Source organism: Pelobates fuscus, chromosome 13, assembly GCF_036172605.1.
Source record: "Pelobates fuscus isolate aPelFus1 chromosome 13, aPelFus1.pri, whole genome shotgun sequence".
In the NCBI taxonomy this organism is placed as follows: Eukaryota; Metazoa; Chordata; class Amphibia; order Anura; family Pelobatidae; genus Pelobates; species Pelobates fuscus.
In genome coordinates, this window is record NC_086329.1 from 105,154,608 (window position 1) to 105,226,696 (window position 72,089).

At 41.0% G+C, this 72,089-nt stretch overlaps 2 protein-coding genes across 2 annotated transcripts in view; both read left to right on the plus strand.

Annotated features, from left to right (window-relative positions):
- Positions 1-12,023: 12,023 nt before the first annotated feature.
- Positions 12,024-49,018, plus strand: LOC134582833 (Fc receptor-like A). Its single transcript, XM_063439499.1, has 3 exons — positions 12,024-12,249; positions 43,352-43,630; positions 48,826-49,018. Exons 1-3 carry the CDS (start codon positions 12,027-12,029, stop codon positions 48,963-48,965), a joined length of 642 nt encoding a protein of 213 aa, XP_063295569.1. The 5' UTR covers positions 12,024-12,026; the 3' UTR covers positions 48,966-49,018.
- Positions 49,019-66,253: 17,235 nt separating this feature from the next.
- LOC134583158 (high affinity immunoglobulin gamma Fc receptor I-like) overlaps positions 66,254-72,089 on the plus strand; it is a 23,377-nt gene continuing 17,541 nt past the window's right edge. Inside the window, exon 1 of the mRNA XM_063439982.1 lies at positions 66,254-66,470. Within this exon, the coding sequence (XP_063296052.1) occupies positions 66,254-66,470 (217 nt within the window). The remainder of the gene's footprint in view (positions 66,471-72,089) is intronic.

Consider the following 72,089-nt stretch of genomic DNA (forward strand, 5'->3'; position numbering starts at 1 on the left):
TTGTTACCCCTCTCCTTCTCTCCCTCCTTGTTACCCGTCTCCTTCTCTACCTCCTTGTTACCCCTCTCCTTCTCTACCTCCTTGTTACCCCTCTCCTTCTCTCCCTCCTTGTTACCCCTCTCCTTCTCTACCTCCTTGTTACCCCTCTCCTTCTCTACCTCCTTGTTACCCCTCTCCTTCTCTACCTCCTTGTTACCCCTCTCCTTCTCTCCCTCCTTGTTACCCCTCTCCTTCTCTACCTCCTTGTTACCCCTCTCCTTCTCTACCTCCTTGTTACCCCTCTCCTTCTCTCCCTCCTTGTTACCCCTCTCCTTCTCTACCTCCTTGTTACCCCTCTCCTTCTCTCCCTCCTTGTTACCCCACTCCTTCTCTCCCTCCTTGTTACCCCTCTCCTTCTCTCCCTCCTTGTTACCCCTCTCTTTCTCTACCTCCTTGTTACCCCTCTCCTTCTCTCCCTCCTTGTTACCCCTCTCCTTCTCTCCCTCCTTGTTACCCCTCTCCTTCTCTCCCTCCTTGTTACCCCTCTCCTTCTCTCCCTCCTTGTTACCCCTCTCCTTCTCTCCCTCCTTGTTACCCCTCTCCTTCTCTACCTCCTTGTTACCCCTCTCCTTCTCTACCTCCTTGTTACCCCTCTCCTTCTCTACCTCCTTGTTACCCCTCTCCTTCTGTACCTCCTTGTTACCCCTCTCCTTCTCTACCTCCTTGTTACCCCTCTCCTTCTCTACCTCCTTGTTACCCCTCTCCTTCTCTACCTCCTTGTTACCCCTCTCCTTCTCTACCTCCTTGTTACCCCTCTCCTTCTCTCCCTTCATGTTGCCCACTCTCCTTCTCTCCCTTCATGTTGCCCACTCTCCTTCTCTACCTCCTTGTTGCCCACTCTCCTTCTCTACCTCCTTGTTGCCCACTTTCCTTCTCTCCCTCTATGTTGCCCCTCTCCTTCTCTACCTCCCATTTAGCCCACTCTCCTTCTTTCCCTCCTTGCAGCCCTCTCCCCCTCCTTGTTGCCCCCTCTCCTCCCTCTCCATGCCGCCTCCTCTCTTTCGTTCCCCATGTTAATGTAATTGTCTGATTAGCGTTAGTAGCCTCCCTGCTGCCCACAAATTAATAAACCTGCATCAACAGGTCACATGATACTGGGGGGGTGTCAACGAGGACCTGTATTAGGAACTGAAATGGAACCAGGAATTATCCAAATAAACACACTAAGTGTAGAAAATTAGCAGAAATTTGAGGTAGGTGATTGTTATAAGATTAAAAATAGTAGCACGTTTTTTTTTTAAATCTTATAACAATCATAGTGTAGGTTTCTCAACAACACAAACAATGAATACAAGTGATAAAATAAGGGTGAGAGCACAAAACAAAATGCATGCAGGTTTACTGCAGCTTGGCAATGGATATACCTAAAAGCATGAGAATAAACAGACCATACTGTAGTAATTGTATACCACGATGGAAATCTAAACACACATTGGTCCCACTCACATGCTGACGAGCCCTTTGAAAGCAGGCTCAGACTTAAAGCGTCTTTAAGATGGTAAAAAAGTGGATGTTCTGGAGATCGAATTCTGGACGTTCAGCTGGATGCTTGTGAGGGTCTCCTCTCGAACTCAAATAATAACAAAATAAAAAAAGGAAGAAGGAATATTTAAACACACATTTATTGAAAATAAAATTGTAAATACAGACGAATCTCTGTAACGCACTGCATTCGACTATAAAAACTTGATTAAAGTGCTCAATCTTTCCATCCCAGGCATTGTCCCCCTTTTAAATCCAAAACTGTGCATTTTAGGCTCCATTTCCACTCCATTTCTTTGTTCTAGTGTACCACTTCCAGGTTTTCAGTTGACCCGCGGCCATACGACTTCATCACATTTCACGCAATGACGTCATGACGCCTTCCCCTCGATCACATAGGATGGTCTCTGCTCCCAGCTCCATCTTGATAAAGTTCAACAGAGTCCTAATTCTTATCAGTCATTGATATTTACACAATCATGTGTATATATCTCAACTGTCACTTATTTCACCACAACATTATTCAATGGGGATGGTATATTACAATATATGCCTTTTTTTCTTTGTACCATATAAAGTTAAGATATCACATACCATTTTACTTTTTTCACCCAAATCCCCCTTTTTACATACTGTATGTTTTTGTAGATTCATTTTTAGACTGGGTATGTTTATTGCATAGTGTAACGGATCGCCTGGCACCCCGACTTGGTACCTCCGTTAATGGATGCTCCTAGCGCTTCCTGAGGCCTCCAAGCACTCTGGCAGACACCACAATCACCGAACCGATGCAGCATATGAATGCTATAGACCGTTGAATAGGAACCATACGAATAGGCTTACACTCCTAGCAGTCAACTGGAACAGCATGCAATCAATCCTTCCCCCAATAATGAGACGACACTTCACTTTGAGGGTAAAACAGGAACTCTGGACTGGCTCATTCAGCCTGGCTTTTATTTCCATCTCACACATACAGGCCACACCCAGGGGGAGGCATAAAATAACCAATGACATAGATGTTACCTCCCACACATCCCCTCCCCTTAGTGTGACACATAATCCCATTATTCATACAGTTTAAAATATACTTTTTACACAACTTTCATAACTTTAAAACCATACACCACATTCACACAAAATTACATATCCACAATCAATCCATTCAGGGGAACAACATATTTAAAAATGGCATGGATCAGACCAGGGGTTCAAAAGTTAGTAAAGTATCTTTTAAAACCCCTAGCTTTCCAGCTCAGACCGTTTTTTTTTTTTTTACAGAGCCTTCTCTGTGCTGGAGAAGTAATCCAATTATCTCCAGCACAGAGACAGACTCCATTAACCACATGGTTACAGAAAGACATAAAACACTTTAAAATACAGAAAGTTACTTTTTATCCATAACACACAGACATTTCACCTATCCCCAGATAGCTGGGATCTGCGCGCACAAAACTACCGAATAGCGCGCAGATCCTACTCACACAGTTCACTCGCCCCGGAGCCGAAGTCTTTAACTACACGAATGGGCTCCATGGCATAACTATCTGGGTTAACACATTCACATAAGGTCTGGTCCATAGTCCAAAGGCAAGAGGCGGGCAAGCAGCCCCCTCCAAGGACACGTGGCGAGGTCGGTTTCGCCACACTTCTCCCCTTTACCCCCCAGACTAACAGGGTATCTGACCTCCTGCCGGTCAGTGCCCTGGTTAGTCCAGCAACCCACCCATGAAGCACAAACAGCAGTACCTCCCACCCACAATAACTGGTTACTACACCTGGGTAGAGGAGAACTTTGTCCAGGTCCAGGTGCCTCGCCACGGCTGTGTGGGGGACTGGTAGTCTGCCTTGGTGGGTTGCTGAGTGGGCAGAGACCAGCGGTACTCTGCCCTGGTGCCAGCGCTACCACTGAAGTAGCCTGATCGGAGCCTGGTTGTGGGAGGGGGAGACCGACCGTCTCCCCTCTGGGTACACAGCTCTGCTGCTGGAGACAGACTATCTCCCCTTTGGCTAAACAGCCCTGTCGTGGGGGGGCAGGACCGACCGTCCCTACCCCCTGTGCTGGAAGTGCAGAGACCACTGTCCCATCTGCACAGGTGTGGGGCTTACAGTCTCCCCCTGGTACATTAAGCTGCCGCTGGGGAGAGGTGGTAACCAGCTCCTCTCCCATCAGAACACTCTGCCGCTGGGGAATGGAGACTGGGCTCTCTATTCCCTGTACATTAATGATCCGCCGCTGGGGAGAGGTGGTAACAATCTCCTCTCCCATACATACTTCCCGTTTCTGCGGAGGGAGACCGACTGTCTCTCCTCCCAGCACAGAGTCCTGCTGAGGGGGAAAGGGGGCTGGGCTCTCCCTTCCCTGCTGGATACTCTGCCGCTGGGGAATGGAGACTGGGCTCCCAATTCCCAACAAATCACACTGCCGCTGGGGAGGGAGGATGGCCCCTTCAGCTCCATGTAACTTGGGCGCAGAGACCACGGTCCCATCTGCGCTGGTGTGGGGCTTACTGTCTCCCCTTGGTGTGCTAAGCTGCCGCTGGGGAGAGGGGGTAACAAACTCCTCTCCCTTACACACTTTCAGCCGCTGGGGAGCAGGGCTGACCCTCTGTACTCCCTGTAGGCAGGGCGCAGAGACCACGGTCCCATCTGCGCTGGTGAGGGGCTTACTGTCTCCCCTTGGTGAGCTGTGCTGCCGCTGGGGAGAGGGAATAACAAACTCCTCTCCCTTACACACCTTCAGCCGCTGGGGAGAGGGGATAACAGGCTCCTCTCCCTGCACCGTAGACTGCCGCTGGGGAGCAAGAACGACACCTTCAGCTCCCTGTAACGCACACTGCCGCTGGGGATCTGGGCCGACTGCCCAGCATCCCTGTAGGGCCGGTAGAGAGATCTCGGTCCCATCTCCACCTGCCATCTGTGGGTCTCTCCAGGACCAGTCTATGAGGTCCCCAACTTCTGCAGCTGGTAGTGAAGCAGGGGGTACCTCGGCCACATTTTCCCAGCTGTAGGCTAGCAGGTCTGGGTCTGCCACCCAGTTTTCCCGGTCTGCGTCCCTGCTCTGCGACTGGCAGGAATTTAATAGTTCTACATAGTCCATCTCCAGCTCTCGTTCCATGGCAGCGAAACGGCGGAGGTCTTCTCCCAGTCCAATAGATCTCGGGCCCTGTATCATCTCACCTCGGTAATGCAAGATAGCCCAGTACCGTGACTCTGCTGGACTGCCGAAGTCGACGTCTTCCGCTAAGGCTTTCCACAACAGGCCAGGGCTAGCGTAGTTCTCCCCCTCTGGCTGGATGCCCTCTGCCCTCCACGTCTCTGGCTGGACAGTGCACCACCACAGTGCCCGGTATGAGGTGTCCAGGCTCCGTTCCCTTTCCACGAGGTACTCGAGTTGTCTTACCCGCTGCCCTCCAGGTTGGTCTCCCAGAAGCGGCATCCGCCAGGCCATTTGTTCCTCCAACCGGTATGCGACACCAGGAAGGCGCTGCTGCCGTTGATACTGGACTTCCTCCAGGGCATCGTACCATAAGTCTCTCCGGGCATTATCTCTCCATTCCAATTCACTCTCTTCCTCAGGTGTGAGCGCCCAGGGGTCCACGAACCCCATTTTCCCAAATCTTTGTGCAGACAGGGACGCTGTATGCACACCAGCGTCGCCCTCAATTTGTAAATCCAAACGCACTGTGTCTCCGAGCTGCTTTACCTCGCACTAGGACGCCATCCCACCGCTGCCACCAATGTAACGGATCGCCTGGCACCCCGACTTGGTACCTCCGTTAATGGATGCTCCTAGCGCTTCCTGAGGCCTCCAAGCACTCTGGCAGACACCACAATCACCAAACCGATGCAGCATATGAATGCTATAGACCGTTGAATAGGAACCATACGAATAGGCTTACACTCCTGGCAGTCAACTGGAACAGCATGCAATCAATCCTTCCCCCAATAATGAGACGACACTTCACTTTGAGGGTAAAACAGGAACTCTGGACTGGCTCATCCAGCCTGGCTTTTATTTCCATCTCACACATACAGGCCACACCCAGGGGGAGGCATAAAATAACCAATGACATAGATGTTACCTCCCACACATCCCCTCCCCTTAGTGTGACACATAATCCCATTATTCATACAGTTTAAAATATACTTTTTACACAACTTTCATAACTTTAAAACCATACACCACATTCACACAAAATTACATGTAATATAATTACATATGTATAAATCAACTCTCACATATTTATACAGGACATTGAGGAACCACCCCACACTTTTGATAAAGCCTCTGGAGAGGCGAAACGCGTCAAGTGGGACATCCTTTTTTTTGGACATTTGTACTTATACTCTTATATGTTATATTTTAAAATAAATAGCCTATTTTATTACATTTAGACATTTATCCTTTATTATTTTATCTGCATTTTATGTCCTGTTGACTACCTGGTGCCATCATATCCTTAGGTGGGGATAGTACCACCCATGCTGTGATTACTAGAGCAGGTCTTGCTCTACAAATTGTAAGTACAACACTTTATTCTAGTACCCTGGTTTACAGTACTTACTACACTATCAGAGTGCTTCTCTCTTTTATTTACATTTGCATCTGGAGGACCAATACCATCTTTACCATCCTGTATCCTTAGACGGGGATTATACCGTCCACGCTGAACAAAGTAGAGCTCTTATATAGCTCTACCCTATGTGAGTGATTTTCCTGTAGTTATCCAGCACAAATATTTGCACTGTAATATACTGTATTGCACTATTATTTTTTTCTCTGTTTTATTACTCCGAGGTATTTACCAACTCTCCCTCTCAGAGGTGTATGTACGTATTACCCTTGGGCGCAGTATACGGCATATTTTATATTCTCTGTTTCACTAATACACAAGGTTGGGAATCCTTGTATTGTATACAGCAGCCCTCACCGATCTATCACGTTATAGCGAGCGCCTATATACCCTGTTTTTTCCTACAGAGCTCTGAATAATGTATAATCCATACACAGAGCTCTCAATAATGTATAATCCATAAACAGAGCTCAGGGCATTGTATAATTCATACACGGGACTCTGAATAATGTATAATACATACACGGAGCTCTGAATAATGTATAATCCATACACGGAGCTCTGAATAATGTATATTCCATACACAGAGCTCAGAATAATGTATAATCCATACACAGAGCTCAGAATAATGTATAATCCATACACAGAGCTCAGGGCATTGTATATTCCATACACAAAGCTATGAATAATGTATAATCCATACACAAATTCATTGCATAAAGTATACACAGAGCTCCAGGCATTGCATAATCTATACACAGAGTTCGTCATTGTATAATCCATGCACAAAGCTCTGAATAATGTATAATCCATACACAAAGCTCTGAATAATGTATAATCCATACACAGAGCTCTGAATAATGTATAATCCATACACAAAGCTCTGAATAATGTATAATCCATACACAGAGCTCTGATTAATGTATAATCCATACACAGAGCTCTGAATAATGTATAATCAATACACAGAGCTCTGAATAATGTATAATCCATACACAGAGCTCTGAATAATGTATAATCCATACACAGCTCTGAATAATGTATAACCAATACACAGAGCTCAGAATAATGTATAATACATACACAGATCTCTGAATAATGTATATTCCATACACAGAGCTCTGAATAATGTATAATCCATACACGGAGCTCTGAATAATGTATAATCCATACACGGAGCTCTGAATAATGTATAATCCATACACAGAGCTCTGGATAATGTATAATCCATACACAAAGCTCAGGGCATTGTATAATCCATACACAAAGCTCTGAATAATGTATAATCCATGCACAGAGCTCTGAATAATGTATAATCCATACACAGAGCTCAGGGCATTGTATAATCCACACACAGAGCTCTGATTAATTTATAATCCACACGCAGAGCTCTGAATAATGTATAATCCATACACAGAGCTCTGAATAATGTATAATCCATACACAAAGCTCTGAATAATGTATAATCCATACACAAAGCTCTGAATAATGTATAATCCATACACAGAGCTCTGAATAATGTATAATCCATACACAGAGCTCTGAATAATGTATAATCCATACACAGAGCTCTGATTAATGTATAATCCATACACAGAGCTCTGAATAATGTATAATCCATACACAGAGCTCTGAATAATGTATAATCCATACACAGAGCTCTGAATAATGTATTATCCATACACAGCTCTGAATAATGTATAATCCATACACAAAGGGCATTGTATAATCCATACACAAAGCTCAGGGCATTTTATAATCCATACACAAAGCTCTGAATAAGTATAATCCATACACAAATTCATTGCATAATCTATACTTAGAGCTCCAGGAATTGCATAATCTATACACAGAGTTCCGGTCATTGTATAAGCCATACACAGAGCTCAGGGCATTGTATAATCCATACACAGAGGTCCAGACATTGCATAATCCATACACAGTACCTGAATAATGTATAATTCATACACAGAGCTCTGAATAATGTATAATCCGTACACAGAGCTCACGACATTGTATAATCCATACACAGGACTCTGAATAATGTATAATCCATACACAAAGCTCTGAATAATGTATAATCTATACACAGAGCTCTGAATAATGTATAATCCATACACAGGACTCTGAATAATGTATAATCCATACACAGGACTCTGAATAATGTATAATCCATACACAGAGCTCAGGGCATTGTATAATCCATACACAAAGCTCAGGGCATTGTATAATCCATACAAAGGACTCTGAATAATGTATAATCCATACACAGAGCTCTGAATAATGTATAATCCATACACAAAGCTCAGGGCATTGTATAATCCATACACAGCTCAGGGCATTGTATAATCCATACACAAAGCTTAGGGCATTGTATAACCCATACACAGATCTCTGAATAATGTATAATCCATACACAGAGCTCTGAATAATGTATAATATATACACAGAGCTCTGAATAATGTATAATATATACACAGAGCTCTGAATAATGTATAATCCATACACAGGACTCTGAATAATGTATAATCCATACACAGAGCTCAGGACATTGTATAATCCATACACAGAGCTCAGGGCATTGTATAATCCATACACAAAGCTCAGGGCATTGTATAATCCATACAAAGGACTCTGAATAATGTATAATCCATACACAGAGCTCTGAATAATGTATAATCCATGCACAGAGCTCTGATTAATGTATATTCCATACACAGAGCTCTGAATAATGTATAATCCATACACAAAGCACAGGGCATTGTATAATTCATACACAAAGCTCAGGGCATTGTATAATTCATACACAAAGCTCTGAATAATTTATAATCCATACACAAATTCATTGCATAATCTATACTTAGAGCTCCAGGCATTGCATAATCTATACACAGAGTTCCGGTCATTGTATAATCCATACACAGAGCTCTGAATAATGTATAATCCATACACAAAGCTCAGGGCATTGTATAATCCATACACAGCTCAGGGCATTGTATAATCCATACACAAAGCTTAGGGCATTGTATAACCCATACACAGATCTCTGAATAATGTATAATCCATACACAGAGCTCTGAATAATGTATAATATATACACAGAGCTCTGAATAATGTATAATATATACACAGAGCTCTGAATAATGTATAATCCATACACAGGACTCTGAATAATGTATAATCCATACACAGAGCTCAGGACATTGTATAATCCATACACAGAGCTCAGGGCATTGTATAATCCATACACAAAGCTCAGGGCATTGTATAATCCATACAAAGGACTCTGAATAATGTATAATCCATACACAGAGCTCTGAATAATGTATAATCCATGCACAGAGCTCTGATTAATGTATATTCCATACACAGAGCTCTGAATAATGTATAATCCATACACAAAGCACAGGGCATTGTATAATTCATACACAAAGCTCAGGGCATTGTATAATTCATACACAAAGCTCTGAATAATTTATAATCCATACACAAATTCATTGCATAATCTATACTTAGAGCTCCAGGCATTGCATAATCTATACACAGAGTTCCGGTCATTGTATAATCCATACACAGAGCTCCGGTCATTGTATAATCCATACAAAGAGCTCAGGGCATTGTATAGTCCATACACAGAGCTCAGGGCATTGTATAGTCCATACACAGAGCTCAGGGCATTGTATAGTCCATACACAGAGCTCAGGGCATTGTATAACCCATACACAGAGCTCAGGGCATTGTATAATCAATGCACAGAGCTCCAGACATTGCATAATCCATACACAGGACTCTGAATAATGTATAATCCATACACAGAGCTCTGAATAATGTATAATCCGTACACAGAGCTCAGGGCATTGTATAATCCATACACAGGACTCTGAATAATGTATAATTCATACACATAACTCCGAATAATGTATAATCCATTCACAGGACTCTGAATAATGTATAATCCATACACAGAGCTCTGAATAATGTATAATCCGTACACAGAGCTCAGGGCATTGTATAATCCATACACAGGACTCTGAATAATGTATAATCCATACACAAAGCTCTGAATAATGTACAATCCATACACAGAGCTCAGGGCATTGTATAATCCATACACAGGACTCTGAATAATGTATAATCCATACACAGAGCTCAGAGCATTGTATAATCCATACACAGGACTCTGAATAATGTATAATCCATACACAGAGCTCTGAATAATGTATAATCCATACACAGAGCTCAGGGCATTGTATAATCCATACACAGGACTCTGAATAATGTATAATCCATACACAGGACTCTGAATAATGTATAATCCATACACAAAGCTCTGAATAATGTATAATCTATACACAAAGCTCTGAATAATGTATAATCCATACACAGAGCTCTGAATAATGTATAATCCATACACAGAGCTCAGGGCATTGTATAATCCATACACAGAGCTCAGGGCATTGTATAATCCATACACAGAGCTCAGGGCATTGTATAATCCATACACAGAGCTCTGAATAATGTATAATCTATACACAAAGCTCTGGTCATTGTATAATCCATACACAGAGCTCTGAATAATGTATAATCCATACACAGAGCTCAGGGCATTGTATAATCTATACACAGAGCTCTGAATAATGTATAATCCATACACAAAGCTCTGGTCATTGTATAATCCATACACAGAGCTCTGAATAATGTATAATCCATACACAGAGCTCAGGGCATTGTATAATCTATACACAGAGCTCAGGGCATTGTATAATCCATACACAGAGCTCTGAATAATGTATAATCCATACACAAAGCTCTGGTCATTGTATAATCCATACACAGAGCTCTGAATAATGTATAATCCATACACAGAGCTCAGGGCATTGTATAATCTATACACAGAGCTCAGGGCATTGTATAATCCATACACAAAGCTCAGGGCATTGTATAATCCACACACAGGATTCTGAATAATGTATAATCCATACATAAAGCTCTGAATAATGTATAATCCATACACAGAGCTATGAATAATGTATAATCCATACACAGAGCTATGAATAATGTATAATCCATACACAGAGCTATGAATAATGTATAATCCATACACAGAGCTCTGAATAATGTATAATCCATACACAAAGCTCAGGGCATAATCTATACTTAGAGCTCCAGGCATTGTATAATCCATACACAGGATTCTGAATAATGTATAATCCATACACAGAGCTCAGGGCATTGTATAATCCATACACAGAGCTCAGAGCATTGTATAATCCATACACAGAGCTCAGGGCATTGTATAATTCATACACAGAGCTCAGGGCATTGTATAATCCATACACAGAGCTCAGAGCATTGTATAATCCATACAAAGAGCTCAGGGCATTGTATAATTCATACACAGAGCTCAGGGCATTGTATAATTCATACACAGAGCTCAGGGCATTGTATAATCCATACACAGAGCTCTGAATAATGTATAATCCATACACAAAGCTCTGAATAATGTATAATCCATACACAGGACTCTGAATAATGTATAATCCATACACTGAGCTCTAAATAATGTATAATTCATACACTGAATATATAATCCATACACAGAACTCAGGGCATTGTATAATCCATACACAGAGCTCTGAATAATGTATAATCCATGCACATACATGACTATTGTTTAATAAATAAACATACATCTTGCTGTGAGTGTTTCTATACCAGGTCTTACTATGGCACTGGAACATGCCTGGGAGAGAGGGGCATTGAAGACCATGTCCTGGAGGTGGTCGATGCTATTGCCAATGAATGACATCTCTTCAGAACATTATTTAGCAAATACATTTTTCGTTTTCTTTTCTCTTCTTCTTTGTAGAGCTTTTCTCTTCTCCAGAAATTAAAGTTTTCCCAGATCCAGCTATAGAAGGAGTCGATATGACTGTAACATGTAGCACGACTCTCAGCCTGCTCAGAGTAAGTACTCGGCTTCATTTTGCTTTCTACAGAAATGGGCAGCAACTCCAGGGATTCACACCATTGGATACATACCGAGTTCACTTCACCCAGGAGGACGACACTGGACGTTATACCTGTAAAGTCAAAACTTTAACCAACAATGTAAAGAAGATGAGCCACGAATACCATGTCTATATGACAGGTGAGTGTGAATTACCACATGTGGCCGTGTGGCCATCGTCTGCATTGTATTCCTCATTATTAGAGGTGCATGGGGTGTAATGAAGGATATAACACACTGCGAGCCAGAGAGCACTCAAACTGGGGAAACTATGATGGTTATTACCAGTATTTATAAACCTCCGACAGAAGAAACACAGTGTTACTATTAATAACTAATAAAATTGAAAGGACCCTTATAAAGTTCCTAAATGCAAAGATTTAAAACTGATAATGAGACTAGGATCTGATATAAAAACTAGTATAAATAAGTTAATAAAGAGGATACAAATAAACAAATCTGAGCAAAGTCCAGTGAGGATAAGAATTCAGTTCAGATAAAAGTTCACTTTATTAGTAGTAAAATAAAAACAATCACAATGTCGAAATTCACAATAAGCACACGTGTCACAAACCTAGGTGCAAGCTAGGTGTATTAAAAAAAAATAATAATAATTCTTTATTTTGAAAGTGCAATAAGGTTAACATACATGCCCGCAGGGCCGCAACAGCAGCTGCTGGCTGTTCAAGGCTTACAATGTCATGTCATAGGCTTAAGTTGCACATTTTAGTATATTAACTGGTCGATACAACTCATACTGTATTACAGATATTGGTTAGTAATAAGAAATGGCTCCTCATGGTTTCGTTAACAATTGTCTTCGTTATGCAGGCTGCTGCATTTTTAAATAATAGGTCAGAATATTAAAGTAATGGTTTAAACATGCAAAAATAATAACAATAATTTCTTAGGTGTGATCGTCTTAAGGTTGATTTGGGAGTTGACACGTGTGTGGGTGAGCGGATAAAACTGTCAGGTTTTTCTTTAGTCATAGTGTGGCTGCTTTAGGCTGTCAGTTTTCATTGCTAGGGGCTATTCTGGTATTGGCGCGTAGATGAACACTACTGTTGTAATCCTAGTTGTAGCCTAGCTGTCTGTAGGTATGTCACATCTGTTCGTATTATATGTCTCGCTTTGCTCCCCTTGTTCCCGCTCTACCTCATTTATATACTCGTCTGGGATGTATTTTAAGCTGCTTAGGGGGTGTCTTGTAACCCGACTTGCTGTGTAGTGTACCTTACAGTATGGTGTCTACTGCTTCTCCCCCCTCCCCCCCCCCTCCCGTGTCCATCTTCCTTCCCTTCTCGCTGGGTCACTCGTACCTCATTGTCCCCCCTCCCATTTCTGGCGGGGGCTATGTGGTGAAAGTGTTGGACTTGAGGTGTGCGGGTCCTTGGGGCTGTCTATACGATGTCAGTGGATGCGTCTCTGTGTAAAGGATTTTGAGTGAAGAGGGAAGTCGCAAACGAAAGGGGATATATACCAAAAACAAACTAAAAACAACGATAATTGACAAGATATTTGAGAGGCTGTTAAGAGCCTAGTTCACCCAAGTGTCTCCATCCAACCAGGGAGGCAGGTATGTGGTCAGTTCTCTTGCGTTCTATCAGTCCTATGGTGGGTTCTGTAGATGTGGCCTTCTTTGCGTCCCTGACCCCTCAGGGCCTCTCTCCCGTGCTGCGTTGTCGCCAGTGGTGTTTGGGGTCTCGCTTCTCCCCTGTTCTGGGGGTACATGCTTAGGGAGTTGGAGCTCTTGTATAAAGTTCGTGGGGTCTTCCTCTGCTGACAACGATAAGATTTTGTCCCCGCGTGTCACCACCAGCGTGCCAGATGCTCCCCATCTGTATCTAATGCCCAGGTCTCTACGCTGCCTTTCCAGCAGAGTTGCAAATGGTAGGTCATCAAATACCTTGATTTGAAGGTTACCCACTGTGGTGGTGGGCATCTTCCTTGAGTGGGCCATGATTGTTGCTTTTACCGAGGTGTCTCGGGTGATTGCGATAATGTCCCTGGGTGCATCTGCGGGGGCGGTCGCGGCCTTCCCGATCCTGAATGCTGCTATGATGGGCCATGTTTCGCCGTTTTTCTTTGCACCCATCGTGATCGCCAGTTTGTTTGTAAACTCCAGCAAAGCCTCAGGGCCTATGGTTTCTGGTGCTCCGTGGATGCGGACATTTCTCTTGCGATGCCTGGCCTCTATCGCGGTCACCGTGCGGGTATGTCGTGAGAGTTGTTCGGCCAGGAAGGACACTTGGGTCTGGGTCTCTGCAATGAGAGCGTCTCTGTCCCCTTCTGTATTCTCTACTGCTCCCAGTCGCGTTGTAATTCCAGTTATCTCAGACCATACTTCGTCCAGATCCGACTTCCATAACTTCCGTTAGTTGAGCAGTAGCTTTTTAATATCGCCTTTTGTAGATGGCGAGTCGTCGGAGTCGGATTCTTCTCTCCGGTAAACTGCTTTGGCAGTCTGTGTGGACGAGGGGTCCCCTTCGTGGGTCGATGCCTCTGATTCGCTGGAGCTTTGGTTACTGTCCTGCGCCATCTTGGTCTATTGAAGGACCGCCTGCTGTCCGGCGTATATGAGCCTTCCTGGCAGGTTAGTTACTTGTGTTTTCGTCCCATCACGTAGCTGGGGGTATCCGGGTCAATATTAGGCCGGTTTTCTGCTCTTTTTGCTGCAACTACGTGGCAATTTGTCTTTTTAAACGGTGTGTTCAGCCGGAGCTCCACACCCGCACGTCTTGTTAGCTTCCCAGCTAGCCACGCCCTCAAACTAGGTGTGTTAAAACCATAAATGAGAGTAATTGTGATATTTATGGCCAATAAAGTGACGTGCATATACTTGCAAATTAGCAGTTCTGGTATCTGAGAGGGAGGTAAAAAAAAAAAAAAGAAAGAGATCTCCTAGTGTAACACAGTACAAATTATATATAATTAAATAATATGGCTCTTTAGGTATCCCACTCACAAGATAGGAGTGGTAAAAGCACCACTCGTGGCTATAGCGCTCACGGAGGACCAGCCCCGTGAGTGCGTAGGATACACTTGCGACCAGGATATCGGGTAAGTACATTATTTATTGTAGCAACATGATAAAAAACATATGCAGGTATACAAAGTCCGCTGTCCGCTCACCAGCCCTTGGGAACGAAAAAAGATCCAATTCCAGTGTGCTAAAACTGCATTTCAAGTCACAGTCCGCGGCTGGTTCTGCCGATATGTATTTCAGATCACTTCCTGGTTCCTGATCCGTGACGTGGAAAGGGGGAACAACTGTAGAATTTTCAGGTTGGAACAGGCATGTGTTCCATCCCCGTGTTCCTCCTGCATTCCACCAACACGGCCTCTGCTAGTAGGCTAGTAGCGGGGAGCAAGTTCCACTTGACAGTAACTTGCAATTGCTAAATGATTTGGGAACTCTGATGGGGAAGCACACTATTACTGTTAATAGTATTTATAAACCTTCAACAGGGGAAACACAGTGTTACTATTCCTAGTATTTAGAAACCTCCGACAGAGTAAATCCAACATTACTATTACTAGTATTTATTAACTTTCAACAGGGGAAACGCACTGTTACTATTACTAGTATGCATAAACCTCCGACACAGACAATGCACTGTTACTATTACTAGTATTCATAAACCTCCGACACAGACAATGCACTGTTACTATTACTAGTATTCATAAACCTCCGACACAGACAATGCACTTACTATTACTAGTATTCATAAACCTCCGACACAGACAATGCACTGTTACTATTACTAGTATTCATAAACCTCCGACACAGACAATGCACTGTTACTATTACTAGTATTCATAAACCTCCGACACAGACAATGCACTGTTACTATTACTAGTATTCATAAACCTCCAACACAGACAATGTACTGTTACTATTACTAGTATTCATAAACCTCCGACACAGACAATGCACTGTTACTATTACTAGTATTCATAAACCTCCGACACAGACAATGCACTGTTACTATTACTAGTATTCCTAAACCTCCGACACAGACAATGTACTGTTACTATTACTAGTATTCATAAACCTCCGACACAGACAATGCTCTGTTACTATTACTAGTATTCCTAAACCTCCGACACAGACAATGCTCTGTTACTATTACTAGTATTCCTAAACCTCCGACACAGACAATGCACTGTTACTATTACTAGTATTCATAAACCTCCGACACAGACAATGCTCTGTTACTATTACTAGTATTCCTAAACCTCCGACACAGACAATGCTCTGTTACTATTACTAGTATTCATAAACCTCCGACACAGACAATGCACTGTTACTATTACTAGTATTCATAAACCTCCGACACAGACAATGCTCTGTTACTATTACTAGTATTCCTAAACCTCCGACACAGACAATGCTCTGTTACTATTACTAGTATTCATAAACCTCCGACACAGACAATGCTCTGTTACTATTACTAGTATTCCTAAACCTCCGACACAGACAATGCTCTGTTACTATTACTAGTATTCCTAAACCTCCGACACAGACAATGCACTGTTACTATTACTAGTATTCATAAACCTCCGACACAGACAATGCTCTGTTACTATTACTAGTATTCATAAACCTCCGACACAGACAATGCACTTACTATTACTAGTATTCATAAACCTCCGACACAGACAATGCACTGTTACTATTACTAGTATTCATAAACCTCCGACACAGACAATGCACTGTTACTATTACTAGTATTCATAAACCTCCGACACAGACAATGCACTGTTACTATTACTAGTATTCATAAACCTCCGACACAGACAATGCTCTGTTACTATTACTAGTATTCCTAAACCTCCGACACAGACAATGCTCTGTTACTATTACTAGTATTCCTAAACCTCCGACACAGACAATGCACTGTTACTATTACTAGTATTCATAAACCTCCGACACAGACAATGCTCTGTTACTATTACTAGTATTCATAAACCTCCGACACAGACAATGCACTTACTATTACTAGTATTCATAAACCTCCGACACAGACAATGCACTGTTACTATTACTAGTATTCATAAACCTCCGACACAGACAATGCACTGTTACTATTACTAGTATTCATAAACCTCCGACACAGACAATGCACTGTTACTATTACTAGTATTCCTAAACCTCCGACACAGACAATGCTCTGTTACTATTACTAGTATTCATAAACCTCCGACACAGACAATGCACTGTTACTATTACTAGTATTCATAAACCTTTCGACACAGACAATGTACTATTACTAGTATTTATAAACCTCCGACACAGACAATGCACTGTTACTATTACTAGTATTCATAAACCTCCGACACAGACAATGCTCTGTTACTATTACTAGTATTCCTAAACCTCCGACACAGACAATGCTCTGTTACTATTACTAGTATTCATAAACCTCCGACACAGACAATGCTCTGTTACTATTACTAGTATTCCTAAACCTCCGACACAGACAATGCTCTGTTACTATTACTAGTATTCGTAAACCTCCGACACAGACAATGCACTGTTACTATTACTAGTATTCATAAACCTCCGACACAGACAATGCTCTGTTACTATTACTAGTATTCATAAACCTCCGACACAGACAATGCTCTGTTACTATTACTAGTATTCCTAAACCTCCGACACAGACAATGCTCTGTTACTATTACTAGTATTCCTAAACCTCCGACACAGACAATGCACTGTTACTATTACTAGTATTCATAAACCTCCGACACAGACAATGCTCTGTTACTATTACTAGTATTCCTAAACCTCCGACACAGACAATGCACTTACTATTACTAGTATTCATAAACCTCCGACACAGACAATGCACTGTTACTATTACTAGTATTCATAAACCTCCGACACAGACAATGCACTGTTACTATTACTAGTATTCATAAACCTCCGACACAGACAATGCACTGTTACTATTACTAGTATTCCTAAACCTCCGACACAGACAATGCACTGTTACTATTACTAGTATTCCTAAACCTCCGACACAGACAATGTACTGTTACTATTACTAGTATTCATAAACCTCCGACACAGACAATGTACTGTTACTATTACTAGTATTCCTAAACCTCTGACACAGACAATGCTCTGTTACTATTACTAGTATTCATAAACCTCCGACACAGACAATGCTCTGTTACTATTACTAGTATTCATAAACCTCCGACACAGACAATGCACTTACTATTACTAGTATTCATAAACCTCCGACACAGACAATGCACTGTTACTATTACTAGTATTCATAAACCTCCGACACAGACAATGCACTGTTACTATTACTAGTATTCATAAACCTCCGACACAGACAATGCACTGTTACTATTACTAGTATTCCTAAACCTCCGACACAGACAATGCACTGTTACTATTACTAGTATTCATAAACCTTTCGACACAGACAATGTACTGTTACTATTACTAGTATTCATAAACCTCCGACACAGACAATGCACTGTTACTATTACTAGTATTCCTAAACCTCCGACACAGACAATGCACTGTTACTATTACTAGTATTCATAAACCTCCGACACAGACAATGCACTTACTATTACTAGTATTCATAAACCTCCGACACAGACAATGCACTGTTACTATTACTAGTATTCATAAACCTCCGACACAGACAATGCACTGTTACTATTACTAGTATTCATAAACCTCCGACACAGACAATGCACTGTTACTATTACTAGTATTCCTAAACCTCCGACACAGACAATGCACTGTTACTATTACTAGTATTCATAAACCTTTCGACACAGACAATGTACTGTTACTATTACTAGTATTCATAAACCTCCGACACAGACAATGCACTGTTACTATTACTAGTATTCCTAAACCTCCGACACAGACAATGCACTGTTACTATTACTAGTATTCATAAACCTCCGACACAGACAATGCACTGTTACTATTACTAGTATTCCTAAACCTCCGACACAGACAATGCACTGTTACTATTACTAGTATTCATAAACCTTTCGACACAGACAATGTACTGTTACTATTACTAGTATTCATAAACCTCCGACACAGACAATGCACTGTTACTATTACTAGTATTCCTAAACCTCCGACACAGACAATGCACTGTTACTATTACTAGTATTCATAAACCTCCAACACAGACAATGCACTGTTACTATTACTAGTATTCATAAACCTTTCGACACAGACAATGTACTGTTACTATTACTAGTATTCATAAACCTCCGACACAGACAATGCACTGTTACTATTACTAGTATTCCTAAACCTCCGACACAGACAATGCACTGTTACTATTACTAGTATTCATAAACCTCCAACACAGACAATGCACTGTTACTATTACTAGTATTCATAAACCTCCAACACAGACAATGTACTGTTACTATTACTAGTATTCATAAACCTCCGACACAGACAATGCACTGTTACTATTACTAGTATTCCTAAACCTCCGACACAGACAATGCACTGTTACTATTACTAGTATTCATAAACCTCCAACACAGACAATGCTCTGTTACTATTACTAGTATTCCTAAACCTCCAACACAGACAATGCTCTGTTACTATTACTAGTATTCATAAACCTCCGACACAGACAATGCTCTGTTACTATTACTAGTATTCCTAAACCTCCGACACAGACAATGCACTTACTATTACTAGTATTCATAAACCTCCGACACAGACAATGCACTGTTACTATTACTAGTATTCATAAACCTCCGACACAGACAATGCACTGTTACTATTACTAGTATTCATAAACCTCCGACACAGACAATGCACTGTTACTATTACTAGTATTCCTAAACCTCCGACACAGACAATGCACTGTTACTATTACTAGTATTCCTAAACCTCCGACACAGACAATGTACTGTTACTATTACTAGTATTCATAAACCTCCGACACAGACAATGTACTGTTACTATTACTAGTATTCCTAAACCTCTGACACAGACAATGCTCTGTTACTATTACTAGTATTCATAAACCTCCGACACAGACAATGCTCTGTTACTATTACTAGTATTCATAAACCTCCGACACAGACAATGCACTTACTATTACTAGTATTCATAAACCTCCGACACAGACAATGCACTGTTACTATTACTAGTATTCATAAACCTCCGACACAGACAATGCACTGTTACTATTACTAGTATTCATAAACCTCCGACACAGACAATGCACTGTTACTATTACTAGTATTCCTAAACCTCCGACACAGACAATGCACTGTTACTATTACTAGTATTCATAAACCTTTCGACACAGACAATGTACTGTTACTATTACTAGTATTCATAAACCTCCGACACAGACAATGCACTGTTACTATTACTAGTATTCCTAAACCTCCGACACAGACAATGCACTGTTACTATTACTAGTATTCATAAACCTCCGACACAGACAATGCACTTACTATTACTAGTATTCATAAACCTCCGACACAGACAATGCACTGTTACTATTACTAGTATTCATAAACCTCCGACACAGACAATGCACTGTTACTATTACTAGTATTCATAAACCTCCGACACAGACAATGCACTGTTACTATTACTAGTATTCCTAAACCTCCGACACAGACAATGCACTGTTACTATTACTAGTATTCATAAACCTTTCGACACAGACAATGTACTGTTACTATTACTAGTATTCATAAACCTCCGACACAGACAATGCACTGTTACTATTACTAGTATTCCTAAACCTCCGACACAGACAATGCACTGTTACTATTACTAGTATTCATAAACCTCCGACACAGACAATGCACTGTTACTATTACTAGTATTCCTAAACCTCCGACACAGACAATGCACTGTTACTATTACTAGTATTCATAAACCTTTCGACACAGACAATGTACTGTTACTATTACTAGTATTCATAAACCTCCGACACAGACAATGCACTGTTACTATTACTAGTATTCCTAAACCTCCGACACAGACAATGCACTGTTACTATTACTAGTATTCATAAACCTCCAACACAGACAATGCACTGTTACTATTACTAGTATTCATAAACCTTTCGACACAGACAATGTACTGTTACTATTACTAGTATTCATAAACCTCCGACACAGACAATGCACTGTTACTATTACTAGTATTCCTAAACCTCCGACACAGACAATGCACTGTTACTATTACTAGTATTCATAAACCTCCAACACAGACAATGCACTGTTACTATTACTAGTATTCATAAACCTCCAACACAGACAATGTACTGTTACTATTACTAGTATTCATAAACCTCCGACACAGACAATGCACTGTTACTATTACTAGTATTCCTAAACCTCCGACACAGACAATGCACTGTTACTATTACTAGTATTCATAAACCTCCAACACAGACAATGCTCTGTTACTATTACTAGTATTCCTAAACCTCCAACACAGACAATGCTCTGTTACTATTACTAGTATTCATAAACCTCCGACACAGACAATGCACTGTTACTATTACTAGTATTCATAAACCTCCAACACAGACAATGCTCTGTTACTATTACTAGTATTCATAAACCTCCAACACAGACAATGCTCTGTTACTATTACTAGTATTCATAAACCTCCGACACAGACAATGTACTGTTACTATTACTAGTATTCCTAAACCTCCGACACAGACAATGCACTGTTACTATTACTAGTATTCATAAACCTCCGACACAGACAATGCACTGTTACTATTACTAGTATTCCTAAACCTCCAACACAGACAATGTACTGTTACTATTACTAGTATTCCTAAACCTCCGACACAGACAATGTACTGTTACTATTACTAGTATTCCTAAACCTCCGACACAGACAATGTACTGTTACTATTACTAGTATTCATAAACCTCCAACACAGACAATGTACTGTTACTATTACTAGTATTCATAAACCTCCGACACAGACAATGCACTGTTAATATTACTAGTATTCCTAAACCTCTGACACAGACAATGCACTGTTACTATTACTAGTATTCATAAACCTCCGACACAGACAATGCACTGTTACTATTACTAGTATTCCTAAACCTCCGACACAGACAATGCACTGTTACTATTACTAGTATTCATAAACCTCCAAGACAGACAATGCTCTGTTACTATTACTAGTATTCATAAACCTCCAACACAGACAATGTACTGTTACTATTACTAGTATTCATAAACCTCCGACACAGACAATGCACTGTTACTATTACTAGTATTCCTAAACCTCCGACACAGACAATGCACTGTTACTATTACTAGTATTCATAAACCTCCAACACAGACAATGCTCTGTTACTATTACTAGTATTCATAAACCTCCGACACAGACAATGCACTGTTACTATTACTAGTATTCCTAAACCTCCGACACAGACAATGCACTGTTACTATTACTAGTATTCATAAACCTCCAACACAGACAATGCACTGTTACTATTACTAGTATTCCTAAACCTCCGACACAGACAATGCTCTGTTACTATTACTAGTATTCATAAACCTCCGACACAGACAATGCACTGTTACTATTACTAGTATTCCTAAACCTCCGACACAGACAATGCACTGTTACTATTACTAGTATTCCTAAACCTCCGACACAGACAATGCACTGTTACTATTACTAGTATTCCTAAACCTCCGACACAGACAATGCACTGTTACTATTACTAGTATTCATAAACCTTTCGACACAGACAATGTACTGTTACTATTACTAGTATTCATAAACCTCCGACACAGACAATGCACTGTTACTATTACTAGTATTCCTAAACCTCCGACACAGACAATGCACTGTTACTATTACTAGTATTCATAAACCTCCGACACAGACAATGTACTGTTACTATTACTAGTATTCATAAACCTCCGACACAGACAATGCACTGTTACTATTACTAGTATTCATAAACCTCTGACACAGACAATGCACTTACTATTACTAGTATTCATAAACCTCCAACACAGACAATGTACTGTTACTATTACTAGTATTCATAAACCTCCGACACAGACAATGCACTGTTACTATTACTAGTATTCCTAAACCTCCGACACAGACAATGCACTGTTACTATTACTAGTATTCATAAACCTCCGACACAGACAATGCACTGTTACTATTACTAGTATTCCTAAACCTCCGACACAGACAATGCTCTGTTACTATTACTAGTATTCATAAACCTCCGACACAGACAATGTACTGTTACTATTACTAGTATTCATAAACCTCCGACACAGACAATGTACTGTTACTATTACTAGTATTCATAAACCTCCGACACAGACAATGTACTGTTACTATTACTAGTATTCATAAACCTCCGACACAGACAATGCACTGTTAATATTACTAGTATTCCTAAACCTCTGACACAGACAATGCACTGTTACTATTACTAGTATTCATAAACCTCCGACACAGACAATGCACTTACTATTACTAGTATTCATAAACCTCCGACACAGACAATGCACTTACTATTACTAGTATTCCTAAACCTCCGACACAGACAATGCTCTGTTACTATTACTAGTATTCATAAACCTCCGACACAGACAATGTACTGTTACTATTACTAGTATTCATAAACCTCCAACACAGACAATGTACTGTTACTATTACTAGTATTCCTAAACCTCCGACACAGACAATGTACTGTTACTATTACTAGTATTCATAAACCTCCAACACAGACAATGCTCTGTTACTATTACTAGTATTCATAAACCTCCGACACAGACAATGCACTGTTACTATTACTAGTATTCATAAACCTCCAACACAGACAATGCTCTGTTACTATTACTAGTATTCATAAACCTCCAACACAGACAATGCTCTGTTACTATTACTAGTATTCATAAACCTCCGACACAGACAATGTACTGTTACTATTACTAGTATTCCTAAACCTCCGACACAGACAATGCACTGTTACTATTACTAGTATTCATAAACCTCCGACACAGACAATGCACTGTTACTATTACTAGTATTCCTAAACCTCCAACACAGACAATGTACTGTTACTATTACTAGTATTCCTAAACCTCCGACACAGACAATGTACTGTTACTATTACTAGTATTCCTAAACCTCCGACACAGACAATGTACTGTTACTATTACTAGTATTCATAAACCTCCAACACAGACAATGTACTGTTACTATTACTAGTATTCATAAACCTCCGACACAGACAATGCACTGTTAATATTACTAGTATTCCTAAACCTCTGACACAGACAATGCTCTGTTACTATTACTAGTATTCATAAACCTCCGACACAGACAATGCACTTACTATTACTAGTATTCATAAACCTCCGACACAGACAATGCACTTACTATTACTAGTATTCATAAACCTCCGACACAGACAATGCACTGTTACTATTACTAGTATTCCTAAACCTCCGACACAGACAATGCACTGTTACTATTACTAGTATTCATAAACCTCCGACACAGACAATGCACTGTTACTATTACTAGTATTCCTAAACCTCCGACACAGACAATGCTCTGTTACTATTACTAGTATTCATAAACCTCCGACACAGACAATGTACTGTTACTATTACTAGTATTCATAAACCTCCAACACAGACAATGTACTGTTACTATTACTAGTATTCCTAAACCTCCGACACAGACAATGTACTGTTACTATTACTAGTATTCATAAACCTCCAACACAGACAATGCTCTGTTACTATTACTAGTATTCATAAACCTCCGACACAGACAATGTACTGTTACTATTACTAGTATTCCTAAACCTCCGACACAGACAATGTGTGGCGGAACCCACCTCGCCACTGGGCATTGGAGAGGCCTGGCGGCCCGCCTCCTACCTGCTGACTATGGCCCCTGGTACAGTTGTACTTTTGAATGCAATATTTGGGCATATTGTATTTTATTGTGCGGCTACTGGCCCTTTAAGCACAGTGAATGGACTTTTATTGTACTGTGCTGGCCTTTTAAAAACAGTGTATGGACATACTGAAACTTTTTGGACAATTCCTTTTCCCCTCCCCCGGATCCATTGTTCTCCAGCAGGGTGTTGTCCCAGGGACAAGGAAAAGCCATGCTTGCAAGTGACAACAAAGGACTTCGACCTAACCGTTAAACCCCTGAACCTATTCAAGTGAATTTTGGATATGTTTGTCCCCAAGTTATTCTGGTTAAAATAATATAAGTTTTATGTATGTACGATGTTAACTCACCAAGTTATAAAAATGTATAAAAAGTGTAACTTTTCAGTTTGGAGATAATTGAGTAGATACAGTAATTGACTCAATTATCTCCTAAGCAGAGGGGAGGAATATGCTGGGTGTGTTTCTATTGTCCCATTGTGTCTGATTGGCTGCTGTACTTGCATTGTATGTGTTGTAATGTGTTTATTGGTTGTTCTGCAAAACCCTCTGAGCAGCACTATGTTTTGTGGATTGTGAATAAAAGCCAGGCTGGATGAGCCAGTCCAGAGTTCCTGTTTTAACCTCAAAGTGATGTGTCGTCTCATTATTGGGGGAAGGATTGATTGTATGCTGTTCCAGCTGACTGCTAGGAGTACAGGCCTATTCGTATGGTTCCTATTCAATGGTCTACAGCATTCATACGCTTGGGAGAATTTAAAGGTTTCTCGGATTCGGTGATTATGGTGTCTGCCAGAGTGCTTGGAGTCCTCAGGAAGCACTAGGAGCATCCATTAACGGAGGTACCCAGTCGGGGTGCCAGGTGATCCGTTACATTGGTGGCAAGCGGTGGGATGGCGTCCTGGTGTGAGAGGAACAACACCCTGGAGACACAGGAATTATTATGGAGCGGCATAGAACCAGCGAGTCCCTGGACAGTGCTCCAAGTGGAAGAGGAGTTTAACTGGAGATTACAGAGCATCTTGGTCACACTGGATAAGCCGATAGCAGAGGCATCCAGGTTGGCATGCAGAGAGGATGCCCGACAGGGGATGTGGGAAGAAACCCTAGAGGGTGTCCAGCGTTGGCGAGGTGAGCGTCTCCCCAGCAAGGAGCAGCGATTACAAGCCAGAGTGGCCCTACGGATACCTATGCTGGGAGAACAGGCTCAGGAGGAATGGGTGATGCAACTTGATTCACTGGCATGGAGAGAACTGGGTCTCGAGGACGCATACCAAGCGCTACGTTGGTACGCGGTTCAGCGGGTGCCTGGAATGGCCAAATTTGGCAAACCCGAGGGTGAGGATTATAATGGCCCTGGCTTATTATGGGGGACATTTGCAGAACCAGACTTTGGGAGTGCGGCAGAGTCACGGCTTTGGGACATATTTGACTACAGAGAAGCCGTGCTGGATCTCCCTATGGCCGAGGACCTAAGGCCAGACTTGACTGAACTGGCTGTCCAGGAATGGGAGCTGGAGCAGGATTACCAACACCTGTTCAGCGCCAGTCAGTTACCATATACCCCACAAGTACCACCAGAGCAGTGGGAGATCAAACAGAATTATGCGGACTTATATGATCCAGTGACACCGCCTGTCTCTAACCTGATGGGGCTTCTGGACTGTACACCATTGGGAGCGGTGAGTTTTGTTCCCCCTCCCCAACAACTAAGCCCGCCAGCAGGAGACCTGCATTTAGTACCTCCTACTGCCCAACCAGCCCCAGAAATGGGGGACCTTATCGACTGGTCCTGGGAAGACCCACAGATGGCAGGTGGAGATGGGACCGTGGTCTCTCTGCCGGCCCTACAGGGAGGCTGGGCAGTTGGCCTAGATCCCCAGCAGCAGTATGTATTACAGGGGGCTGAAGGTGCCATCCTTGCTCCCCAGCGGCAGCTTAACACACCAAGGGGAGACAGTAAGCCCCACACCAGCACAGATGGGACCGTGGTCTCTGTGCCCAAGCTACAGGGAGCTGAAGGAGATGTCCTTGCTCCCCAGCGGCAGTCTACGGTTCAGGGAGAGGGGTTTGTTATTCCCTCTCCCCAGCGGCAGCGCAGCTCACCAAGGGGAGACGGTAAGCCCCTCACCAGCGCAGATGGGACCGTGGTCTCTGCGCCCTGCCTACAGGGAGTACATAGGGTCAGCCCTGCTCCCCAGCGGCTGAAAGTGTGTAAGGGAGAGGAGTTGGTTACCCCCTCTCCCCAGCGGCAGCTTAGCACACCAAGGGGAGACAGTAAGCCCCACACCAGCGCAGATGGGACCGTGGTCTCTGCGCCCAAGCTACAGGGAGTACGGATGGTCAGCCAGGCTCCCCAGCGGCTGGAAGTGGGTAAGGGAGAGGAGTTTATTACCCCCTCTCCCCAGCGGCAGCCTGGCCCACCAAGGGGAGACAGTAAACCCCACAACAGCGCAGATTGGACCGTGGTCTCTGCGCCCAATCTACAGGGAGTACGGATGGTCAGTCCTGCTCCCCAGCGGCAGAATATTTTACCGGGTGGGGAGAGTCTTGTTTCCCCTCCCCAGCGGCAGCCTAGCCCACCAAGGGGAGACAGTAAGCCCCACAACAGTGCAGATGGGACAGTAGTCTCTGCACCTGCACCACTGGAGATATGGACAGTCTGTCCTGGCCCCCAACAACAGGACAATGTATTGGAAGAGAAGGCAGTTTGTTTTCCCCTACTACAAGAGAGGTCATCACAGGGAGAGGAGCCTGTTACCCCTTCTCCCCAGCAACAGCTTTGTCCAACCAGGAGAGAGAGCACCCTGGTTACCTTTCCACCAGACTATGGATTTCAATCTGGACACATGTGGCAGGAGAACACCGGGACAGCTACACCGGGTGAGAAAAGCCGACCGACTATCAGAGCCCCAGACCGATTGAAGGTCTGGAGTCTGGATAGTCTCAATGGGAAAGGGGAGAAATGTGGCGGAACCCACCTCGCCACTGGGCATTGGAGAGGCCTGGCGGCCCGCCTCCTACCTGCTGACTATGGCCCCTGGTACAGTTGTACTTTTGAATGCAATATTTGGGCATATTGTATTTTATTGTGCGGCTACTGGCCCTTTAAGCACAGTGAATGGACTTTTATTGTACTGTGCTGGCCTTTTAAAAACAGTGTATGGACATACTGAAACTTTTTGGACAATTCCTTTTCCCCTCCCCCGGATCCATTGTTCTCCAGCAGGGTGTTGTCCCAGGGACAAGGAAAAGCCATGCTTGCAAGTGACAACAAAGGACTTCGACCTAACCGTTAAACCCCTGAACCTATTCAAGTGAATTTTGGATATGTTTGTCCCCAAGTTATTCTGGTTAAAATAATATAAGTTTTATGTATGTACGATGTTAACTCACCAAGTTATAAAAATGTATAAAAAGTGTAACTTTTCAGTTTGGAGATAATTGAGTAGATACAGTAATTGACTCAATTATCTCCTAAGCAGAGGGGAGGAATATGCTGGGTGTGTTTCTATTGTCCCATTGTGTCTGATTGGCTGCTGTACTTGCATTGTATGTGTTGTAATGTGTTTATTGGTTGTTCTGCAAAACCCTCTGAGCAGCACTATGTTTTGTGGATTGTGAATAAAAGCCAGGCTGGATGAGCCAGTCCAGAGTTCCTGTTTTAACCTCAAAGTGATGTGTCGTCTCATTATTGGGGGAAGGATTGATTGTATGCTGTTCCAGCTGACTGCTAGGAGTACAGGCCTATTCGTATGGTTCCTATTCAATGGTCTACAGCATTCATACGCTTGGGAGAATTTAAAGGTTTCTCGGATTCGGTGATTATGGTGTCTGCCAGAGTGCTTGGAGTCCTCAGGAAGCACTAGGAGCATCCATTAACGGAGGTACCCAGTCGGGGTGCCAGGTGATCCGTTACACAATGCACTGTTACTATTACTAGTATTCATAAACCTCCGACACAGACAATGCACTGTTACTATTACTAGTATTCCTAAACCTCCAACACAGACAATGTACTGTTACTATTACTAGTATTCCTAAACCTCCGACACAGACAATGTACTGTTACTATTACTAGTATTCCTAAACCTCCGACACAGACAATGTACTGTTACTATTACTAGTATTCATAAACCTCCAACACAGACAATGTACTGTTACTATTACTAGTATTCATAAACCTCCGACACAGACAATGCACTGTTAATATTACTAGTATTCCTAAACCTCTGACACAGACAATGCACTGTTACTATTACTAGTATTCATAAACCTCCGACACAGACAATGCACTGTTACTATTACTAGTATTCCTAAACCTCCGACACAGACAATGCACTGTTACTATTACTAGTATTCATAAACCTCCAACACAGACAATGCTCTGTTACTATTACTAGTATTCATAAACCTCCAACACAGACAATGTACTGTTACTATTACTAGTATTCATAAACCTCCGACACAGACAATGCACTGTTACTATTACTAGTATTCCTAAACCTCCGACACAGACAATGCACTGTTACTATTACTAGTATTCATAAACCTCCAACACAGACAATGCTCTGTTACTATTACTAGTATTCATAAACCTCCGACACAGACAATGCACTGTTACTATTACTAGTATTCCTAAACCTCCGACACAGACAATGCACTGTTACTATTACTAGTATTCATAAACCTCCAACACAGACAATGCACTGTTACTATTACTAGTATTCCTAAACCTCCGACACAGACAATGCTCTGTTACTATTACTAGTATTCATAAACCTCCGACACAGACAATGCACTGTTACTATTACTAGTATTCCTAAACCTCCGACACAGACAATGCACTGTTACTATTACTAGTATTCCTAAACCTCCGACACAGACAATGCACTGTTACTATTACTAGTATTCCTAAACCTCCGACACAGACAATGCACTGTTACTATTACTAGTATTCATAAACCTTTCGACACAGACAATGTACTGTTACTATTACTAGTATTCATAAACCTCCGACACAGACAATGCACTGTTACTATTACTAGTATTCCTAAACCTCCGACACAGACAATGCACTGTTACTATTACTAGTATTCATAAACCTCCGACACAGACAATGTACTGTTACTATTACTAGTATTCATAAACCTCCGACACAGACAATGCACTGTTACTATTACTAGTATTCATAAACCTCCAACACAGACAATGCACTGTTACTATTACTAGTATTCATAAACCTCCGACACAGACAATGCACTTACTATTACTAGTATTCATAAACCTCCAACACAGACAATGTACTGTTACTATTACTAGTATTCATAAACCTCCGACACAGACAATGCACTGTTACTATTACTAGTATTCCTAAACCTCCGACACAGACAATGCACTGTTACTATTACTAGTATTCATAAACCTCCGACACAGACAATGCACTGTTACTATTACTAGTATTCCTAAACCTCCGACACAGACAATGCACTGTTACTATTACTAGTATTCATAAACCTCCGACACAGACAATGTACTGTTACTATTACTAGTATTCATAAACCTCCGACACAGACAATGCACTGTTACTATTACTAGTATTCATAAACCTCTGACACAGACAATGCACTGTTACTATTACTAGTATTCATAAACCTCCGACACAGACAATGCACTTACTATTACTAGTATTCATAAACCTCCAACACAGACAATGTACTGTTACTATTACTAGTATTCATAAACCTCCGACACAGACAATGCACTGTTACTATTACTAGTATTCCTAAACCTCCGACACAGACAATGCACTGTTACTATTACTAGTATTCATAAACCTCCGACACAGACAATGCACTGTTACTATTACTAGTATTCCTAAACCTCCGACACAGACAATGCTCTGTTACTATTACTAGTATTCATAAACCTCCGACACAGACAATGTACTGTTACTATTACTAGTATTCATAAACCTCCGACACAGACAATGTACTGTTACTATTACTAGTATTCATAAACCTCCGACACAGACAATGCACTGTTAATATTACTAGTATTCCTAAACCTCTGACACAGACAATGCACTGTTACTATTACTAGTATTCATAAACCTCCGACACAGACAATGCACTTACTATTACTAGTATTCATAAACCTCCGACACAGACAATGCACTTACTATTACTAGTATTCATAAACCTCCGACACAGACAATGCACTGTTACTATTACTAGTATTCCTAAACCTCCGACACAGACAATGCTCTGTTACTATTACTAGTATTCATAAACCTCCGACACAGACAATGTACTGTTACTATTACTAGTATTCATAAACCTCCAACACAGACAATGTACTGTTACTATTACTAGTATTCCTAAACCTCCGACACAGACAATGTACTGTTACTATTACTAGTATTCATAAACCTCCAACACAGACAATGCTCTGTTACTATTACTAGTATTCATAAACCTCCGACACAGACAATGCACTGTTACTATTACTAGTATTCATAAACCTCCAACACAGACAATGCTCTGTTACTATTACTAGTATTCATAAACCTCCAACACAGACAATGCTCTGTTACTATTACTAGTATTCATAAACCTCCGACACAGACAATGTACTGTTACTATTACTAGTATTCCTAAACCTCCGACACAGACAATGCACTGTTACTATTACTAGTATTCATAAACCTCCGACACAGACAATGCACTGTTACTATTACTAGTATTCCTAAACCTCCAACACAGACAATGTACTGTTACTATTACTAGTATTCCTAAACCTCCGACACAGACAATGTACTGTTACTATTACTAGTATTCCTAAACCTCCGACACAGACAATGTACTGTTACTATTACTAGTATTCATAAACCTCCAACACAGACAATGTACTGTTACTATTACTAGTATTCATAAACCTCCGACACAGACAATGCACTGTTAATATTACTAGTATTCCTAAACCTCTGACACAGACAATGCTCTGTTACTATTACTAGTATTCATAAACCTCCGACACAGACAATGCACTTACTATTACTAGTATTCATAAACCTCCGACACAGACAATGCACTTACTATTACTAGTATTCATAAACCTCCGACACAGACAATGCACTGTTACTATTACTAGTATTCCTAAACCTCCGACACAGACAATGCACTGTTACTATTACTAGTATTCATAAACCTCCGACACAGACAATGCACTGTTACTATTACTAGTATTCCTAAACCTCCGACACAGACAATGCTCTGTTACTATTACTAGTATTCATAAACCTCCGACACAGACAATGTACTGTTACTATTACTAGTATTCATAAACCTCCAACACAGACAATGTACTGTTACTATTACTAGTATTCCTAAACCTCCGACACAGACAATGTACTGTTACTATTACTAGTATTCATAAACCTCCAACACAGACAATGCTCTGTTACTATTACTAGTATTCATAAACCTCCGACACAGACAATGCACTGTTACTATTACTAGTATTCATAAACCTCCAACACAGACAATGCTCTGTTACTATTACTAGTATTCATAAACCTCCAACACAGACAATGCTCTGTTACTATTACTAGTATTCATAAACCTCCGACACAGACAATGTACTGTTACTATTATTAGTATTCCTAAACCTCCGACACAGACAATGCACTGTTACTATTACTAGTATTCCTAAACCTCCGACACAGACAATGCACTGTTACTATTACTAGTATTCATAAACCTCCAACACAGACAATGCTCTGTTACTATTACTAGTATTCATAAACCTCCGACACAGACAATGCACTGTTACTATTACTAGTATTCCTAAACCTCCGACACAGACAATGCACTGTTACTATTACTAGTATTCATAAACCTCCAACACAGACAATGCACTGTTACTATTACTAGTATTCCTAAACCTCCGACACAGACAATGCTCTGTTACTATTACTAGTATTCATAAACCTCCGACACAGACAATGCACTGTTACTATTACTAGTATTCCTAAACCTCCGACACAGACAATGCACTGTTACTATTACTAGTATTCCTAAACCTCCGACACAGACAATGCACTGTTACTATTACTAGTATTCCTAAACCTCCGACACAGACAATGCACTGTTACTATTACTAGTATTCATAAACCTTTCGACACAGACAATGTACTGTTACTATTACTAGTATTCATAAACCTCCGACACAGACAATGCACTGTTACTATTACTAGTATTCCTAAACCTCCGACACAGACAATGCACTGTTACTATTACTAGTATTCATAAACCTCCGACACAGACAATGTACTGTTACTATTACTAGTATTCATAAACCTCCGACACAGACAATGCACTGTTACTATTACTAGTATTCATAAACCTCCGACACAGACAATGCACTGTTACTATTACTAGTATTCATAAACCTCCGACACAGACAATGCACTTACTATTACTAGTATTCATAAACCTCCAACACAGACAATGTACTGTTACTATTACTAGTATTCATAAACCTCCGACACAGACAATGCACTGTTACTATTACTAGTATTCCTAAACCTCCGACACAGACAATGCACTGTTACTATTACTAGTATTCATAAACCTCCGACACAGACAATGCACTGTTACTATTACTAGTATTCCTAAACCTCCGACACAGACAATGCACTGTTACTATTACTAGTATTCATAAACCTCCGACACAGACAATGTACTGTTACTATTACTAGTATTCATAAACCTCCGACACAGACAATGCACTGTTACTATTACTAGTATTCATAAACCTCTGACACAGACAATGCACTGTTACTATTACTAGTATTCATAAACCTCTGACACAGACAATGCACTTACTATTACTAGTATTCATAAACCTCCAACACAGACAATGTACTGTTACTATTACTAGTATTCATAAACCTCCGACACAGACAATGCACTGTTACTATTACTAGTATTCCTAAACCTCCGACACAGACAATGCACTGTTACTATTACTAGTATTCATAAACCTCCGACACAGACAATGCACTGTTACTATTACTAGTATTCATAAACCTCCAACACAGACAATGCTCTGTTACTATTACTAGTATTCATAAACCTCCAACACAGACAATGCTCTGTTACTATTACTAGTATTCATAAACCTCCGACACAGACAATGTACTGTTACTATTACTAGTATTCCTAAACCTCCGACACAGACAATGCACTGTTACTATTACTAGTATTCATAAACCTCCGACACAGACAATGCACTGTTACTATTACTAGTATTCCTAAACCTCCAACACAGACAATGTACTGTTACTATTACTAGTATTCCTAAACCTCCGACACAGACAATGTACTGTTACTATTACTAGTATTCCTAAACCTCCGACACAGACAATGTACTGTTACTATTACTAGTATTCATAAACCTCCAACACAGACAATGTACTGTTACTATTACTAGTATTCATAAACCTCCGACACAGACAATGCACTGTTAATATTACTAGTATTCCTAAACCTCTGACACAGACAATGCTCTGTTACTATTACTAGTATTCATAAACCTCCGACACAGACAATGCACTTACTATTACTAGTATTCATAAACCTCCGACACAGACAATGCACTTACTATTACTAGTATTCATAAACCTCCGACACAGACAATGCACTGTTACTATTACTAGTATTCCTAAACCTCCGACACAGACAATGCACTGTTACTATTACTAGTATTCATAAACCTCCGACACAGACAATGCACTGTTACTATTACTAGTATTCCTAAACCTCCGACACAGACAATGCTCTGTTACTATTACTAGTATTCATAAACCTCCGACACAGACAATGTACTGTTACTATTACTAGTATTCATAAACCTCCAACACAGACAATGTACTGTTACTATTACTAGTATTCCTAAACCTCCGACACAGACAATGTACTGTTACTATTACTAGTATTCATAAACCTCCAACACAGACAATGCTCTGTTACTATTACTAGTATTCATAAACCTCCGACACAGACAATGCACTGTTACTATTACTAGTATTCATAAACCTCCAACACAGACAATGCTCTGTTACTATTACTAGTATTCATAAACCTCCAACACAGACAATGCTCTGTTACTATTACTAGTATTCATAAACCTCCGACACAGACAATGTACTGTTACTATTATTAGTATTCCTAAACCTCCGACACAGACAATGCACTGTTACTATTACTAGTATTCCTAAACCTCCGACACAGACAATGCACTGTTACTATTACTAGTATTCATAAACCTCCAACACAGACAATGCTCTGTTACTATTACTAGTATTCATAAACCTCCGACACAGACAATGCACTGTTACTATTACTAGTATTCCTAAACCTCCGACACAGACAATGCACTGTTACTATTACTAGTATTCATAAACCTCCAACACAGACAATGCACTGTTACTATTACTAGTATTCCTAAACCTCCGACACAGACAATGCTCTGTTACTATTACTAGTATTCATAAACCTCCGACACAGACAATGCACTGTTACTATTACTAGTATTCCTAAACCTCCGACACAGACAATGCACTGTTACTATTACTAGTATTCCTAAACCTCCGACACAGACAATGCACTGTTACTATTACTAGTATTCCTAAACCTCCGACACAGACAATGCACTGTTACTATTACTAGTATTCATAAACCTTTCGACACAGACAATGTACTGTTACTATTACTAGTATTCATAAACCTCCGACACAGACAATGCACTGTTACTATTACTAGTATTCCTAAACCTCCGACACAGACAATGCACTGTTACTATTACTAGTATTCATAAACCTCCGACACAGACAATGTACTGTTACTATTACTAGTATTCATAAACCTCCGACACAGACAATGCACTGTTACTATTACTAGTATTCATAAACCTCCGACACAGACAATGCACTGTTACTATTACTAGTATTCATAAACCTCCGACACAGACAATGCACTTACTATTACTAGTATTCATAAACCTCCAACACAGACAATGTACTGTTACTATTACTAGTATTCATAAACCTCCGACACAGACAATGCACTGTTACTATTACTAGTATTCCTAAACCTCCGACACAGACAATGCACTGTTACTATTACTAGTATTCATAAACCTCCGACACAGACAATGCACTGTTACTATTACTAGTATTCCTAAACCTCCGACACAGACAATGCACTGTTACTATTACTAGTATTCATAAACCTCCGACACAGACAATGTACTGTTACTATTACTAGTATTCATAAACCTCCGACACAGACAATGCACTGTTACTATTACTAGTATTCATAAACCTCTGACACAGACAATGCACTGTTACTATTACTAGTATTCATAAACCTCTGACACAGACAATGCACTTACTATTACTAGTATTCATAAACCTCCAACACAGACAATGTACTGTTACTATTACTAGTATTCATAAACCTCCGACACAGACAATGCACTGTTACTATTACTAGTATTCCTAAACCTCCGACACAGACAATGCACTGTTACTATTACTAGTATTCATAAACCTCCGACACAGACAATGCACTGTTACTATTACTAGTATTCCTAAACCTCCGACACAGACAATGCTCTGTTACTATTACTAGTATTCATAAACCTCCGACACAGACAATGTACTGTTACTATTACTAGTATTCATAAACCTCCGACACAGACAATGTACTGTTACTATTACTAGTATTCATAAACCTCCGACACAGACAATGCACTGTTAATATTACTAGTATTCCTAAACCTCTGACACAGACAATGCACTGTTACTATTACTAGTATTCATAAACCTCCGACACAGACAATGCACTTACTATTACTAGTATTCATAAACCTCCGACACAGACAATGCACTTACTATTACTAGTATTCATAAACCTCCGACACAGACAATGCACTGTTACTATTACTAGTATTCCTAAACCTCCGACACAGACAATGCTCTGTTACTATTACTAGTATTCATAAACCTCCGACACAGACAATGTACTGTTACTATTACTAGTATTCATAAACCTCCAACACAGACAATGTACTGTTACTATTACTAGTATTCCTAAACCTCCGACACAGACAATGTACTGTTACTATTACTAGTATTCATAAACCTCCAACACAGACAATGCTCTGTTACTATTACTAGTATTCATAAACCTCCGACACAGACAATGCACTGTTACTATTACTAGTATTCATAAACCTCCAACACAGACAATGCTCTGTTACTATTACTAGTATTCATAAACCTCCAACACAGACAATGCTCTGTTACTATTACTAGTATTCATAAACCTCCGACACAGACAATGTACTGTTACTATTACTAGTATTCCTAAACCTCCGACACAGACAATGCACTGTTACTATTACTAGTATTCATAAACCTCCGACACAGACAATGCACTGTTACTATTACTAGTATTCCTAAACCTCCAACACAGACAATGTACTGTTACTATTACTAGTATTCCTAAACCTCCGACACAGACAATGTACTGTTACTATTACTAGTATTCCTAAACCTCCGACACAGACAATGTACTGTTACTATTACTAGTATTCATAAACCTCCAACACAGACAATGTACTGTTACTATTACTAGTATTCCTAAACCTCCGACACAGACAATGCACTGTTAATATTACTAGTATTCCTAAACCTCTGACACAGACAATGCTCTGTTACTATTACTAGTATTCATAAACCTCCGACACAGACAATGCACTTACTATTACTAGTATTCATAAACCTCCGACACAGACAATGCACTTCCTATTACTAGTATTCATAAACCTCCGACACAGACAATGCACTGTTACTATTACTAGTATTCCTAAACCTCCGACACAGACAATGCACTGTTACTATTACTAGTATTCATAAACCTCCGACACAGACAATGCACTGTTACTATTACTAGTATTCCTAAACCTCCGACACAGACAATGCTCTGTTACTATTACTAGTATTCATAAACCTCCGACACAGACAATGTACTGTTACTATTACTAGTATTCATAAACCTCCAACACAGACAATGTACTGTTACTATTACTAGTATTCCTAAACCTCCGACACAGACAATGTACTGTTACTATTACTAGTATTCATAAACCTCCAACACAGACAATGCTCTGTTACTATTACTAGTATTCATAAACCTCCGACACAGACAATGCACTGTTACTATTACTAGTATTCATAAACCTCCAACACAGACAATGCTCTGTTACTATTACTAGTATTCATAAACCTCCAACACAGACAATGCTCTGTTACTATTACTAGTATTCATAAACCTCCGACACAGACAATGTACTGTTACTATTACTAGTATTCCTAAACCTCCGACACAGACAATGCACTGTTACTATTACTAGTATTCATAAACCTCCGACACAGACAATGCACTGTTACTATTACTAGTATTCCTAAACCTCCAACACAGACAATGTACTGTTACTATTACTAGTATTCCTAAACCTCCGACACAGACAATGTACTGTTACTATTACTAGTATTCCTAAACCTCCGACACAGACAATGTACTGTTACTATTACTAGTATTCATAAACCTCCAACACAGACAATGTACTGTTACTATTACTAGTATTCATAAACCTCCGACACAGACAATGCACTGTTAATATTACTAGTATTCCTAAACCTCTGACACAGACAATGCACTGTTACTATTACTAGTATTCATAAACCTCCGACACAGACAATGCACTGTTACTATTACTAGTATTCCTAAACCTCCGACACAGACAATGCACTGTTACTATTACTAGTATTCATAAACCTCCAACACAGACAATGCTCTGTTACTATTACTAGTATTCATAAACCTCCAACACAGACAATGTACTGTTACTATTACTAGTATTCATAAACCTCCGACACAGACAATGCACTGTTACTATTACTAGTATTCCTAAACCTCCGACACAGACAATGCACTGTTACTATTACTAGTATTCATAAACCTCCAACACAGACAATGCTCTGTTACTATTACTAGTATTCATAAACCTCCGACACAGACAATGCACTGTTACTATTACTAGTATTCCTAAACCTCCGACACAGACAATGCACTGTTACTATTACTAGTATTCATAAACCTCCAACACAGACAATGCACTGTTACTATTACTAGTATTCCTAAACCTCCGACACAGACAATGCTCTGTTACTATTACTAGTATTCATAAACCTCCGACACAGACAATGCACTGTTAATATTACTAGTATTCCTAAACCTCTGACACAGACAATGCTCTGTTACTATTACTAGTATTCATAAACCTCCGACACAGACAATGCACTTACTATTACTAGTATTCATAAACCTCCGACACAGACAATGCACTTACTATTACTAGTATTCATAAACCTCCGACACAGACAATGCACTGTTACTATTACTAGTATTCCTAAACCTCCGACACAGACAATGTACTGTTACTATTACTAGTATTCATAAACCTCCAACACAGACAATGTACTGTTACTATTACTAGTATTCATAAACCTCCGACACAGACAATGCACTGTTAATATTACTAGTATTCCTAAACCTCTGACACAGACAATGCACTGTTACTATTACTAGTATTCATAAACCTCCGACACAGACAATGCACTGTTACTATTACTAGTATTCCTAAACCTCCGACACAGACAATGCACTGTTACTATTACTAGTATTCATAAACCTCCAACACAGACAATGCTCTGTTACTATTACTAGTATTCATAAACCTCCAACACAGACAATGTACTGTTACTATTACTAGTATTCATAAACCTCCGACACAGACAATGCACTGTTACTATTACTAGTATTCCTAAACCTCCGACACAGACAATGCACTGTTACTATTACTAGTATTCCTAAACCTCCGACACAGACAATGCACTGTTACTATTACTAGTATTCATAAACCTCCAACACAGACAATGCACTGTTACTATTACTAGTATTCCTAAACCTCCGACACAGACAATGCTCTGTTACTATTACTAGTATTCATAAACCTCCGACACAGACAATGCACTGTTACTATTACTAGTATTCCTAAACCTCCGACACAGACAATGCACTGTTACTATTACTAGTATTCCTAAACCTCCGACACAGACAATGCACTGTTACTATTACTAGTATTCCTAAACCTCCGACACAGACAATGCACTGTTACTATTACTAGTATTCATAAACCTTTCGACACAGACAATGTACTGTTACTATTACTAGTATTCATAAACCTCCGACACAGACAATGCACTGTTACTATTACTAGTATTCCTAAACCTCCGACACAGACAATGCACTGTTACTATTACTAGTATTCATAAACCTCCGACACAGACAATGTACTGTTACTATTACTAGTATTCATAAACCTCCGACACAGACAATGCACTGTTACTATTACTAGTATTCATAAACCTCCAACACAGACAATGCACTGTTACTATTACTAGTATTCATAAACCTCCGACACAGACAATGCACTTACTATTACTAGTATTCATAAACCTCCAACACAGACAATGTACTGTTACTATTACTAGTATTCATAAACCTCCGACACAGACAATGCACTGTTACTATTACTAGTATTCCTAAACCTCCGACACAGACAATGCACTGTTACTATTACTAGTATTCATAAACCTCCGACACAGACAATGCACTGTTACTATTACTAGTATTCCTAAACCTCCGACACAGACAATGCTCTGTTACTATTACTAGTATTCATAAACCTCCGACACAGACAATGTACTGTTACTATTACTAGTATTCATAAACCTCCAACACAGACAATGTACTGTTACTATTACTAGTATTCCTAAACCTCCGACACAGACAATGTACTGTTACTATTACTAGTATTCATAAACCTCCAACACAGACAATGCTCTGTTACTATTACTAGTATTCATAAACCTTTCGACACAGACAATGCACTGTTACTATTACTAGTATTCATAAACCTCCGACACAGACAATGCTCTGTTACTATTACTAGTATTCATAAACCTCCGACACAGACAATGTACTGTTACTATTACTAGTATTCCTAAACCTCCGACACAGACAATGCTCTGTTACTATTACTAGTATTCCTAAACCTCCGACACAGACAATGCTCTGTTACTATTACTAGTATTCATAAACCTCCGACACAGACAATGTACTGTTACTATTACTAGTATTCCTAAACCTCCGACACAGACAATGCTCTGTTACTATTACTAGTATTCCTAAACCTCCGACACAGACAATGCACTGTTACTATTACTAGTATTCATAAACCTCCGACACAGACAATGTACTGTTACTATTACTAGTATTCATAAACCTCCGACACAGACAATGTACTGTTACTATTACTAGTATTCCTAAACCTCCGACACAGACAATGTACTGTTACTATTAATAGTATTCCTAAACCTCCGACACAGACAATGCACTGTTACTATTACTAGTATTCCTAAACCTCCGACACAGACAATGCACTGTTACTATTACTAGTATTCATAAACCTCCGACACAGACAATGCTCTGTTACTATTACTAGTATTCATAAACCTCCGACACAGACAATGTACTGTTACTATTACTAGTATTCCTAAACCTCCGACACAGACAATGTACTGTTATAATTACCAGTATTCCTAAACCTCCGACACAGACAATGTACTGTTACTATTAATAGTATTCATAAACCTCCGACACAGACAATGTACTGTTACTATTACTAGTATTCATAAACCTCCGACACAGACAATGCACTGTTACTATTACTAGTATTCCTAAACCTCCGACACAGACAATGTACTGTTACTATTACTAGTATTCATAAACCTCCGACACAGACAATGTACTGTTACTATTACTAGTATTCCTAAACCTCCGACACAGACAATGTACTGTTACTATTACCAGTATTCCTAAACCTCCGACACAGACAATGGACTGTTACTATTACCAGTATTCCTAAACCTCCGACACAGACAATGTACTGTTACTATTAATAGTATTCATAAACCTCCGACACAGACAATGTACTGTTACTATTACTAGTATTCATAAACCTCCGACACAGACAATGCTCTGTTACTATTACTAGTATTCCTAAACCTCTGACACAGACAATGCACTGTTACTATTACTAGTATTCCTAAACCTCCGACACAGACAATGTACTGTTACTATTACTAGTATTCCTAAACCTCTGACACAGACAATGCTCTGTTACTATTACTAGTATTCATAAACCTCCGACACAGACAATGCACTTACTATTACTAGTATTCATAAACCTCCGACACAGACAATGCACTTACTATTACTAGTATTCATAAACCTCCGACACAGACAATGCACTTACTATTACTAGTATTCATAAACCTCCGACACAGACAATGCACTGTTACTATTACTAGTATTCATAAACCTCCGACACAGACAATGCTCTGTTACTATTACTAGTATTCATAAACCTCCGACACAGACAATGTACTGTTACTATTACTAGTATTCATAAACCTCCGACACAGACAATGTACTGTTACTATTACTAGTATTCATAAACCTCCGACACAGACAATGCACTGTTACTATTACTAGTATTTATTAACCTCCGACAAGGGAAACGCAGTGTTACTATTCCTAGTATTTAGAAACCTCCGACAGAGTAAATCCAACATTACTATTACTAGTATTTATTAACCTCCGACAAGGGAAACGCACTGTTACTATTACTAGTATTAATAATACTCTGAAAGGAACACTCAAGTATTAACATTTGATGGGCAGTGAACGTGACATGGGGGCTAGGTTTCCTCAGTATGGGGGTCTGCGGTGACTGGGTGTAAGTGGATGCATGCCGCTCTGATTTTGGTTACATTATGTAATTATGATTTTCTCTCGATGTGCAGAGCCTATATGATAGATGCATAATTACAGTTAGTTTGTTTAGATTAACAAAACTGCCCACATGCTCGTTATTTTGACTTTGATTATTACATCTAGTTTTTAATGAAGGTCGTGCATTTATGTTATGTAAACTAATTATCTGCTCTCTACCTGGGAACACTAAATCTCTCTCTACCTATGCTAACTGCAATGTAATAAAGTTTTTATTTTTCTCATCTAGAGCCGTTCTCCTATCCCCACATTGAAGTCATCCCGAACCCGGTTAATGAAGGCGATGACATGACTGTGATATGTAACAGTACTCTGACTCCAGTCTTGGCTGCTTCGTGGTTTGAATTTGCTTTCTACAGAAATGAGCAGATAGTGCAGGAATTCAGTTCATCTGATAAATATCGAGTTTCCGTGGCTCAGGTGTTACACGCTGGAAATTACAGCTGTGAGGTCAGAATCTCAACCAATAGTGTAAGGAAGATGAGTGATGTGACTCACATCCACATAGGTGAGTGTGGAATAGTTCTGTATGTGTCTGAGACCTTTGTAGGTAACACACCACTGCAATCTAGGAGACAATGTTTCGGGAGGTAAAAGTGGCTCTGAGGACAATAAGTACACTAGCCTTGTATTCTGTGTGGTGTCTACGATGTCTAATGTCTGGCACAGTGTTCTGTCTATTAAAAGTTGCATGACTGGTATACTGTGCTGTGTATACAATACATAGTAAATCACATTTTTGTGCTGTATTCGCACGTGCTGTGTGTACAGCGTGTCATGCCATACTGTGCTGTGTATACAGGGTGTCATGCTACACTGTGCTGTGTATACAGGGCGTAATGCTATACTGTGCTGTGTATATAGCGTGTCATGCTACACTGTGCTGTGTATACAGCGTGTCATGCCATACTGTGCTGTGTATACAGCGTGTCATGCTATACTGTGCTGTGTATACAGCGTGTCATGCTACACTGTGCTGTGTATACAGCGCGTAATGCTATACTGTGCTGTGTATATAGCGTGTCATGCTACACTGTGCTGTGTATACAGCGTGTCATGCTACACTGTGCTGTGTATACAGCGCGTAATGCTATACTGTGCTGTGTATATAGCGTGTCATGCCATACTGTGCTGTGTATATAGCGTATCATGCTACACTGTGCTGTGTATACAGCGCATCATGCCAAACTGTGCTGTGTATACAGCGTGTCATGCTATACTGTGCTGTGTATACAGCGCGTCATGCTACATTGTGCTGTGTATACAGCGCATCATGCCATACTGTGCTGTGTATACAGCGCGTCATGCTACATTGTGCTCTGTATACAGCGTGTCATGCCATACTGTGCTGTGTATATAGCGTGTCATGCTACACTGTGCTGTGTATACAGCACATCATGCCATACTGTGCTGTGTATACAGCGTGTCATGCCATACTGTGCTGTGTATACAATGTGTCATGTTACACTGTGCTGTCTATACAGCGTGACATGCTATACTGTGCTGTGTATACAGCGTGACATGCTATTCCTTTGCCATTACACAAGATATGAATAGATCTCATTGTACTAGTAATTAGAATAGAGCTATATGACAGTATTGCAGCTTTCACTCATGTACCCACAACTATAAGCCGGACTCTTAGTATCAGATTAACTCATTGCCTGTAGCATTTAAAATAGATAGAGGCAGGGAGGATATGTCAGGTTGCTACTAGAACTGGGGGGTAACCCCTAATGATAAAGATAAGTATAAATACGAGAACAAGGGGAGAATCGAAGGTAGAGACCGTTTCAAACCTCACGAGTAAATATAAGGGAGCAGCCCATAATTATAAAATAACCTTTAATAAGTATAATAAAATCCCAACATGAGTGGGTAAGAAGTGTAGTTATAAATCCCAAATAAGCTAACTAATGTTTGTAAACTAACCAAAAGTGTAAATATAAGGGGGGGGGGGGGGATAGAAAATAAATACGACCTGGTTACAAAGTAACAGGTAACGGGTACATGTAGGGAGGTAGGGGTATGGATAGAGGGAGGACTGAAATATAGTCCAAAAGCTATACCCTAGCGTGCCTTCAAGGGGAACCCCTTAAAAAATCTAAACCTGCAAACCTTCCGGACTCCCCAAATCATATATCATGACAAAAAGAAAACCCCTACCCCGCTAAGCTCCAGCAACAAGAAGAAGAAAAATAAATAACTAAAAAATGAAAATAAATATAATTTGAAATGAATCTAAATAAAGCTCTTATACTAAAATCACAGCGTACTGGCTTGTCTTTATCGTGGAAAATAGCAGCCTAATCTTAATGCCAACCACTGCTAAATCAGTCCCGATGCGCGTTTTGCCAAATAAAGAGCCTTTTTTTGGCGAAACGCGCATCAGGACTGATTTGTGTGTCTGCATGGGCTTGTACTGTACTACAAGGTGTTATAATAATTTGTATTACACAGTATGATATTGTATAATAACATGATATGTATACAAGGTGTTATAATAATTCATATTACACAGTATAATATTGTATAATAACATATGTATAGAAGGTGTTATAATAATTAATATTAAACAGTATAATATTGTATAATAACATGATATGTATAGAAGGTGTTATAATAATTCATATTATACAGTATAATATTGTATAATAACATATGTACACATGGTGTTATACTAATTCGTATTACACAGTATATCGTATAATATGATATGTATACAAGGTGTTATGATAATTCATATTACACAGTATAATATTGTATAATAACATATGTATAGAAGGTGTTATAACAATTCCTATTACACAGTATAATATTGTATAATAACATATGTACACATGGTGTTATACTAATTCGTATTACACGGTGTGATATTGTATAATAGCCTGATATGTATACAAGGTGTTATAATAATTCTTATTACATGGTACAATCCTAATCATATGTATAATAGGTGTTCTAATAATTTGTATTTACTCAGTATGATATTGTATAATAACATAATACGTATACAAGGTGTTATAATCTTATTACACAGTATGATATTGTATAATAACATGATATGTATACATGGTGTTATAATAATTTGTATTACTCAGTGTGATATTGTATAATAACATGATATGTATACATGGTGTTATAATAATTCATATTACACAGTATAATATTGTATAATAACATGATATGTATACATGGTGTTATAATAATTCGTATTACTCAGTATGATATTGTATAATAACATGATATGCATACAAGGTGTTATAATAATTCGTATTACACAGTATGATATTGTATAATAACATGATATGTATACATGGTGTTATAATAATTCGTATTACTCAGTATGATATTGTATAATAACATGATATGCATACAAGGTGTTATAATAATTCGTATTACACAGTATGATATTGTATAATAACATGATATGTACACATGGTGTTATAATAATTTGTATTACTCAGTATATCGTATAATATGATATGTATACAAGGTGTTATAATAATTCATATTACACAGTATAATATTGTATAATAACATATGTACACATGGTGTTATAATCATTTGTATTACTCAGTATGATATTGTATAATAACATTAAATGTATACAAGTTGTTCTAATAATTCGTATAACTCAGTATGATATTGTATAATAACATGATATGTATACATTATTATTATTATTGCCATTTATATAGCGCCAACAGATTCCGTAGCGCTTTACAATATTTTGAGAGGGGGGGATGTAACAATAAATAAGACAATTACAAGAAAACTTACAGGAATAATAGGTTGAAGAGGACCCTGCTCAAATGAGCTTACAGTCTATAGGAGGTGGGGTATTAGAAACATTAGGATAGGAAATATCAAGTAGGAGTGAAGCAGAGCTGGAGGAGAGAGCAAAGCACTATCCCATAGGGACAGGTATGTAAGGGAGAGATTACTCTGGGAGGCCATACGCTTTCCTGAAGAGATGGAATTTAAGGCCCTTCTTAAATGATTGAAGACTAGGGGAGAGTCTGATGGCAGTAGGCCAGTAGGAGAGGAGCCGCCCGTGAGAGGTCCTGCAAGCGTGAGTTGGCCGTACGGGTGCGAGCAGCGGTCAGGAGGTGGTCGCGGGCAGAGCAGAGGGTACGAGGAGGGGCATACCTCTGGATCAGTGAAGAGATATAAGAGGGGCTGGAATTGTTCAGTGCTTTAAATGTATGGGTTAGCACTTTGAATTGACTCCTATAGGACACAGGGAGCCAATGTAAGGACTGGCAGAGGGGCGAGGTGTGAGAGGACCGACTGGATAGGAAAATCAGTCTAGCTGCAGCATTCATTACAGACTGTAGCGGGGCAGTACGGCTTTTGGGGAGACCAATCAGGAGAGGGTTACAGTAATCCATGCGGGAAATTACTAGAGCATGGACAAGCTCCTTGGTAGCATCTTGCGTAAGAAAGGGGCGGATGCGGGCTATGTTTTTGAGTTGGAACCTACAGGACTTGGCAACAAACTGGATGTGAGACTCAAAGGTGAGACCAGAGTCAAGTATGACGCCAAGACAGCGCGCTTGTAGGGATGGACTTATGTGGATATCACTGACTTGAAGGGAGAGTGAGAGAGGAGGATCAGTATTAGGAGGAGGAAAGACAAGGAGTTCAGTTTTAGAGAGGTTAAGTTTGAGAAAGCGTGACGACATCCAGTCAGAGATGGAAGAGAGGCAAGCAGTGACACGTTGCAGGACGGCCGGGGAGAGGTCCGGTGAGGAGAGGTATATCTGAGTGTCATCAGCGTACAGGTGGTAGTTGAATCCAAAAGAGGCAATAAGTTTTCCAAGAGAGGCAGTATAAAGAGAAAATAGAAGGGGACCAAAGACAGAGCCTTGGGGAACGCCTTGAGGTATCCTTGGAAAAGGAGACACTAAATGAGCGTTGGGAGAGATAGGAGGAAAACCAAGAGAGGACAGAGTCACAGAGACCGAGTGATTGAAGAGTTTGAAGGAGGAGAGAATGATCAACTGTGTCAAAGGCAGCAGAGAGGTCAAGGAGAATTAATATGGAGTAGTGACCTTTGGATTTAGCGGAGATTAGGTCATTAGTCACTTTGATAAGAGCGGTCTCAGTAGAGTGGAGAGGGCGGAAGCCAGACTGAAGAGGGTCAAGGAGAGAGTTGGAATTAAGGAAGTGAGACACACGGGTAAAGACAAGTCTTTCCAAAAGCTTTGATGAGTAAGGGAGCAGGGATATGGGACGATAGTTCGAGGGGGAGGACGGGTCAAGAGATGGTTTTTTCAGGATAGGTATTACAGTGGCATGTTTAAGGTCAGCAGGAACAGTGCCAGAAGAGAGAGAGCAGTTAAAGATGTGTGTTAGGATAGGCACAAGACAAGGGGAGAGAGATCTGATGAGGTGAGATGGGACAGGATCAAGTGGGCAAGTGGTGGGGCGAGAGGAATGGAGAAGTGCAGCCACCTCTTGTTCAGTAGCTGGGGAGAAAGTCTGAAGGGTAGGGAAAGCATGATTTATGTGTGGTTGAGAAAGAGAACGGCAAGGAGGGGAGAATTGTTTCCTTAGCTATAATCATTCGTATTACACAGTATGATATTGTATAATAACATGATATGTATACAAGGTGTTATAATAATTCTTATTACATGGTACACTATAATGATATGTATAATAGGTGTTCTAATGAATGTATCTTCTTCCTTCTAGTAAAGCACCAAAATAGATTGCTGTTTGACATTCTGGCTGTGGGTTTGCTGCTGTTAAAGATTATTGCCGCTGTAACGATGCTCAGATTTTGGCCCAGACTGACTTCAGGTGTTCTCATTCCTAACAGACCGGATCAGTAACTGGGAGAATTCCTTCTCCTGCTCCTCTTACTGTTTATAATAAGCAATGCTTTACTGCTTTGTGAGTACAGGATATTGGAGGTCAACATTCCGTTATATAGAACCTGTCATCCACAATGATTCTACATGGAATTACCAACATCTATCTTTATTGCTTTATTCCGCAGTGGAACGCTTATACAAAAGGAGGAGTATTTTGTCAGGACAGAGGTTTTGTAAAGCAACATACTCACATCTGTCTGCAGTGCATTATGGTATTGCACATGCTGCATTGTGGGTGTTCATGCTTTTTTGAGCCAATGTGGATTTTTCTCACTCACAGCGCGCAGTTATCAGCTGTAGTTGAAATATTTGCAAATCTTAATATCAACTTTTTTTTGTCTACTAATTGTGCAAACAGTTTTATCTGTTGCAGTTTATTGCTCTATTGTTTTGCTTTTTCGTCCTTGAATAGAAACCGGTTTGACAATTAAATTCCTGGACATTTTCTAACGAATGCCTGTGGCCGCACAGGACAGATTATAGAAACATCCATTCCACTTAGCAATCCTGTCTGACCAAAATTTTTTATTTTGAAGCAGCTGCATGTTTGTGATTAGCAAAATGTGCAATATAGAAAAAAATTATGAGAAAAAAAGCAAAGCGGTGTGCAACTTGTTTGTATCATGGTTGTTTTGTGACAAAAAGGGAAAATAAGTAGAAAGGAGTTTGAAATACAGTTATTGATGTTTAAATATATTTTATATCTGTTTTTTATGTTTATAAATATACATTTTTGAAGCAAACCTGTCACTTTTGAGTATTTCATAAAAATATAATATTTAGAAACACTGCCTACATACACTTATCAGCCACTACATTAAAACCACTGACTGGCAAAGTGAATAACATTGATTATATTATCATAATAGCACATGTCAAGGGGTGGGATATATCCGGCAGCAAGTGAACAGTCAGGTCTTAAATTTCATGTACTAGAAGCTAAAAATAGGGCAGGCAAAAAGATCTGAGTGACTTTGACAAGGATCAAATAGTGATGGATAAACGACTGGGTGCATCTCCAAAATGGCCAATCTTGGGGGATGTTCCCAGTATGTAGTGGTTAGTATATACCAAAAGTGGTGCAAGGAAGGACAATTGGTAAACTGGCGTCAGTATCATGGGCCCAAGCATAGACTAGCTTGTCTGGTCTGATCACAAAAGAGCCACTGTGGTTCAGATTGGTGATAAACGTAATACTGGCAATGATAGAAAGGTGTCAGAAGACACAATGCATTGCAGTTTGCTGCGTATTAAACTGTTATTTATTAGTTATTACCCATATAGATTTAATTCTACATGTCTTGTCTACTCTTCTAGTTATTATTAGTATTATTAATTTTTCTCCTTAATATTCCTTCACTTTACCTCTATACTATTCATTAGTCTTTTCCTATTAATTTTGTGTATTTCACTATATTATCCCTTTTTATCACTACATCATCTTAGAGGTATCACTTTCATTTTCCTTTCTTTCCTTTTCCTATATTTACATTTACTATATTCTCAGTCACTTACCCATATATCTTTGTATATACTTCCACTTTCACTCCTCCTGAGTGAATAGCTGGCTTGTATGTACAGCACGGGTTGGACGTGCTCATACTGTATTATAGTTTTCCAGCACCTCCCCTCTCTACCATTCACAAATTCAAACACTCATTAGTAAACAAGCCGAGATTGGTCACGTTACCCTCGGCATCCAATCACCTTCTTTCGTCACCACTTTGCCTCTCGCCCGTTTCCATTACAATCATAATCTTATGTTTACATATTCTCCAATTCCACATTAGTTTTGCCATTATATATTTTGACACAATATATCTAAATATATTCTTTTCCCCTTTTTATCATGCCCACGTCCGTTTATAGCAGGCTATGACGCTATTAGTGTCCCACCCCCTGTCCCCTCTCACTACATTTCCCAAGTTTCCTATTTATTAGACGCCCATAAGTGACGTCACTCCTTTGGTAACGCCCATTTTTGTTCATTACCATTTTTTAAGGTTTAAAATTTTTGTTTTATTATAATAGTAGTCACTATAAACAAAGCCGAGTGCATATTTTAACATATTATTATTATGTTATTTATATAGCGCCATCAAATTCCGCAGCGCTTTACAATGGGTGGACGAACAGACATGTAGTTGTAACCAGACAAGTTGGACACACAGGAACAGAGGAGTTGAGGAACCTGCTCAATGAGCTTACATGCTAGAGGGAGTGGGGTAAAATGACACAAAAAGGTAAGGATAGTATTAGACTAGTGAAAGTTGCAGAAAAGGAATCAGTCAGGAGCTATTAACAGTTTAATTGATACGCTTTTATGAAGAAGTGGGTTTTTAACGATTTTTTGAAGGAGTGGAGACTGGGTGAGCATCTAACGGAGGAGGGAAGCGAGTTCCACAGTAACGGTGCAGCTCGAGAAATCTTGAAGGTGAGCATCAGAGGTGGGAGTACGGACAGAAGATAGATGTAAGTCTTCAGCAGATCATAAGGGCCTAGACGGGACATACTTGTGTATAAGGGAGGATAGATAGGTGGGAGCAGCATTATGTAGCGATTTGAAAGCAAAAACCAGAATTTTAAATTAAGCTCTATATTTTATAGGAAGCCAATGTAGGGACTGACAGAAGGGTGAGGCATGGGAGGTGAGGGCGGACAGGAAGATGAGCCTCGCTGCCGCATTCATTATGGACTGTAACGGCGCAAGTTGGGAGCACGTAAGACCACTGAGAAGCGGATTACAGTAGTCAAGGCGAGAAAGGACAGTGGAATGGACCAACACCTTAGTCGCATCTGGCGTTAAGTTCAAATTTTGTATGTATTTTACCCTATATAAGATTGTACTTGCCAGGTATGTGCTTGATTACCACTTGAAAAAGACCATTGTGGGTAAAACGCATTGTGGACTTATTTTATAACTACTACTGTCTTAATAAAGGTTTTGGTATCTTTTACTACCAATATTAGTACCATATACCTTTTCTTTTTTCTTTTATTACCTGGCATCAAGTTTTTATCTTCCCAGTGAGTACCTCACAAAGTATCCTTGGTGGGGATAATACCACCTACCTATTACACTGAGTGGGGTATCTGCTCAGGTAAATGTGAGTATTATTCATTTATTTCTTCTCCTGGCTACATATATTTTATACAGAGAGCACTATTCGTTGCACCTTTGTATTTTTTTTTTTACTTATCCTGCCGACAAGATACGTACTGGCCTATATCTTCCATCATATCCCTGAAGTGGGGGAATAATACCACTGCAAGCGCTTCACACTAGAGCTGGTTTTAAGCTCTATTACATGTGAGTAGGCCAATTTGGATTTCCTTTTACTTAAGCTTTTAATATTTTTTTAAACATATTGCACTATTGGAATTATTTTCTTATATTTTATGTCCCTGGACTTCAACTACCTCTAAGACATATTCACCTGGAGATAAAAGCAAACTTTTAAAGACTTACTTATGCGTTTATACCTCATTTTGGACTTTTTGGCTTGTCCGTTTTTATACACATATGATTTTATATAATTTTCTGTTTCACTTCAGTTGTTTATTGAGTATTTATCCCTAGCCCCCTGGCACACCCTATTGCTTTGTATTGATATATATATATATATATATATATATATATATATATATATACAGTATCTCAGAATTGAATGTCTTCCCATTCACCCATCCCTGTGGCACTTGCATGGTGCCAAGTGGGAAGAGAAATATTACTTTGCTACTAAACTAACATTCGGCTCTAAAAGCAGCCCTAAACGTTTTGCTATGTTCGAAGAAACTTTATGCTGGCTTCACTAAATAAGTGCAGGTGTCCAGTTGTAATCCACTACTTGAGGAAGATTTTCTCACGGTTGAAAAAGGTTACTCCTCACCCATTAGTATCAACATTACCCTTAAATTATTCAACAGTTTAGGGGTGCCTGTCACAACTGAAAAAACAGAAGGCTGCAGTAAAGCTATCAGTTTCTTAGGAATCAATTTAAACCTTGATATTATGCAAGCAAGTTAGCCAGGGAAAGAAATAGTAAGGATTCTCGATAACATTAATGTTTGTTTATATCAATGCTCCTGCACCAAGAAAGAATTGCAGTCACTATTCAGTTCTCTCAATTTTGCAATGAACATTATTCCTCAGGGCCGTTCACTTATTTCAAGGTTATTGCAATTACTACATGGTCTCCCAGGCGACATTCAAAAATATCTCGAGATAATCAGGCCAGAGCTGGTTTGTCACTGTGGGAATTATTTTTCTCTTCCTAGATTGGTAGACCATTATTCGTTCCTCCCATTTCTGACAACTCCCCAGTAACATGGACAGACGCTGCAAGAACAATGGACTACGCAGCTATTTTTGGGGATGAGTCGGTTCACGAAAAAATGCCAGCTCGAAACTTCCCAATTGGCAACATTTCCAAAATCATCAGCCCTTTTCAATATTTTATCCAATAGTGGTTGCCGCTTTTATCTGGGGTCATAAATGGAAAGGGCCAGCTGTAAAATGTTTCTCAGAGTATACAGCAGCATGCCACGTTATTAACAAAGGCTGTTCCCAGTTACTCACAATCATGAAGCTATTCAGGAAACCTACCTAGTTAGCAGCTAAAGCACAATTCTTTTTGGAATGTTTTCATGTGCATGGTGTTCAGAACAAAGCAGCTGATGCCCTCTCACAATCTAATTTACAGGACTTCTTCCGATGGCATCCCACGGCAAATCTACATTCCATAGATCCGCCACAGTTCAAGGATCTAATCATGGACTAAAAAGGCTAATTTCACAAAGTAAAATTCTAGCTCAGGCAGGTTTGTCTGAAAATACTAAAAAGTCTTACGACAGAGCATACAAGTTAATTTCTAAGTTTGTGTCTGAATATAATGGAATAAACGTTTTTTTCAGTTGAGACCATTGTTGCTTTTTCCACTTTTTGCCATCTTTCCTTAAACCTAGCATATAACACTATTAGATTATATCTAACAGGCAGGGCCGCCATCAGAAATTTTAACACTGCTCAAGGTCTGGGCCCCTGGGGGTCGCCTACAAGCCTGCCCCCAAACCCTGCCCACAGGAATACACAGGCACAAACACAGGGACTTGTACAAAAAGGACACAGATACATACTCACATACACGCAAAGATACACACATATTGACAGGGCCGCCATCGGGGTGACAACCATGACGGTTGTCATGGGCCCGGTGGCCCAGGCAACACGTGTAGTGGCGGAACTGCTGCCGGTACAACTGCACCGGGGTCCGCATGCTGATAGGGCCCGTCGGGTGGCTCAAGTATTTAGGACCACGCGACGGGCCCAATATCTTCAGGGGCCAGGTCAGTGCTGCGGCCGTGCAATAGTGCGACCGGGCCCCTTTAAAAAATTGCAACCGCAAGTAATGCTGGGAGGAAGTGGCAGCCGATCCCTTCCTCACAGCTCCCTCCGCGTGGGATGGAAGAGAGACACAGCCAGGACACGACACGAGGATGGGAAGATTCGGCTTTAGTAATCCTGACCACAAATATATATACATACATTTGTGCTCTACAGTTTGCATCCCCTGGCAGAAATTGTAAAATGTTCGCATTGATTTTGAAAATATGGCTGATCTTGCAAACTATTGTCTTTTATTAGAGGATAGTGATCCTATGAAGCCATTTATTATCACATAGCTGTTTGGCTCCTTTTTAAATCATAATGATAACAGAAATCACCCAAACGGCCCAGATCAAACATATACCCTTGAATGTTTGGCTTTGTTACAGACACACGTGGTGACACACAGGTTAAAATGGCAATTCAAGGTTAATTTCCCACACCTGTTGCTTTTTAAATTGCAATTAGCTCTCATGTGGATGCACTAAGCAGGCTAGATACTGAGCCATGGGGAGCAGAAAAGAACTGTCAAAAGACCTGCGTATCAAGGTAATGGAACTTTATAAAGATGAAAAAGGATATAAAAATATATCCAAAGCCTTGAAAATGCCAGTCAGTACTGTTCAATCACTTATTAAGAAGTTGAAATTTCAGGGATCTCTTGATACAAAGCTCTGAAAAAAGATGGTGTGGTTGTTTCAAGGAGCACAATATGGCGATACTTGAACAAAAATGAGTTGCATGGTCGAGTTGCCAGAATTAAGCCATTACTGCGCCAATGCCACAAAAAAGCCTGGTTACAATATGCCTGACAACACCTTGACATGCATCACAGCTCCTGGCACATTTTGGAGTGAAGAGACCAACATAGAGCTTTATGGTCACAGCTATAAACACTATGTTTGGAGAGGGGTCAACAAGGCCTGTAGTGAAAAGAATACCATCCCTACTGTGAAGCATGGTGGTGGCTCGCTGATGTTTTGGGGGTTTATGAATGCAGCATGTTATCAGAAAATACTGTCAGACAATTTGCATCTTTCTGCATGAAGTCTGAGCATGGGATGCTCTTGGACTTTCCAGCATGACAATGACCCTAAGCACGAGGCCAAGTTGACCATCCAGTAGTTACAGCAGAAAAAGTTGAATGTTCTGAAGTGGCCATCACAGTCTCCTGACCCTAATATCGAACCAGTCTGGTGAGATCTCAAACGCATCAGTTCATGCAAGACGACCAAAGACCTTGCATGACCTGGAGGCAATTTGCCAAGACGAATGGGCAGCTATACTACATTTAAGAATTAGGAGTGTCATATACAACTATTACAAAAGACTACACACTGTCATTAATGCTAAAGAGGACAATACATAGTATTACGAATTAAGGGTATGTAGACTTTTGAACAAAGATCATTTCATTTTTTTCTTTGTTGCCATGTTTTGTTTTATGATTGTGCCATTCTGTTATAACCTTCAGTTTAATATGATCCCATAAGGAAAAAAAAAGTGTTTTGCCTGCTCACTCATGTTTTCTTTGAAAATTGTACATATATTACCAATTCTCCAAGGGTATGCAAACATGTAGTATGCACAAATGTAGTATGACTGATTCAAATTGTCACCTATGCAAATTTTTTGACAGGTGCCTCATTGATAAACTTGTGTTTATTGTTTTTTTAAGCTGACTGCTTAACTCGTTGCCTGATGGCCTCACAGGAAGGAGTAGGAGTGAATAATAGAGCAATGTTTCCAGGCAGCTTACTGCTCTGAACTGAACAATGCATCATATTTCCCGAGTGACCTGTACAAGCTTTGCAGAACTTGTAGGACCGCCGGCCTGCACTGCTGCTAATAGCTTTATTCTCAAAAATATGAACTACACCACTTCAAATGATTTTAGCAGCTGCTATAAATGGCCTGAGTGGTTTCATTTTTCTTTCCATTGTAATTTAAAGTACAGCCGAAACTGACCTACAAATTGATACATAAAGGACCATCATTAGTGGACCTGAATAATGTATGAAATTGACTTGCATTCAGTTATAACAATAAATTAAATAGAAAATATATCTTACAACTTTGCATGGTGCTGTCTGCAGCCATTGACCAGCTGGACCATAGGATGAAGGCTTCAAAAGGAAAAATATGCACCCAAAATCCAGAACGGCACCAGCCACTAAGGTAAAACTTAGAGTCTTTCAATGGTCATCACTATCTTATGTGTCCTTTATCACCTAGTTCCCAGACTTCGAGAGTAAGGGAGGTCTATATTTTTTTTTAATTTTTTTTTTTTTATTTTTTTTTTTATTTTTTTTTTTTTACGCTTATGGTTCGTTCGGTGAAGACGATTTTAAGCAAGCTAGAAATAGATGCAATACATCAAATAATGCTAGTAACAGGTTAAGAGCACGTATAGCGAGATCGCATGTGGTCTAGTACAGCATTTGGTGGTAAGTTACATTATGTTAGGCTACCCGAGGGGTCTGCCAAGTAGTACACAGGTATATGTTTTTCGATTAAGTAGCATAGGTTAGTTTCTGTGGTAATTATTCCAGTCATCTGGACTAGGGTAACACACTGCTAAAACATAGCATAATCAATAGAAACAGGACACGCTGATTCTGAGCTAAGACAAAAACACTGCCCCGACATCTCCTGCTAGAGCTAAAATATGTAAAATGCTAAGCCAGGCACAAGGGGGTCTATTGGTAGCATGAGAAGGGGCAAATACCACCAGTGGTCTGCCACTCGGGCTAGTCCTCATCATGTCCAGTGACAGGGGGCCAGATCAGGACCCAGAGTCCCGCTTGCTTTCGGTGTCGTTAAGCTGCTGACCAGAGTCTCTGTGTTGGCTATGCTGTTTTCGAGGGTCGCTCGTCTTCCGCCTGAGGCCTTGATGGGCACTCGCGCCTGTGTGCCATTGGACCCATCTTCAGGACCGTGGGCCCAGGGTTCCGCCAGGCCCCTAGCTTCTCCCTGGGTGTATGGCAGGCTGTGGGGGGGGATTCCTCCCGATGAGCACCCAGCTCAGATGAAGCGTGTGCGGACCTCTCAGCAACGTAGCGGTATATGTGTCAGGGGTATTTCTGGGTGTCTGTGCCCGTACCTGAAAATGCCTCGGGTGCCAGAGCGGATGGTGGCTGCAGGTCGTCCTGCTGGTCTCCGCCATCTTGTGCACGAGTCTAGGTTGCATGTTGGTGCACGTGTGTGGGACTGATAAGCGTGTGTTCTGCAACAGTAATTCTCTGGACTGTAATGCTGCTTTAGAATGTGGGTCTTGGAGTTCAGGCGACTCTGTGTACCATGCCAGATCGTTTCCGCTGTCGGCCCCATGCGATCACCGCTCCCGTGGCCTCCGCCATCTTTGCCGCGTGTCTGAGGCCTGCATGATGTACTGCTAGCTCCTCCGCTTGTAGCTTAAAGCATGGACCGGGATCACCCCCCCGGTCCGGTGGGGGGGAAAACAGGACCGGGTCCGCCGTTGCGCTCAGTGTGTTCCGGGCTCCGTTGGGCAGGATAGTGGAGCGGCGGCCGTCCACTCCACTCACCGCCAGGCAGGCACCCGCTGGTTGCTGCAGGGTACCCCTCCTCCGGGGGGCTAGAACTCCGCGAGCAAGCCTCTCCCCGGCTCCGGTAGCCCGTGTGCTTTGCGGGTCGAGGTTGGTAGTAGTTGATTTCTGATTTATTGTCGATTTTTAGGTGAAATTGGGTAGCTTGTGCGGGAGCTGTGCTTGCCTGCGACCGCTTGGCTCGGCGGCCCGGCCCCGCCCCCGAGGTCTATATTTTCATGGATATGCTGACCATGTATGCCAGTGCAAGAAGAGTCCTTAAAAACACATATAATTCACTTTACCAAAATATTCAAAGACCTCTATGATTACATGATGGCAATTAATACTTATTATAGCATTATCACTACCAACCTTCACCGGCAGAGCAGCAGTTAGTACCCGAGAATGATGGACTGCGAACACAGGGAGCAAGTTCACTCCAAATTCTCAGCCTCTCAATGCCATCCATATTGTATGGAATTGTGTTTGTTAATTCAGAAGCGTGGTTTGTCCTTGCAGCTGCACATGGATCCAGTTATGAGTTTGGGGAGAGCTTTGGTCAACTGAGTAGTTAGTCCTTCAGACAGACTCTATGATCAAGAAATAAAGGCTCCACCAACTTTCTGCTCCATGGGGTCTTATCTTGTTCAGCAGCAATTCCACTCATCATAGGATGAAGGGAACTGCTCTTAAAATTGATAGCAGACATAAAACATACTGCAGTTTATACACCGGCTGGTTTAATATTTTTTGTACAAGAGAGTGTGCAGTGATCTCTGAAGATGCAGTCTAAGCACAAGGAGGTTAAGAGATCATTCTTGCCATACATACCTACAGGTAGGATGAAATACATGCAGCAAATTTGGGGGGGAGGGGAGGAGTGAAGGGGGAAAGACACTCATCTTCTGCTGTGTCTGAGCCAGAAGGAGCTGTCGTTCAGCTGTGTCACCAAAACAACTTTAGCTTATTGAAGCAGTTTTGGTGTATTGATAATTTCCTTGTAATGTCACTGCTCAATTCTCTGCCATTTAGCAGTGAAATCCCTTTGTTTATGAACCCTAGTCACACCTCCCTGCATGTGACTTACACAGCCTTCCTTAACACTTCCTGTAAAGAGTCAGCTAATGTTTATCCTTCCTTCATTGTAAATTCTATTTAATTTAAAATGTATTATCCCCTGCACTATTGATAGCTTGATACACCCCACAGAAGCCTCCTGTGTATGATTAAAGTTCCCTTTAGAGAGTGGGCAAACATAACTTTTAAATTAAGTTACATCTAATTGAAAGTGAAATGTCTGAGTCACAGACAGGGGAGGTGTGGCTAGGGCTGCATGGACAGAAACAAAGGGGATTTAACTCCTAAATGGCAGAGGATTGAGCAGTGAGACTGCGGGATCATGATATATACACCAAAACTGCTTCGTTAAGCTAAAGTTGTTTTGGTGACTATAGTATCCCTAAAGATCTTACCAAAACATATAAGAAAGCGCATTAAAACAATGTAGGATTACCATGTGTTTGCATAAAATAATAAATATATTAAATTATGAATCTTTAATTTTCTATATAAGAACTTCATACATATAATAAATAATTATATCTATCCACATATAAAATATTATTAAATTTTGATTTCTGTATCCCTCATTTGAAAAACAATAAAACATAAATGTAAAAAAAAAAACAGGACAGTAGAGTACTAACCGCCTGCAGGTATCTCAGATCTGTATAATTATGATGAAAGGAAGTTTTTAGAGTTCTACCTTTCTATTTTATATACATGCATAGTTTTAGTAAATCAAAAGGTGTAGCAAAAACAGATAAAGAGAAAATAAACGCAAAAATGGAAGAAAAACACTAAGCATTAAAACAACCTCAACTCAGTGTAGAATTTATAGTGCAATGTTTGTGGGTGCTTTCACACTTTAAAAAAACAAACATTTTTTTAACCATTACCAAATAAAAAGGGTCTTTTCCTCTACAGCGTCGCTAATAATGCAAAATTTACACCAATATTAATTATTTTCAACAAGAACAGCGATAATGGGCTGATCATGCTGGGAGTTTGAATCCTACACTTTTGTATGTGTTTTTTTTTTACTCTAGTGGTGGGGTTCTTTGAGTGAACACTGTGTTTTAGGTTTTTCTGGGGTTTTTTAGATTTATATTTTGCATATAGTGGTTGGTGTTTATTTGGTTTCACTTCTGGTGCGGATTGGGTGTTACGACACTCACCACCAGATAGATGAAGCTGCCGTTTAGTAAATAATCCCCTTCTCCAGGAACACAGGTTCTGTACAGCCGACCGTCAAACTCCCGAACGGAGGATACGTGAACGCGGCAACTCCCGACCATAAAATCAGCTGAACTCCTTTCACAGCTAGAAATTCGAAAAGCGCTTTCCCAGTAATAATTCCCCGCACAAACGAGACCAAGCTCCGTCTTGAGGGTCAAACAGGAATCTGCTTTAATGAGGGCTACCTGCCCGGTATGTATGCAGGTCTCCCACAAGGTGGACACTCCCCTAGGGGACCTTGTGGAAGACTGTAACACATATAGGACAGTAGCCAATCGCAGTGGCTTAAGTGTAAGCCCTCCCCATTTTACCCATAAATCCTTCCTATCTATCCTGGAGATAATTGGGAAGAAACCTAATTATCTCCAAGGATAGAGGCAAATCACCATTTTAAATGCAGTATGAAAAATATATTAAAATACATAAATGAGGAAATACCGAATAAATATGGTTTCGTGTAACGTATCCCCAGATAGCCTGGATCTGAGTGCATATTTCTACCGAATAGCGCTCAGATCCGATGAACACAGTTTAATCGCCATGGAGTCAAAGTCTCTCACATGTCTTTCGGTACACGATTGACTCCATAGGACGGCTATCTGGGCGAAGTCCATATGTACGTTACAAAACTCCCGAACGGACCGGTGTTCGTATGCCTCGACGAAATAGAAGGCGGGCGGCAGTTTCCAGCGGTGTTCGGTAGATAAAGTGTCCGCTTTTAGTTCTATAGAATCAACACCGAACACCACTGATCTTCCTCGTGTCCCAAAATGGCCGCCGCCTCGTGGTCATCATACGAACGACGACCACCCATACGGATGGAATGGAGAGGTGTCTGCGGTTAACCACAACGTTTTCATTGGGGCCAAGAGGTTAACCAGCAGCACACTCCTCTCCTGGGTGGCCGTCCGTTCGGTAGTTTCAATCGGTAATTAGAGAAACACACGAACAGGGGCATACAGACAGGAAATCAAACAAAATAAAGGCAAACAGACGAACCAGCAATACTAGTCTGTACAGATGGATCTGTCACATTGGGTTTGTGGTTCACCCGGCTACACCTCCTTGGAGTACTAACTTGGTGCTCAAGATCTTACAACATTCTCCCATTGAGCACATGAATTCTCTTGACTTGCAGTTAGTGTTTTGGATGGGATTTGACTTCTGGCTATTTTTTTGCTAAAAGAGTCTGAATTGTTGGCTCCTTTGAGACAAACAAGATGATTTTGCCTACTAACAATTTCAACTTAAGCCTAAACTAGTCTTGGGATTGTGATTCCCTAATTTTCTCCTTACACCAATAGAAGCGGCTACTGCATATATTTGGTGAGGGACACTCCTTTTTTTTTTTTTTATAATTTTTTTTTTTTGAGTGCATGAGTGAACAGAGCCAATAGCAGTCGTAAGCATGGTCAAAATACAGCGATTCACACATATGGCATTTGAGTACTGCACATTTTTTTTGGGTATATAGATACACAGGCGAGGCATATACGTCTAACGGATGTACATTACATTTGAACTTGAGACATAATGACATAGATTAGAATAATAAACAGGCGAATGTCGTTATAGTGTTAAAGTGCCAACATTAATATTAAAGAGGTAAACAAGCTAGTCACCTGATTTCAGATAGAGATGTAATATCATGTTTAAGCTTATGCTAAGCAAGTTAATCCTGACTAGGCAGTTGAGAGAGGTGTGGTGCGCATTTTGGTCTACCGTGAGCCGTGTAGTGCAGCGTGGGAGTGTGCAGGAGAACTGGCCTAGTGTACTGGTAAAGAAAGGTAATTTACATGTCATGTTAAGGTTCTAGACAGGTTGCGAAGATTTGTCATCCTCACGAGCGCCGTCTGCCAGTAGGCTTGGGAGGAGAGTCCTGTACGGTGACGGCTGTCATGGGCTACGGGAAACAACTCCAGCCCTTCCGGCTAGTACTCCGGATAGTCATCTGATGCCCTTACGGGGGTTTTTGCTCGCTTGTGGGCTCAGCCCGCATTGGGGAGCAGCATAACGTTGTGAGGGCTGGTTGCCCCACCAGCCCTGGGGTTGCTGGGGGACCGGTGCTCTTATTCCGCGAATCTGCAGAATTTTTGTGGTCTAGACTCTTCCTATGAGGGGTGTCGCGGTGGGCACTGTTTGTAGGCAGTGTGTGACTCCCTTTGTTTCTCTTAGCCCCTCATGCATACGGCTGGTATTTGCAGGTCGGTGCGCGGTTATGTAGGGCTGTTCTCCAGTGTTTCGTTGGGTGCTCTGCCTGTCTCTGCAGGCGTATGTGTCGCGGAGGGGTCGCTCCCTTGCAGGCTCTCGCTTCAGGTGGTGGGCTGTCCGCGCGGTAGTCTGGGGTTTCCTTGGTTGCTGTGTGTGGTCGGTGCCCTGCTGGCTGAGCCGCTTTCTTTTGCCGTTCGTGGCATAGGGCTCTGGCTGGCTATCATGCTGGGGGCACTTCGGTCTCACTGCTGACCTGCGCTGGTATTAGAGGCTGGTGTTCCGTCTCCAGACGTTCCCAAAATTGCCTGCATATAGCCTCTAATCTTGCCTGAAAGGCTGCCGCCCATTCGCTGGGGGTCTGTTGCTTTGTGTAGGTGGTGGTGCCTTCAGCCATCTTGGGTAGGCCTTGTCTCTCCCGCTTGTCTGCCATGCGCCCGGGAGCATTTCGTAGATGGGTACTCTCTATCTGGGAGTGGACCGGGATGACCCCCGTCCGGTCCAGAGGGAGGAACGTGGTCTTTGGCGCAGAAGCTTAGTCTGGCATGGCGGCGGAAAAGCGGCCATCTCCTCCGCGCCCGCCTTGATAGTAGGCCTCACCCTCCTGTCGGGTATATATTGCTCGGAGCATTTCTTGGGTGGTATCTGCTTGTGCGGCAGAGGGTCACCTCTTTTGTGTTGGTCCTCTTTGGTCTATAGATTGCCGTTTAGGCATTGAAAGTCTACTTTAAATGCTGTTTTCTGCAGGAGCCATTGAGGTTTGCTGCCTCTCATCTCTGCGGTCAGGACCCGCCCCAACATAATATTTTAAAGACAAGCTTTCCAGGGTTCCCACTCTTCTACAGGTCTGAAGCAATACTCGAGGGACACTCCTTTAAATACACAATCGATGATATTAAGTCCATGAGGAAGATGTCTTCTTCATTTGGCTGTGTCTCTGGCCATTGTTTGGGTCAGAAAGCTTTTTTTTTTAAGTTTACCGGTTCTGCTTCGGCTGCTGAGCCTCTCTAGAGATGATTAGTGTCAATTGTCCACTAGAATAGTGACCACTTCTTGGGCCATCTACCATGTGGCTTTTATGAAGCAGATGTAAAAGGCAGCTTCTTGATCTGCCTTGCATACATTTTACCAGTGAGAGTTTTTCTTCCATTTGATAGCAAGGAGATTAATTTAGTTGCTCCTATTTAAGTTACCAGTACCATCCCTACCAGACCCACCATCTTGTGTCCTGTTCTCCTTTGGTATGAAATCCTACATGGCATGAATTGTGAACCTTCATTTGAAGAATGGTTAGGCTTCATCTGACCTGCTTTGTTTCTCTTCTTGTTCCTGGTTCTTTCCTTCTCTTCTTGACCACATAATGAACTGGAACTTGGGAATAGGAGCTGGATAGGGAGTAGTAGTATGTGATGGGTGTTCTGTATCCTCCGGAAGAGATGGTCTAGACTTTCTTAATGTTGGGATCATCAATTGTGGATTCTCGCCATTAAGGTGGAAAATTGGCAGATTAACATAAATGTAGTTTTTGTTTGTGTTTTTTATTGTTGGAAATATTACAATCAAAAATATAATAGTATAATGCTGACAAACATAATTTTAAATTCTGTAAATCTAAGCAATCCAGAGATTTTTAGTATTGATATGCAATTAAAAAAAAAAATTGTCGATCTTTATTTTATTGTGCATATAATGGACAAAACAAGTTTGCCACGCCACGACAGCGGAACAAACATAGTAACATACATAGTTTGACAATGTCATGGCATTCAGATTTCTTGCAATTTTTTTTATTTTTTTTAAGTTAGCTATCTCGAGAGAAGGTCTAGACAAATGAAATAAAAAGAAAAATATAAAACATGAAGTTCACGTAGACATACAAGAATGCAGGTTTAAATATCAGGCTAGGCAATGACAGTGTCTGAACAGGAAGTGCTATACCTGGTGATTAGGAAGCCGTAAATCTTGCTTAAGAACATTCTAGGTCAAATTAATTAGAATTTAACTTAAGCCCAATGGGACCTAAGATAGCATTATGTCTCTGCTCTAGTTAAAATTAAACTGAAGAGAAGTTTTGAGAATAAACTGCTGAACATAAGTTTACGTTTATAATGACATCCCCCAACTTAATCAAGAGCTTTGTCCTATTCATCCGATTTCCACAGGGAGCAAGACAGATGTGCGACTAGGTTAGTCCATGTAGGATACGACAGAACGGTTCCTGGTTAGGACACCCATCCAGCCCCAGACTTGAATGAGAGCCGGCATCATTATACCACAGACTTGGGGATTCGGGGTGCTCAAGTATTTACCCCGTCTGGGGATCATGGAGGAACCAGTTGGTACTTGGCGTCGTCGGCGTTTGATCCTCCGCTGGTAATGCATGGAGGCTAAGCCTCGTGTAGTTCTCAGCCCAGGCGGGCAATTAGTAGATTGCTGAGCCCAGCTGCGATGCCCTTAGGGGGCCTTTTTGTCCCTGTCACTTTGTTCCTCACTTCCTCAACTTGCCACGCAGTCAGGGAAGCATGTTCACGTTGCTGTAATTTTGTCTAAAAGCTCTGAAAGATTTTGTCCAACTGCTTCAGTATGCTTGCAGTGGAGCTGTCATGGACACTCTCGGACGGTTTCAGGCCCTGCGGATCGCTCAGATGGGCCTCCGCCATTTTGTGCAGACGGGGTTCGGTGAGTGCAGTCAGTGCCGCTGGAAGAGGTCAGTGGAGTACTCAATAGTCGAATTTGTAGCGAGGAGGTTGGCCGCCCCTCACTTGCTCCATCTCCAGTAGGCCGCAGCGGTGGATCTCGGTGGGTTAAACTCTCAAGTGAGGTCTCTGCTAGCTCCTCCGAGTATCCCCAACAAATGTGAAGGTCCCAATGCTGGTCTAAGCTCATTGGCCGGGATTAACACCCCTAAATCAGCCAAATTGAGAGGAACTCTTGCAACACACATCTGTACGGCTCGGCGATCAGGCTCTACCACCATTGATATACATTTTATTTAATCATACTCAAAATCAGCATCTTATTAAAGGGCCTGCTGAGATCCTAAAGCAGGGATAGGCAACCTTTGGCTATCCAGATAGCGTGGACTACATCAGCCTTATGCTAGCAAAGCATCAGGGGAGAAGGTTGCCCTTAAGGTTTAGCATGGATGTAATCAATTATTTGCACATTTCAATAAATGTGCTCAGATTTCGTGGATAGATAATTGATTGCCCTACTAAGTATTTATGGCATAAATGATTGCCCTAGGGGCGTACCAGGGCTCTGAGTGTTTATGGAATAAATAATTGCCCTATGGGGGTACCAGGGCACTGAGTGTGTATGGAATAAATGGTTGCCCAACGGGAGTACCAGGGCACTAAGTATTTATGGAATAAATTATTACCTTACTGAGGGATGTTGTATATTTTGGATGAATATAAACACATACACTCACTCCATCTTCATAATGGTCTTTCAAATTCTTTCTGTAGTCTATTTAAAGCAAGTAATGTATCTATATATAAAGGTTGCCAGTAGAAGCCAGTCATATGTAATGTGTTTGAGTGTGTGTGTGTATTTATACGTATATGTGTATACATGTACCTGAAATGGAGTATCCAGTAAAGTGCTGATGGTTACATTGTGCTAATATAATACTCTGGCGTCAATGTCAATAGTTCTAGAATTAAAACTGGCACAGTCCACATTGCCATTGGAAACACACACAGAAATAATTGGTCCCCAGCAGTCTATTATTCCTTATTTGTTGCTTTTGTTGGATTACGTGGCCATGATAAATAGACCCTGGGAGGTTCTGTACATATGTCATGTTAGAAAGATCTGTCTTGCATCAAACCAATGTGATCTGCCTAGCTGACCTTAACTGGCAGAACTTAATTCTACTGGTGCGTTGGATGGATGTGCTATACTGTGACAGCAGGAAGTCAAAGTGTGGTTTCAATGTAGACATGAAAATAGAAGATATCAGATGCATTTTTCTGGCGGCTGTTACCATGTCAGTTCTGGCGATAATTATCACAGTCTGTAAGTATCAAGATCTTTGTTTGTTTGGTTAAATATAAAACCTAGGAAACGTTAACACCTCTCGGCCTTAGAATACACTAAGATTTATTTACTAAATTAATATTACGGAGAATTAAGGTACAATGAATTGCAAATTCTGGGCCTCTGTGGAAAAAAATAATAATATTGGAGAACTTTTCCATTTTTCCCGTCTTGGTCTCATATTTAAAATTCCGTTAGTGAATTATCTGCAGTTGCAAACTTAGTAAATCAGCCCCATTGTCAGACAATGTACATGCAAATGAAAAAAATGAATTCCCTATAAATAAAGTGTTAATTTGGGGCAAATTAATGGATATTACATTTATCTTGTCAGAAGCTAGATTTTCTCCCTTGCACTTTCCAACGACAGGAGTATTTTCCAACAAATGGCAATATGATAAATTAATGAGGGAGTCAAGGAGTCTCTATTGATCAGTTACAATTTGTTGTTATTCTGCTTTTCCTGCGTTGATGTCTGGTGTATGTGTTTGTCTTGTGTCCCGTAATGTTTGCTACAAACTATTTGCTATAATTAAATTAAGGCAGTTCCAGGACCCATTTACTATTCTGTGTGTTTGTGGATAAACAACTTTCATAGCTATTTATATTAGTCCTGTTTTACATGGTGAACACAGGATACAGGTCAATTATGGTTATATTTCACAAACGTCTGATATTAAACCACAGTATATAGCATATAGCAATTACTTTATATTTAAGTATGCATTCTGGTTTGGAAATATAGTACCGTTATATTATTAATTCTAATTTTAACTTCTGTATTAGCTTAAAAAAAATTCTAATGGGACCTGACGAGAAAAAAATACTATCTCCTTTCCTTGCCGCATCTGTCTAGCTTGGTTAGAATTGAAAAGAGTGGAATGTGGGTAAAGATGTCAAATGTAATTATTTAATTTTTGCTTTTGTCTTTTTTTTTTTTTTTTCATTATTTTCTGTTCTTGCCTTGAAGGAGGTTGCTAATGAATTATTTAAAAACAAGACAAGGTGATGAAGTTGCCAGTGGGGCTCACCCCTGAATAAATATAACACAACAAAAAGAAAAGTAATGGCAATCTAAAGAAAACAGAATTAACACAACCTTTTAGACATGTGCAATACGTTTCGGGTATTTCGGACATTCGGTGGGTGGGGGCCCTAAATACAAATTGGGGGGGACCTAAAGTCCTCCCCCCTGGCCCCCACCCCTGAGCGGTGGGTGGGGGCCCTAAATCCAAATTGGGGGGGACCTAATGTCCTCCCCCCTTGCCCCCACCCCTGAGCGGCGGGTGGGGGCCCTAAATACAAACTGGGGGGACGGACCTATTGTCCTCCCCCCATAGCCCCCACCCCTGAGCGGTGGGTGGGGGCCCTAAAGAAGAATAAGGGGGGGGTACCTAATGTCCTCCCCCGTGGCCCCCACCCCTGAGCGGTGGGTGGGGGCCGTAAATGAAAATGTAACCACCCCAGGTGACTAGGGGTCCCCAAACCCCTAGTCACCACCTCCCCCCAAAAATAAACATACCTACCCCCCTCACCCTAAAAATAATGAGGGGGGACCTTTGAAATCCACCAATCAGAGTGCTCTGTGTCATTTTACACAGCGTGGGAAAGTTTTTTGGAATTTTCCCATGCTGTGTAATTTGACTCATACCTCTCTGATTGGTGGATTAAGTAACAAATCAGAGAGTTATGAGTCAAATTACAGAGCGTGCGAAAATTCCAAAGAACTTTCCCTCGCTGTGTAAAATGACACAGAGCACTCTGATTGGTGGATTTCAAACCAACCAATCAGAGTGCTGTGACAGGTAAATGTAGAGACTTACCTGTCAGTCTCTTCATTTACCTGTCCGAGCACTCTGATTGGATGGCTTAAACCCACCAATCAGAGTGCTCTGAGCCTAATTGCAGGGCGGGGCAAGGCTTTATAAGCCTTGCCCCGCCCGGCAGAGCTCAGTCTGCGCGGAGCCCTCGCCGGGTGAAGATGGATTTAAATTTTTTTGCGCTCGTTTTTTTTTTTTTTTATTGCGTCGGTTATTATGGATTTTTATTTGGCCTTTTTTTTTTTTTTTTTTAAATTCTTTATTTTTAGTTGTGCATGACATAACAACGAGCCTACGCAGCCACGACAGTTGACATAGGCGGTAACAGTCAAAACAATGTATACATGGCATAGAAAACATATTGCACAATTTTAAATTTTGGTAAAAGAAAGAGCATAGACAGCGGGTAAGAATGACCTTCTGTAATTGAGTCTTCCTGGTCGACCTGCCCCTTTATTTATTTATGCAGTTAGCGTTTCGTATCGGCAGACCAAGGGCATCTCCCCTAGCATATACAGGTAACATTAACGTAACTAGATCTGTAACCATGAGTAATAACGGTGGTCAATGACAACCCATTCTCGTATCTGAGGCCGTTGTAGTGGTCTCCCGAGAACTGGTTGGTGATGCCAGTAGCCGTTAGTCGGCTCGGTGTCCGCGGTTTTGCAGAGGTAATCAGAGCGCTACCTGAAGTCTGAGGTATGTCATGTATCTACAGTGCATATGGGCATAAGAGCAGCAGTAGCGCGTGGCCTCCCCCAGCGAGGAGGTCCCTGTGGTAAGCGGGGCTCTCTATAGGGTCTAGCCCGCGGGCACAACTGTAGTGGCTACATCTCTCGGGAGCTCGCTCCCAACAGTCTCTGGCAAATATATGCTAGCCATAGTTACAAAAATTAAAGAGAGAAAGAAGAAAAAGGCCAAGAAAGAGAGAAAAGAGAGAAATCAGAGAGACAGGGGTAGGGGGGGGGGGGGGGGGGGCGGGGGGCGTGGTGGGGAGGGGGTCATCAGGGACCCTCATCCGTATTTGGCCTTTTTTGGGGCTGAAAAACGAAGATTTTAGAAGAAAGAAAGCATTGAATGGTAAGTTTATTTTTATTTTTCAGGTATTTAGTTAAAGGTCCCCCCTAATTATTTTTAGGGTGAGGGGGTAGGTAGGAGTAAATTTTTTGGGGGAGGGGGTGACTAGGGGTTTGGGGACCCCTAATCACCTGGGGGGAGGGGAGTTACATTTTAATTTAGGGCCCCCACCCACCGCTCAGGGGTGGTGGCCAGGGGGGAGGACATTAGGTCCCCCCCTTATTCTTCTTTAGGGACCCCACCCACCGCTCAGGGGTGGGGGCTAGGGGGGGGAGGACAATAGGTCCCCCCCCAGTTTGTATTTAGGGCCCCCACCCGACGCTCAGGGGTGGGGGGCAGGGGGAGGACATTAGGCCCCCCCAATTTGTATTTAGGGCCCCCACCCACCGCTCAGGGGTGGGGGCCAGGGGGGAGGACAATAGGTCCCCCCCCTCTATTCTTGTTTAGGGCCCCCACCCACCGCTCAGGGGTGTGGGTCACGGGGGAGGACATTAGGTGTCCCCCCTTATTCTTCTTTAGGGCCCCCACCAACCACTCAGGGGTGGGGGCCAGGCAGGAGGACATTAGGTCCCTCCCCCCATTTTTATTTAGGGCCCCCACCCGCCACTCAGGGGTGGGGGCCGGTGGGGAGGACATTAGGTCCCCCCCCCTTATTCTTTTTTTTATTTATTTGATTTATTTTTTTAGCAGTGAGCAGCCACAGGTGGTATAGCGAGTAGGGGCACAATTTACTAATACTAAGTAATTTTTTCTTAGTATTAGTAAATATGGCTGAAAGACCAATTTAGGTCTTTCAGCCTTTTGGTGGATAACTCCCTAATACCATGGAAATTAGGGAGTTATCTACCAAGCGGCTGCAACCAAAGTCCCGAAATGCCGAAGTCCCGAAATGCCGAAGTTCCGAATTTGCAGAAGTTCCGAATTTGCTGAAGTTCCGAAGTTGCCGAATTTCCGAAGGGGCAAAGTTTCGAATGGCCGAATTGACGAAGTCCCGAATTTCGGAATGCCGAACCGAGCCGAATATTTTCCCCATGCACATGCCTACAACCTTTGTTTTAATTAATAGAAAAAGGAATTAGTAAATACCCTAATAGATTATTAATTACACCGACGCTGTCCTATGAATATCCTATGAATATCCGTTGTTAAAAAGTATTTGTAGATGAGAACAAGAAGACTTTCCAGTTCTACTGAGAACAAGTAATTCGTAATGCATTAAAATAGCATTTAAGTATATAAACACAGTCAGATAATATTGCCATATTAATAATTAATATGTTTAATATAAGTTCAATTATAAATGTTTCATATCTTTTACAAAATATTAATTGTAATAGTTTGTCCCACAATTAACCCTACAACACATTTTATTACCGTTTTCCCTACACCTGTCGTCTGTTTTTTCTAGGTCTTACTATAAGCAGGGGATCGTTAGCCATCGGCAGTTAGTGGGACTGCGATTTCAGACTAAGCATAGGTGCCCTCAAAGGCATATTTAGGGACAGATTATCAGGGGCTAAATCGTTTTCTTATTTGCCTCTCCCAGTAATATCATCCAATGTAAACATAGACGCTTATAATAATTGTGTATCCACACTGAGAAAAATGTAACATTTTATGGTGCAAACCCTAAAATTATATTTCATTGGCACAGTACATTAATAAGGAGAAGATATATGGGCTATGTTTATTTCATGTGCACTTTTATTTCTCCTTATTTCATATTAGGCTATGTTCAGGTGTCTATTTTAATTTATTTATTCTGTTTATTCAAAGGTACAATTCAAACCTAAAGACAATTTATTTGTCTATGGAACAGCCACAGCTGCCGCCAGGGCCGGATTAACATAGGGGCTAATGGAGCTGCAGCTCCAGGCCCAGGCCCATGGAATAGGCCCATTGATTAAAAAAATAAAAATTAAAAAAAAATGTTTTTACTTTTTTTTTTTTTTTTTTTTACACACACTACTCTTAGGGTTGTTCACCTGGCCGGTATTTATTTATTTGAGGCTGCCTGGCCAGTGCTAATATTGCAGTAATACCGGCAATACAAATGCCGGTGTTTTTCTCAGTTTAAACAGAGATTACTCTGCAATACCATTACCGGCCAGTAGGGGTCACTGTGTGTGGAGAGAGGCAGGGATAGGAAGTTACAGCATATACCTGCATTGCTCTACTCACTGATCCGCTGGGGGAGCAGCTACACAGCACAAAGAGTCCAGACAGCAGCTTCCAGCCTGCAGAGACAGCCTACAGTTCAGAGAAGTGAGGGATGGGGTAAAGGCTGCAGGGAGACATGGGGACACTAAGACACTAGAGGACACTATGAGACATGGGGACACATGGAGATCTCTGGGGATGCTGAGACACTTGGAGACATGGGGACACAGACACACATGGGGACACTGAGGCAAGGGCACACACACACACACATGGGGACACTGAAACACTAGGGGACATGGGGACACAGACACACATGGGGACACTGAGACATGGGGACAGTGAGACACTGGGAGACATGGGGACACAGACACTAGGAACACAATGTCCCCAAGTGTCTGTGTCCCCATGTCCCCCAGCCAGTGTCCCTGGTGTCTCAGTGTCCCTAGTTTCTGAGTGTTCCCATGTCTCCCAGTGTCCCTAGTGTCTGTATGTTCATGTCTCCCAGTGTCCCTAGTGTCTCAGTGTCCCTAGTCTCCCA

Coding starts and splice junctions, on each gene's coding strand:
- LOC134582833 (XM_063439499.1), top strand. CDS start 12,027: ATGACTGTAACATGTAGCACGACTCTCAGCCTGCTCAGAGTAAGTACT. Junction 12,250..43,351: donor ATACCATGTCTATATGACAG/GTGAGTGTGAAT, acceptor TTTCTCATCTAG/AGCCGTTCTCCTATCCCCAC. Junction 43,631..48,825: donor TGTGACTCACATCCACATAG/GTGAGTGTGGAA, acceptor TCTTCCTTCTAG/TAAAGCACCAAAATAGATTG.